At 44.0% G+C, this 65,085-nt stretch overlaps 1 protein-coding gene across 5 annotated transcripts; it reads right to left on the minus strand.

Moving 5' to 3' along the window:
• Nucleotides 1-9,088: 9,088 nt before the first annotated feature.
• On the minus strand, nucleotides 9,089-60,703 carry ston2 (stonin 2). 5 transcript variants are annotated; one of them, XM_071365156.1, is made up of 9 exons: nucleotides 60,617-60,703; nucleotides 51,491-51,686; nucleotides 46,616-46,765; nucleotides 43,018-43,227; nucleotides 19,191-20,638; nucleotides 16,697-17,029; nucleotides 16,376-16,598; nucleotides 13,913-14,115; nucleotides 9,089-12,570 (listed from the first exon to the last, which is right to left on the minus strand). In XM_071365156.1, the coding sequence occupies exons 2-9, from the start codon at nucleotides 51,579-51,581 to the stop codon at nucleotides 12,481-12,483; spliced, it is 2,748 nt and encodes a 915-aa protein (XP_071221257.1). In that variant the 5' UTR covers nucleotides 51,582-51,686; nucleotides 60,617-60,703; the 3' UTR covers nucleotides 9,089-12,480. The 5 variants fall into 5 exon arrangements, with proteins under 5 accessions (XP_071221257.1, XP_071221258.1, XP_071221259.1 ...); XM_071365157.1 differs by lacking the exon at nucleotides 46,616-46,765; XM_071365158.1 differs by lacking the exon at nucleotides 60,617-60,703 and having other exon boundaries at nucleotides 46,623-46,765; nucleotides 51,491-51,681.
• Nucleotides 60,704-65,085: the final 4,382 nt, after the last annotated feature.

The raw sequence follows: 65,085 nt of genomic DNA on the forward strand, positions 1-65,085 counted from the left end.
TCTCGTTAACACAGGTGTGAGTGTTGACGAGGACAAGGCTGGAGATCACTCTGTCATGCTGATTGAGTTCAAATAATAGACTGGAAGCTTCAAAAGGAGGGTGGTGCTTGGAATCATTGTTCTTCCTCTGTCAACCATTGTTACCTGCAAGGAAACACGTGCCGTCATCATTGCTTTGCACAAAAAAGGGCTTCACAGGCAAGGATATTGCTGCCAGTAAGATTGCACCTAAATCAACCATTTATCGGATCATCAAGAACTTCAAGGAGAGCAGTTCAATTGTTGTGAAGAAGGCTTCAGGGTGCCCAAGAAAGTCTAGCAAGCACCAGGACCGTCTCCTAAATTTGATTCAGCTGCGGGATCGGGGCACCACTAGTACAGAGCTTGCTCAGGAATGGCAGCAGGCAGGTGTGAGTGCATCTACACGCACAGTGAGGCGAAGACTTTTGGAGGATGGCCTGGTGTCAAGAAGGGCAGCAAAGAAGACACTTCTCTCCAGGAAAAACATCAGGGACAGACTGATATTCTGCAAAAGGTACAGGGATTGGACTGCTGAGGACTGGGGTAAAGTCATTTTCTCTGATGAATCCCCTTTCCGATTGTTTGGGGCATCTGGAAAAAAGCTTGTCCGGAGAAGACAAGGTGAGCACTACAATCAGTCCTGTGTCATGCCAACAGTAAAGCATCCTGAGACCAATCATGTGTGGGGTTGCTTCTCAGCCAAGGGAGTGGGCTCACTCACAATTTTGCCCAAGAACACAGCCATGAATAAAGAATGGTACCAACACATCCTCCGAGAGCAACTTCTCCCAAACATCCAGGAACAGTTTGGTGACGGACAATGCCTTTTCCAGCATGATGGAGCACCTTGCCATAAGGCAAAAGTGATAACTAAGTGGCTCGGGGAACAAAACATCAATATTTTGGGTCCATGGCCAGGAAACTCCCCAGACCTTAATCCCATTGAGAACTTGTGGTCAATCCTCAAGAGGTGGGTGGACAAACAAAAACCCACAGATTTTGATAAACTCCAAGTATTTATTATGCAAGAATTGGCTGCCATCAGTCAGGATGTGGCCCAGAAGTTAATTGACAGCATGCCAGGGCGGATTGCAGAGGTCTTGAAAAAGAAGGGTCAACACTGCAAATATTGACTCTTTGCATCAACTTCATGTAACTGTCAATAAAAACCTTTGACACTTATGAAATGCTTGTAATTATACTTCAGTATTCCATAGTAACATCTGACAAAAATATCTAAAGACACTGAAGCAGCAAACTTTGTGGAAATTAATATTTGAGTCTGTCACGCCCTGACCTTAGAGACCCTTTTTATGTCACTATTTTGGTTTGGTCAGGCCGTGAGTTGGGGTGGGTATTCTATGTTCTATGATTTGTATTTCTATGTTTTGGCCGGGTAGGGTTCTCAAATCAGGGACAGCTGTCTATCGTTGTCTCTGATTGAGAACCATACTTAGGTAGCCCTTTTTTTCACCTGTCTTTGTGGGAAGTTGACTTTGTTTAGGGCACATAGCCTTTAGCTTCACGGTTTGTTTTTGTAGTGTTTATTGTTTTGTTCGGCGTCATTTTTATTAATAAAAGAACATGTACGCTCACCACGCTGCACCTTGGTCCTCTTCTTTAAACATATGCTTGGGGTCATTGTCCATTTGGAAGACCCATTTGTGACCAAGCTTTAATTTCCTGACTTATGTCTTGAGATGTTGCTTCAATATATCCACATAATTTTCATTCCTCATGTTGCCATCTATTTTGTGAAGTGCACCAGTCCCTCCTGCAGCAAAGCACCCCCATAACATGATGCTGCCACCCCGTCCTTCACGGATGGGAAGGTGTTCTTTGGCTGGCAAGCCTCCCCCTTTTTCCTCCAAACATAACGATGGTCATTATGGCCAAACAGTTCTATTTTTGTTTCATCAGAGCAGAGGACATTTCTCCAAAAAGTACGATCTTTGTCCCCATGTGCAGTTGCAAACTGTAGTCTGGCTTTTTTATGGCGGTTTTGGAGCAGTGGCTTCTTCCTTGCTGAGGGGCCTTTCAGGTTATGTCGATATAGGACTCGTTTTACTGTTTCCTCCAGCATCTTCACAATGTCCTTTGCTGTTGTTCTGGGATTGATTTGCATTTTTCACACCAAAGTATGTTCATCTCTAGGAGACAGAATGTGTCTCCTTCCTGAGCGGTATATGACGGCTGCGTGGTCCCATGGTGTTTATACTTGCGTACTATTGTTTGTACAGATCATCCTTGGAAATTGCTCCCAAGGATGAACCAGACTTGTGGAGGTCTACATGTTTTTCTGAGGTCTTGGCTGATTTCTTTTGAATTTTCCATGACGTCAAGCAAAGAGGCACTGAGTTTGAAGGTAGGCCTTGAAATACATCCACAGGTACACCTCCAATTGACTCAAATGATGTCAATTAGCCTACTAGAAGCTTCTAAAGCCATGACATCATTTTCTGGAATTTTCCAAGCTGTTTAAAGGCACAGTCAATTTAGTGTATGTAAACTTCTGACCCACTGGAATTGTGATACATTATAAGTGAAATAATCTGTCTGTAAACAATTGTAGGAAAAATGACTTGCGTCATGCACAAAGTAGATGTCCTAACCGACTTGCCAAAACTATATTTTGTTCACAAGAAATTTGTGGAGTGGTTGAAAAACGAGTTTTAATGACTCCAACCTAATTGTATGTAAACTTCCGACTTCAACTGTATGTGAGAATGCTGTTCATTGACATTCATCACCATATAGTGCCCACAAAGCTCATTGCTAAGCTAAGGACCTTGGGACTAAACACCTCCTTCTGCAACTGGATCCTGGACTTCCTGGCGTGCCTCCCCCAGACAACACGTCTGCAACACTGATCGTCAACACTGGGGCCCCTCAGGGGTGTGTGCTTAGTCCCCTCCTGTACTCCCTGTTCACCCACGACTGCGTCGCCAAACACAACTCCAACACCATCATTAAGTTTGTTGACACACAACAGTGGTAGGCCTGATCACCGACAATGATGAGACAGCCTGTAGGGAGGAGGTCAGAGAACTGGCAGTGTGGTGCTACGACAACAACCTCTCCCTCAATGTGAGCAAGACAAAGGAACTGATCATGGACTACAAGAAAAGGGGTGCCAAACCGGCCCCCATCAACATCAACAGGGCTGTAGTGGAGCAGGTCGAGAGTTTCAAGTTCCTTGGTGTCCACATCACCAACAAACTATAATGGTCCAAGACAGTTGTGAAGAGGGCACGACAACACCTTTCCCCCTCAGGAGACCCCAGATTCTCCCCAGATTCTCAAAGAGTTCTACAGCTGCAACATCTAGAGCATCCTGACAGGTTGCATCACCGCCTGGTATGGTAACTGCTCGTTATCTGACCGTTAAGTGCTACAGAGGGTAACGCGTACGGCCCAGTATATCACTGGAGCCAAGCTTGCTGTCATCCAGGATCTATAGACTAGATGACGTCAGAGGAAAACCCACAAAATTGTAAAGACTCCAGTCACCCTAGTCATAGACTGTTTTCTCTGCTACCGCACGGCAAGCGGTACCGGAGCACCAAGTCTAGGACCAAAATGCTTCTTAACAGCTTCTACCCCTAAACCATAAGACTGCTGAACAATTAACCAAATGGCCCCCGGATTATTCACATTGACACCCCCCCCCCCATTTGTTTTTACACTGCTGCTACTCACCGTTTATTATCAATGCATAGTCACTTCACCCCTAACTACGTGTACAAATTACCTTGACTAACCTGTACCCCCGCACATTGACTCGGTACCCCCTGTATTTAGCCTCGTTATTGTTATTTTATAATGTTACTTTTTATACTTTTTTTTACTTTATCTTATTAGATAAATATGTTCTTAACTCTTTCTTGAACTGCACTGTTGGTTAAGGGCTTGTAAGTATGCATTTCACTGTAAGGTCTACACATGTATTCGGCGCATGTGACAAATAAAGTTAGACTCCGTTCCATTCATACCATTCCAATGACCCCGTCCTCCTATAGCTCCTCCCACCAGCCTCCTTTGCTAAAATAACAATCCAAGTGTTGAAAGATCTGGGGTGTAATCATTATGTAAACCGTTTGCAGTTTAATAACCAAACGGAAGCAAACCAAGCAAAACAATAGTTTCTATTGGGCAAATTCAGGTAGGTCCCTCTTCGTTTCGTTCCATTTGCTTCCGTTTAAGAAACATTTTCCAACAGAATTGGCGTAACGAATACGCCCCAGGCATGTGTCAGCAACGCCTGGGCAGATGAACGCTCCCCATAAAATACAAGAAGATTGGGCTTGATGAGTTCCTCAAATGACTGACCGTTTGCTTGCTGGTAGTTCCCTCTAGTGGCCAGGCCCTGCCATGACTGGGGAAACTGCCAGACTAAATATATAGTATATTGTTTATCTCGCACTGTTGCTTGTAGACCCAATTCAAGTTACCTATTTATTCATGTTCAGATGAGAGCTCACATTTATACGTATTAGCGATAGTGGTTCTTTGCACTCATGGTTAGACCATGTCATTAAGTTACTTATTTAGCCTAAAACACACTGTGTAGTAACATCTATCCATTGCAGCTTGACAGTCCCCACATAAAAGGAAACGAGCAGCATGGAGGCCTCAGAGCAAACACAGCAAGGTTGTTTAGAACATATTTTAAAGGTGTGATGGCTCTATAACATAGTATGTCTGGGGAGTGCACCAAATCAGAGTTGAATTTATTTACACAAACATTACTGAGAAAAATACATAAATTCAAATACAGCCTCTCAGCAATCTCGGATACAGCACATTTGGAGTTCTTCATAGCTGGCAATGGTGAAGATTATGTTGATCTGAATAATACCTTGCTATACCTAAGTGTCAAAGTCACTAAACCTAATGGAACAAATATTGTACGTATTAGCGATAGTGGTTGACGCCGGAACATGTAGGTCTTATCAATTATCCAATAGTAAACATGTTTTCACACAGGTGGATGTTTCCTTGGGTAATCGTTTAATCAGTCAGAGAAGTAGTAACGTTACATAACCATATCGAGCCGTTATAGAAAGCATTTTGAATTATAGTGCTGACACTCTGGAGACGCAATTTTCAGCGGGTTTGTTTTCCAAGGACTCAGCGGGGCAAATTAACGTGACCCGACTCTGCAAGGGCTAACAGCGGACTGACTAAAGGGGCTGCAAATTCATCGGTTGGTGCAATATTTGAAATCATTGGACTTATATACAGTGACATTTTAGTCGTGAAACTTGGACATGCCCAAGCTCTATTGTCATCAACTGCAAAGTAACCAATTGAAAGGGTGTATGAAGACAATTAGTTTAGCTTTCAGGTAACCTCGTGTGTAATCAAGATAATTGGTTTCTAGGACCACTATCAAAATGCATAGTTATCGGTCTGGTGGACAATGATAGTTTTACAGGTTCATATAATAAGAATCCTTTGAACTTCAAACATTATCATTTTGGAATTCATGGCTATGTATGTAGACGGACAACAGTTTTGAAGCAAACCATTCCAGCCAGATTATGGTTCAGGATCATCAGTGTGTTAATTTTAACAATTGGCCTTGGCTTCAAGGAAACACTTAAAGGATCAAGCATTGGCTATTGATAACTCAGACGTCTTGCGTGGTGATGCTTTGAATACTTTAAATTTTACACCAGAGGAGGAGTGTGGACAACAACTCTCCTTGATCAAGTCAGGAAACGTTTGGGTTGAGGTTTAGACAACCCCTTCCACATTATATACAAAAGTATGTAGACACCCCTTCAAATTAGTGGATTCGGCAATTTCAGTGACACCTGTTGCTGACAGGTGTATAAAATCGAGCACACAGCCATGCAATCTCCATAGACAAACATTGTCAGTAGAATGGTCTTACTGAAGAGCTCAGTGACTTTCAACGTGGCACCGTCAAATTTCTGCCCTGGCCATCTGTAAGTGCTGTTATTGTGAAGTGGAAAAGTCTAGGAGCAAAAACGGCTCAGCCGCGAAGTGGTAGGCCACACAATCTCACAGAACGGATCGCTGAGTGCTTAAGCGCATAGAGTGTAAAAATCGTCAGTCATCGGTTCCAACACTCACTACCGTGTTCCAAACTGACTCTAGAAGCAACGTCAGCACAATAACTGTTCATTGGGAGCTTCGTGAAATGGGTTTCCATGGCCGAGCAGCCGCACACAATCCTAACATCACCATGCGCAATGCCAAGCGTCGGCTGGAGTGGTGTAAAGCTCGGTCGCCATTGGACTCTAGAGCAGTGGAAACAGGTTCTCTGAAGTCATGAATCACACCATCTGGCAATCCAATGGACAAATCTGGGTGTGGCGGATGCCTGGAGAACGCTACCCTCCCCAACACATAGTGCCAACTGTAAAGTTTGATGGAGGAGGAATTATGGGCTGGGGCTGTTTTTCATGGTTCAGGCTAGGCACCTTAGTTCCAGTGAAGGGACATTTTAACGCCACAGCATACAATGACATTCTAGATGATTCTGTGCTTCCAACTTTGTGGCAACCTTTGGGATGAATTGGAACGCCGACTGCGAGCCAGGCCTAATTGCCCAACATCAGTGCCCGACCTCACTAATGCTCTTGTGGCTAAATGGAAGCAAGTCCCCGCAGCAATGTTCCAACATCAAGTGGAAAGCCTTCCCAGAAAAGTGGAGTCTGTTATAGCAGCAAAGGTGGGGACCAACTCCATATTAATGGCCATGATTTTGGAATGAGATGTTCGACAAGCAGGTGTCCACATACATTTTGTCATGTAGTGTATTTCCTGCGCTTTCCTATATCTCCTAGATATAAGACAGACACTTCTTATGATACATTTATGAATGTGTTATTCAATGCGTTTCTCTGGGCTATCGTAGTAAAGGCCCAATTCAATATTCCCTCCCACAACCTCCTAGACTTACAGGGGTTAAGAGCTGTGCAAGATTGCTAGAAAAAATATTCACAGCTGTAATCGCCAAAGGTATTCCACAAAATATTAACTCTGGGTGTGAAGACATACGCAATCAATAAGTATTCATGATTTATTTTATATTATTTAGGACATTTTTTCTATAGATCAGTAGGAAAAATGTAATCCTTTTTAAATACAATTTTAAGGCTGCAAAACGGGAAGATTGTGCAAGGGGTGTGTAGACTTTCACTAGCGACTGTATTTAACATATTAGTGTATTTGTATGGGACAATGCTCATGTGGGTCTTAAATCTTCTAGACACGTGGAGTCTATAATTTGTAACCTGACCAGCTCTGCCAAAAGTCAGCGATCCAAGGAGGTCCTTTGGGACACCTTCAACCCCTGTGAGGTCGTGATGAGCCTGGGGTTCATGCAGGTGTCGGTGTGGCTGGTCAGCCTACTAGCCGTCCTTGCTAACCTCCTGGTCCTGTTGACCAGCCACAACAAACTGACAATCATCCGCTTCCTCCTATGCAACCTTGCCTTGGCAGACCTCTACATGGGCATGTACCTCCTGCTCACCGCATCTGCATGCGCTCCCGGTCCCACCACTACGCCATCGACTGGCAGACTGGCGCCGGCTGCCAATTGGCCGGGGCGCTCACAATGTTCGCCAGCGAGCTGTCAGTCTACTAGCTGGCTGCCATGTAGCGGTGCTAATGCTAGCCGGCTGGCTGCTGTTAGCTACAAGAGAGTTATCTGTCTGCTCATGGACACAGACCCGACCGCCCGCCATGGTCTACGTGGTAGCCCTGCTTGCGCAGAATGTGTTGGCGTTTGTGGTGTGCACGACGTGCACATCGACTGTATGGCGCACAACCAGCAGCATCTGTCGAGCCGAGGGGATGCCAGCGTGGCCAAACGTATGGCCGTGAACATCTTCAACTTCTTGTGTCTGTTAGTTCTCCACATCACTCCTTTATTCATCCTATTGGTTGATCGAATGGAATGACTTGAATTCAAGTCCTTCATCCTGCTATGTGTTACCTTCATTCATCCTCATCTTCAAAAATCTTTCTTCTTCATCTGCTCATCCTCATCTTGCCCCCTGCTTATCTTTTCTTCCGTCTATCCTTCCTAGGTGCTGCTGCTGCTGTTCTACCCATGGAACTCGTGTGCCAACCCATTCCTGTATGGTATCCTGACGCGGGCCTTCCCCGGGGATGTCCTGATGCTGCTGAGCCGTGTGCGTCTGTGTTAACACCAGGCCCAGCTCTAACGAGGAGCACAGCGCGTCATGGGCAGCCCCGCTGGGGGCAAGAGGAGCAAGGGCGTCCCCCGTCCTGCAACCCAAATCCTGGCGTTCCTCAGAAGCAGAGAATGTAGACACACCAAGGAGCAGGTCATCAAACTGGAGGAATCCAAGGTGTTGCCACACACCAGGGAGAATGAGAACCACAGCCGAGAGGCTGGATTCTATTGGTTCTCCAGTTGATTGGGGCAGTGGTTCCCGAACCTCGTACTATGGATGAACCTGTAAAACAACATATTTCACTGCATCTAGCCGGTGTGAGAATAAACGTTTTTTTAATTTTTATGATGACCAACCAGTTTTTAAATGTTGAATTGAGGAATCAGATTGGACAATGGAAATGGCTCTTTAATTTATATCTTGTGTAATTTGTTTTATTCATGTTGCATATATAATTTCTGAGTTGACTGGAACTGAACTAGAATGGTACTGAAGCAGGTAGCCTAGTGGGGCGGCAGGTAGCCTAGTGGGGCGGCAGGTAGCCTAGTGGGGCGGCAGGTAGCCTAGTGGTTAGAGCGATGGGCCAGTAACCGAAACGCTGCTCGATCGAATCTCCTAGCTGACAAGGTAAAAATCTGTCTCTGTACAAGGCAGTTAACCCACTGTTCCCCGGTAGGCCGTCATTGTAAATAAGAAGAAAACAGGTGCTCACAGCTTGGTTGAGGAACAACGCAACAGAGAACAAAGCAACAGCAGAAAAAGGAATTCGCAAGAACAGCTAGTGTGTAGCAGTGTGTATTCTAGGATTTTCTAATTGTCTTGTGTGTTAGTGATATTGTTTTTGCAGGGCCTCCTGGGTGTAGTTAAAAAAAGCTAGAAAAAAGCAATACTCAAGAGAAAAATATATTTAATTCCTTTTTCCAGTTTAAAGTATCATTTTCAGCAAATATACCTCTAACATTCTTGAGTACTCCAATTGGATCTGTCAAAGGAACAGATCTTATCCGTCTAGTGTTGCAGAATGGATTATTTACAGGTTGCAGCTAATGATGTACGGAACACAAAACCATGTTACCAAAACAGACTAATCCCATGACCCACAATGCATCTTTTTTAGGTACACAGAAGCAGAGCAGTCATATGATGTTTTGTCATAAAGAATAAAAATGACAATGTTGTCAGACTGCATCAGTTATTTTTTTTTCTAACGAGTTAAATCTTTCTTGGAAAACCATTGAAATGTACTGGGCTTTTATACAACAGGCTTTTCTTCGAAAATCAAATGAGGTCTAGATATCTTGAGCTTGAAAATCTTTTAAAATGATTCAAATGTTCTATTGTATATGATTTTCTGGACTAGTTTCCCATCCAGATCTGGATTTACCCATTTCCATGTCTTTTTTCTCAGAGATGGTAAACTAGGTAACCCAGATCCCGTTAAGACCTATTTTCTAACATTCCACTCACTTGACAAAATTTCACATGAAAAACCTGTCCACCATCTAGAAGGAAAAAAAAGATAAACTATCCACTCTCTATACAATTACAATTCATTATTTCATGTTTCCTCGCGACAAGAACACATTGTGCATCGTCCTAAACGACAACAACCCCCCCCCCCCCCCCCCTTATCAGTACATTTGTTGAGCTTGATTTATTGCGCTGTTGAGAACAAAATTCCCTCTGCTAAGGGATGTTTCGAGATGCTTCAAGTAGGCCAATTTTCATAAAGAAGCATTTTTTTGTTGTTGCACAAAATGTACCAACTGAACGACAACAGTAACCTACAATTGTGACCAACTACACAATGGAGCACTAGAACAAGTCTACATCAGTGTTTAGACCTGGAGATGATGTCCATCGCAGAATATATTTATATTTTGTACATACAGTATCTTGTTCACGTTGAGTCAATGTTAGTAGTACGGATGCACATTGTACATGTAAAGCACATTTATAAAAACAAACAAAAAATATTTTTAAAAATGCTGCAGTTTTCATTATATGACCAAGTACAACCAAAATAGCCAAAGTACAGTATGTTGTCGTTAGCGTATTAGAACTCTGCATCATCATTATCACCAATAGCAGTATTGACTGTTGTTAACTCACGTATAGACTGGTTAAGACTACTATGTGAAATGACAGGACCAAAGTACCTAGAAGACCTTTCGGAAGAACATTCAACTTTGCGAGAGAGAAAAGCAAAAAGCATTTATGCTTACCTAACACCTGACTGAACACAAGAGCATTCAGTCGAATACTGAATAGTGAACCAACACTGACACTGGAAGAAAAAAAAAAAACTGTTGAAAATACATAGAACTAGTAAGTTTCAAGGTCTACACTGCGTGAAAGGATATTTTTTTTAAATCTAGGTGGCATATTGAAGAGCCATTTTGTTTCTACTATGTAAACTAATGTAAGCCTCTTAAATCTATTGATTGAGAATTGTGTGGAAGGTCAATGAACACTGAAGCAAACACGTACTGTAGAAGCACATTAGCTAGTGCTTCGATTAGCCTCGGAGTGCATGAAATCCACTAAGACTGTAATGACTGTACTCCTGAAATAAGGGCACTTATTTCACTTATCTCAAAGTCCTGGTTTACTGAAATGCCAGGCTTTACAATGTCAAACTAATCCCCATCATACCGCAATATTTGACTCTCACAGACAATCATCTGTTCTACACTATCTGAACGACCTGTAACGTTGCCCTTGCTGTACCCCAGTGGGGTAAGACCACAAGGCCAAGCCGATTCACTCACAAAAAATGAATCATCATATAAAACTAATAGCTCTCCCTCAGTAAGACTAGTCTGGCCAAATCAGCATTTTTAAGAAAACAAACAAATGAACAAAGCAAGATCCTTAACTAGCCTCCTGCTGAGTTTCCCTAGTCTACAACCAGTCCAGTCTATATCCAGTTAACATCTAGTCATATCCAGTCTACGACTAGTTTAAGTAGAGTCTATATCCAGTTTACATCTAGTCATATCCATTCTACAACCAGCTTAGTCCAGTTTATATCTAGTCTACAACAAAGTCCAGTCTACACTCACCGACCAGTTTATTAGGTACACCCATCTAGTACCGGTGTCGGACCCCCCCTTTGCCTCCAGAACAGCCTGAATTATTTGGGGCATTCCACAAGGTGTCGGAAACATTCCACAGGGATGCTGGTCCATGTGGACGCGACGGCATCACGCAGTTGCTGCAGATTGGATGGCGGTATAGTCATGCTGTGAACAGCCCGTTCCATCTCATCCTAAAGATACTCTATTGGGTTGAGGTCTGGGGACTGACCAGGTCTGGGGACTGACCAGGTCTGGGGACTGACCAGGTCTGGGGACTGACCAGGCCACTCAAGTAAACTGAACTCACTGTCATGTTCCAGGCAATGTTTTTCCACTCCTCAATTGTCCAGTGTTGGTGATCACGTGCCCACTGGAGACGCTTCTTCTTGTTTTTAGCTGATAGGAATGAAACCCGGTGTGCTCGTCTGCTGCGATAGCCCATCCATGACAAGGACCGACGAGTGGTGCGTTCCGAGATGCCGTTCTGCTCACCGCTGTTGTACTGCGCCGTTATTTGCCTGACTGTGGCCCGCCTGAATCGCACGATTCTCGCTGATTCCTTCAAACTCTCTGATCAACGAGCTGTTTTTGCCCACAGGACTGGTGCTGACTAGATGGTTTTTGTTTGTCGCCTCCTTCTCTGTAAACCCTAGATACTGTTGTGCGTGAAAAGCCCAGGAGGCTGGACGTTTCTGAGATACTGGAACCGGCGTGCCTGGCACCGTCGATCATAACACACTCAAAGTTGCTTAGGTCACTTGTTTTGCCCATTATAACATTCAACTGAACAGTAACTGAATGCTTCGATGCCTGCCTGCCTGCTTTATATAGCAAGCCATGGCCACCTGACTCACTGTCTGTAGGAGCGATCCATTTGTGAACGGGGTGGTGTACCTAATAAACTGTCCGGTGGTAGTACATCTCGTCATACCAGTCTACATCCCGTCTATAACCATTTGGTCTAGTGTAGATCTAGTCTAGCACCCATTCTATGTCAAGTTGATGACCTACCGAGAATCAGTTATGTCCAGTGTACATTCAGTCTACATCCAATCTATGCACAAACATCGGCCAACTAGTCCTCCGGTACAGTTCTTCAAAGTGCAAAAAGTGACTTTTCTCCCTTCTCCTGTGAAAAAAACAGTCATCATATCCTCCCGCCCTCCCTACATCCGTCTGTCTGTCTGTCTGTCTGTGTGTGTTCACTGCTGTGCACATTCTCCAGGCTGGTCCTGGTCCAGTGTAGGGCTGCTGCTCTCTGAGAGGCCGCCTGTCTTCTGTTCTATAGGCACCTGGGGGACAGGAGGGACAAGAGGGACAACGGTCAGAAAGGCAAACGCAAGGACACCTATGGAGGCCTACTGCTTATAAGCACTAAAACATCTCTAGAGATCTGTTGTGGAGTCTCAAAACAAGAACTGCAATGCAGCTTGACCCGGTGCTAGTCTCAGCTGTATGTGGGATGTGTGCTGTCTGGAGGGGGGGGGGGGGTTGGGTTAAGAACGGAGCAGAAGACACATTTTCATTGTTTGCTGTGACTACATGGACATAAAGTTGTATCGTATAAGAACAATGAGAGATCAGTGGGAGATACCGTCTACCTAAATGAAGGTGTGATTGTCTTTGGCCACAAGGTGGCGATCGTAGCCCGTACAGTGAGATCAGTGATGAGACAGAAAAATAATATGCCACATTCCCACACACAATCAAGGCAATCCATCCATGTCTCCGTATAGAGAACAGAGAAGTCGGAGGATGCGGAAGGTCTGAGCAGAGGTCAGTGGCGTAGCGCCGCCTACCACGTAAACCGGGTTGTTCTGGTGAGGTGTCTACCCTGGCCGATGCCTTGGCTTGACCTGGATATAGGTATAGATCCCTGGGTTGGACTCGGCTCTGGCTAGCCACACTAGTTATAGGACCGCTAGTAGCTGATCCTCGCCGGCTGTCATCTGCCTAACACTCGCTGTGCTCTTGACGCATTCTACTAAGCGTACACGTGGGAATTAACCTGTATACACAGTCTCTACAATATACTTTATATTAACCAATGTGGAGGATATCGACCTTGTTTAAAAATCCTTCATTTGAATGGTCCTTGTGACCTATAATACTTGTAGGAGAACCGAACCACTGCTATAATTACTACTATAGCGTAGCTCACTGTATAATAACATGGCTCTCCTACTGTTGTGCTGTACGATAACGGGGCTTTCCTACTGTACTATACGTGTGGCCTGGGACCGTATCCATAAAGCGTCTCAGAGTACGGGCGCTAACCTATAATCAGTTTAGCCTTTTAGAACATTATGAATACGACCATAAGGACAGATCCTAGATCAGCACTCCCTACTCTTGAGATGCTTTGTGGTTACAGGCCCTGCGTCAAATTGATGTTTGTGTTGATCTGCGGCAACTGTGCCGACTACTGTGTTAGCTACTGTTAGTCGGAGCCAGAGGGGGTGGCTCATCGTGCCTAATTACATGTTTGGACGGGCAAACGCACAACAGAAAACAGCTCCCGCAGCTGAGCCAGAAGGTTATGGAGGACACCCAACGTGTGTGTATGTCATTTTACCATGTCAGCGCATTCACAAAAGGCTACAACGCCACGCACAAACACCCCGGGTCTATTACCTGGTAGGAGTAGTGTGATTTGTAGTTGATCCACTTCTTGGCGTCTGCCCTGTCCTCTACAGAGAGGGAGCGGACGGTGGCTTTGGAGGCAGAGGCGGCAGGCATGTCAAACTCTACCTCCAGGTGGCTCTGCAGCGAGGCTGGCACCTCCCGGTCCGAACCCAGCTCCAGACGACAGAAGAAGGTGTGGGGGTGACCCAACGCTGCCAGGGGGAGACACAAACGTACATTAAAACGCACATGCAGACGAACACATCGACACACACCACGTACGCAAACACACACGTTCATCATCAGCGATCACTCTGGGTCGAGTAGGATTGTCCTCCCGGTGGGTCCGCACACGCAGACACGCACGCACGCACACAGAGCACAGAAAGGGAGAGGAAATCCTTTCCCTTAAACACGTGTAGATTGGATAGTCGTAAGCAATATTGAAATCTACATCAAACTTATCAGGTGACAACACAACTATTGCTATGCCTATCCAATTCATTTCAGGTCTTCATGAAGTGCCTAGGGGAAGGGGCTAGCAGTTGTCTCTGGACAGGGCCACAGAGAGGGCGAGAGTTGTGCCAAGAACATCATAACACTGAAGAACGGACGAGACGGGCAACCAAGAGGGGTCAAAACAGGAAGTGCCGTGAGGTCAGAGGTCAGAGAGAATATCCTCTGTTGTGCACACTGTTTTTGGAGAAGAGGACTGTAGCAGTGAAATGTGAACCAGCGTACCGCCATGCTTCTCTCATTTGTTGGGCAGGGAATTACAGCCCCAGAGTTGGCACCACTGTGTGGACTGTAGCACACATATAACGAAGGGACGAATGAGCATGAAGAAAGAAGAAGGAACACAAAAGAAGGAGAGAGAAAGAAAAAGCAAGGCAGACAGAAAGACAAAAGACGGCGCAAACAAAAGAAAGAGAGACAGAAAATGGAGGGCAGGCTTGGCCCGGCCCAGTTAAGTAGAGAGGGTGAGATGAGGAGGAGGGAGAGGAGCTGAAGCAAGGGCTAAAGAGAGGGGAAAGGGGAAGAAAAGTGAGAGAGGGACAAAAAGTGAGAGAGGGGGACGAGAGGCAGAGGGTAAAGAGAGAAAGAAGAAAGGGGGAGAGAATGAGGAGAGAGAAAAAAAGAGGGGCCGCAATAGAAGGGGGGGGGGGGGCAGCCCGTGGCAGAGCATGAATTTACAATAGAAGCCTGTGGCCTGTGGGTTTGTGAGGTAATGTATGGTGACAGCCAGGGCTTTGACTGGCCAATCAGTTCTCAGGACAGGCAGCCATGCTGACAGCCTATTGAAAGGCCTGAAGGGGGCCGCATTCTGACAGAGACATACCAACACTGGACTGGGGCCAGGGAGAACACACACACGGGCGAACTCATGCACACGCACAGACACGTGCATGGGTGCACACACATACACGGGCGCATACACACACACGCAGAGGCGCAGATGCACGCAATCCTTCACGGATACATGCCTGCATGTACACACACACAAACAACTCTACAACACATACGCACACTAGGATATTGACCGTGCCTGGGGTAAGGACTATTGACAGTCTGCACAGTGTAATGACAGCAGAAACAGATCAATGTTCATAATCTCTCACTGCTGGGTGAAATAGAGACATCCCCCCATGTCCTGTCCCTCTGAGCTGGGTGAAATATAAACCAGCTCCACTAATACTGCCTGGCACTGTGATGAAACCTCAAATGGATCGTCAGAAGAATGAGAATACATATACAGTGATCCCTCGCCACTTCGCGGTTCACTTATCGCGGATTCGCTATTTCGCGGATTTTCATAATGCATTTTTTTTTTTTTTTTGGTGCATTGTGCTCTGCATTCTGATTCGCTAAAAACTCACTCCCGCTTCTTGTATCAAAACATGCTACGAATTGTGCTATCATTTTGTCGTCTCGTGCAGTTATGTGTACGTACATAAAACAGCTTGGCAAATTTACATTAAGTTGGCCAAATTATCTTGTAATTTCGAACATCTCCTAAACCCATAATGTCGACGAAACGGCCTACACGTGAGTCACTGTATTTGTATACATGTAATAGTTGCTAATTGTAAAAAAAAAAAAAGTTTTCTATTTCGCGGATTTCACTTATCGCGGGTCATTTTCGGAACGTAACCCCCGCGATAAACGAGGGATTACTGTATTCCAATAGAGATTCTCCATTGAACGTTCGTTTTTAGACCAGGCTTAATCTGTGTCTGGGAAACCTACCAATAGTGTCTGAAATGAGCCATCTCTCCGCTGTCAGGTGCGACTGGTAAAACAACTATAGATCTAGCCCTTTTCACAGGGACAATGGCAGGGTATCGCCTCAAACTCCTTCCCTCCTTACCAAAGGCTTGTGCACCGCTAGTGAAATAGCGGTGTATTCTTGCATTTATACAGTGAGAATAGAAATAGTTCTCTTACTGAATTATGACCCCAACAACTTCTTACCAGAGTTTTTGTCAGGCAGGCGGCTGAGCCTCCACACCACAGCTTTAAAAGCCTGTTCATACTTGGCCGTGCCAAGGGTCACCCTCATCACTGGCTCTGACCCGGAAGTACTCGCCGTGCCGAAGCTGGCACCCTTGTTGAACCTCGCCTTCAGTGACCTCTCCCCCATCACCCCGTCCCGACGGAAGTTCTTGGCCCAAATCTCAGGGATGGGGTAGCGGATCTAGGGGTAGGCATGATAAGCAATGTTAGCAAATGACTCAGGGAAGTGAAGTTCAATAATAAAACTGCAAGAGACACAATGTTCTATTATTATTTTACCGCCACATTCTCGCAGGGGATGAGGTTCAACGTGTCCCGATTGGACGAGAACCCCTGTGACATCAGCAGCCAGGACTGCAGGGTGACCTCGGCGCCGCGGACGGAGGCAACAGTGCGCAGCGTGAAGGGGAGGGTTTTTTCAGCGAATGCCGTGCGGAAGGCGAGCAGCTGAAAGCGGCGGCAGGGTGGCGGTGTGAAGACAACTTGGCGTGACGACAGGAACTCTAGTTCGTCTGCGTGTTCGTCATGAAGCTCGCAGTCACGTAAGCGAATCCAGCGTGTGGTGGTGTTGGGGATGATGTCGTGTCTGGAGACCACCTCCTTACCTTTGACCTAGAGGAACAACATCAGGAGGGGGGTTTAATACTTTCATGTATACAGTTGAAGTCAGAAGATTACATACACTTAGGTTGGAGTCATCTAAACTCGTTTTCAACAAACTATAGTTTTGGCAAGTCGGTTAGGACATCGACTTGTGCATGACACGTAATTTTAGATTTTGCAACAATTGTTTACAGACATATTATTTCACTGTATCACAATTCCAGTGGGTCAGAAGTTTACATACACTAAGTTGAATGTGCCTTTAAACAGCTTGGAAAATTCCAGAAAATGTCATGGCTTTGGAAGCTTCTGATAGGCTAATTAACATAATTTGAGTCAATTGGAGGTGTACCTGTGGATGTATTTCAAGGCCTACCTTCAAACTCAGTGCCTCTGCCTCTGATGCCTCTGACATCGTGGGAAAATCAAAAGAAATCGGCCAAGACCTCAGAAAAGAAATTGTAGACCTCCACAAGTCTGGTTCATCCTTGGGAGCAATTTCCAAACGCCTGAAGGTACCACATTCATCTGTACAAACAATAGTACGCAAGTATAAACACCATGGGACCACGCAGCCGTCATACCGCTCAGGAAGGTTCTGTCTCCTTGAGATGAACGTACTTCGGTGCGAAAAGTGCAAATCAATCCCAGAACAACAGCAAAGGACCTTCTGAAGATGCTGGAGAAAACAGGTACAAAAGTATCTATATCCACAGTAAAAATTTGTCCTATATCGACATAACCTGAAAGGCCGCTCAGCAAGGAAAAAACCACTGCTCCAAAACCGCCATAAAAAAAGCCAAATTACGGTTTGCAACTGCACATGGGGACAAAGATCGTACTTTTTGGAGAAATGTCCTCTGGTCTGATGAAACAAAAATAGAACTGTTTGGCCATAATGACCATCATTATGTTCGGAGGAAAAAGGGGAACGCTTGCAAGCTGAAGAACACCATCCCAACCGTGAACCACGGGGGTGGCAGCATCATGTTGTCTGGGTGCTTTGCTGCAGTTCACAAAATAGATGGCATCATGAGGCTGGAAGATTTATGTGGATATATTGAAGCAACATCTCAAGACATCAGTCAGGAAGTTAAAGCTTGGTCGCAAATGGGTCTTCCAAATGGACAATGACCCCAAGCATACTTCCAAAGTTGTGGCAAAATGGCTTAAGGACAACAAAGTCAAGGTATTGGAGTGGCCATCACAAAGCCCTGACCTGCTTCTACACCTGCATTGCTTGCTGTTTGGGGTTTTAGGCTGGGTTTCTGTTCAGCACTTTGTGACATCAGCTGATGTAAGAAGGGCTTTATAAATACATTTGATTGATTGATTGACCTCAATCCTATAGAAAATATGTGGGCAGAACTGAAAAGGCGTGTGCGAGCAAGGAAGCCTACAGACCTGACTCAGTTACGCCAGCTCTGTCAGGAGGAATGGGCCAAAATTCACCCAATGTATTGTGGGAAGCTTGTGGAAGGCTACACGAAACGTTTGACCCAAGTTAAACAATTTAAAGGCAATGCTACCAAATACTTACTGAGTGTATGTAAACTTCTGACCTACTGGGAATGTGATAAAAGAAATGAAAGCTGAAATAAATCATTCTCTCTACTATTATTCTGACATTTCACATTCTTAAAATAAAGTGGTGATCCTAACTGACCTAAGACAGGGAATTTTTACTATGATTAAATGTCAGGAATTGTGAATAACTGAGTTTAATTTTATTTGGCTAAGTTGAATGTAAACTTCCGACTTCAACTGTACATGCATTTCAATGTTTGTACCTTTGTCTGAATAAGTGTCTGCAGAACTCCAGGGCCAAAATGCTGATGTGTACACATCTCACCATCCAAATCCTCCTCTCATACCAATGATTCAGTGGAAGCTGCTGAGGGGAGGACGGCTCATAATAATGGCTGGAATGGAGTCAACGGAATGGCATCAAACGCATGGAGACCACGTGTTTGATGCGTTTAATAACATTCCACTGACTCCATTCCAGCCAATATTATGAGCCGTCTCCCACTCAGCAGCCAGCAATGGTTCCAATTTGATCCCTACAAAAATCCACCTTTCACACACCTATAAGCTACCCAACATGAACCACCCTCCCCTTTCACTAGTAACTGGACATCTGTTTTAACACGCTCTCCTTCTCTTTTACCTGCACATCATTGAGTCCGAGGCGGCAGCCTGCCGACCCAGAGAGGAAGGCCAGCACGTGCACACGAGTCATCACAAGCTGCTTCAGAATTCTCCCATCTCCCGCAGCGACCGTCCCGTAGAACTCGTCCCTCACCTCCACCTGAACCTCCTCCTCTGTCAGCCCCGCCCCTATGGGCGACCCCGTCAATGCCCCACCCGTCACTGCGGGCAACCGCCTCAGCACCTCCACCAGCGCATGACGAAAACTCAGGAAGTCGTGGTAACAGGTGGTGCCCAGCTTCACCAGCTGCTCGCGGATTGGCTGGTGGGTGACGGGTGACTTCGGCTGGATTCGCCTCCTCTCGCGGTATTGGACGAGGTCCACACTTAGCGTGTGGACGCGGCCGGCTTCTTCGTAGTTCTGCAAGCGGTGTTCAGCCGCCTCGTAGCGAGGGTCCAGTTTCAGGGTCCTGAAGGGTTTTTCCAGACCTTTCTCGTAGAACATCTGGAGCACGCCGCCGTCAGACAGACGGACATAGATAGGCCCCCAGTGGCGTGACGACATGATGTTCTTCTTCTCTGGTATACGGAGCAGCATGGCCCAGCCATCTTGGGGGGTCATGTGATCTGGGAGGTAGGGGGCGCTCTCATCCTCCCCCTCCAACCCATCTTCCTTCGCCTCCTCCGCATCCTCCACTGAGTCATCAGGCAGAGTGGGGCTACCTGGATCGTCTGGGTCTGTGATCTGGAGGTTTCTCAGCTGATCCAGGTCTAGTCTGTCTAAGGGAGGAGTGACATGGCTGACTGTCTCTTCCCCTCCTCCTCTTGTGGGCTCAAACTCGGAGGAGAAGACTAGAATGGACTCTCGTTTGGCCTCTTGGCTGTGGGAGCTGAACGACTGGAAGAAAGGAGAGCTGAAGGAGAAGGCAGAGGGAGAGCTCTCCAGGTGGTGGGCGGAGCCATTACTCTGGATAGTCTGTGATGCCACTTCCTGTTTACAGTCAAAGTAGGAACTAAAGGGGTTGATGGGAGAGGGCTGGATGTCATTGAACTCTTCACACAGGAAAGGGTTCTTCTTGGTGTAAGGTTTAGTCCTACCGGGGAGCAGGGGAGCGGTTTTAGGTTCAGTCAGAAGGGTTCTAGGAGGGTTTCCGTCCGGCGTCAGGTCCAGGAGGTGGCGGTTCTGGTTCTGCTGGTTCCCGTTCTGCTTCCAAACGTTGGGAGGAGAACCAATCAGGTTACTGTTGGCATCCTGGAAGTGGCTGAGATCATCCAATCGTATGTGGGATGGCTGCTCCCGGCGGTGGAGGTGGGGCTTGTCCTCCTCGTCATCGTCAAAGGTCACCCAGGATGAGAAGCGTCCAGAGGAAATGGGGGTCTCTGATTGGGTGCCGGGGAGTTTAGTGTTGGAAGTCCAGCTGACTGAATCCATCTCTATTCCTTCATCCTCTTGGAACACTGACGAATCTACACAAAAACAAACAGATATTTAAAATATATAAATTCATATGACATTATAAAACCATATCAAACGCATAATATACAGTCGTGGCCAAAAGTTTTGAGAATGACACAAATATTAATTTTCACAAAGTCTGCTGCCTCAGTTTGTATGATGTCAATTTGCATATACTCCAGAATGTTATGAAGAGTGATCAGATGAATTGCAATTAATTGCAAAGTCCCTCTTTGCCATGCAAATGAACTGAATCCCCAAAAAACATTTCCACTGCATTTCAGCCCTGCCACAAAAGGAACAATTGACATCATGTCAGTGATTCTCTCGTTAATCCCATTGAGAACTTGTGGTCAATCCTCAAGAGGTGGGTGGACAAACAAAAACCCACAAATTCTGACAAACTACAAGCATTGATTATGCAAGAATGGGCTGCCACCAGTCAGGATGTGGCCCAGAAGTTAATTGACAGCATGCCAGGGCGGATTGCAGAGGTCTTGAAAAAGAAGGGTCAAAACAAATATTGACTCTTGCATCAATTTCATGTAATTGTCAATAAAAGCCTTTGACACTTATGAAATGCTTATAATTATACTTCAGTATTCCATAGTAACATCTGACAAAAATATCTAAAGACACTGAAGCAGCAAACTGTGTGAAAATTCATATTTGTGTCATTCTCAAAACTTTTGGCCACGACTGTACACAGTATGAAACCATTTCTTGAAACTGAGTGACTAACGCTGCGTATTATCCCGTGCATCCCATCATGACAGATCTAGTAGTCTGTCCATGAGAGATTAGTAAAAGAATGATCAGGTGAGTGAGACCTCTTTATTTAAACCGAACAATCCAAAAATAAGTGGGCAACTTTATTTATTCCACATGACCTCGTATTGTATGAGTCAGCTCGTGTGACGAAGGCAACAGATACGATGAAGGTTAACTGCTGCTGCATGGTCACTTTAAATACCAGGGTATACGGGTATGACACACACAAACATACAAAAACACACTTCCCAATCCAAGAGAATACAACAGCAATCAATCAATCGTCCCTGGCTTCCCCGTCTCAGCCTCCGGTATCTATGCTGCGATAGTCACATGTGCCGGGGGGGATTGGTTTAGGCTGTTATAGCTGGTGTAATTCTCCCATCTTATCTGGTGTCCTGTGTGAATTAAAGTATGCTCCCTCTAAATTCTCCCTCTCTCCCGGAGAACCTGAGCCCATGCCTCAGGACTACCTGGCCTGATGACTCCTGGCTGTCCCCAGTCCACCTTGTCGTACTGCTGACCCAGCCTGCGGCTATGAAACCCTGACCTGTTCACCGGACATGCTACATTTCCCCGGACCAGCTGTTTTCGACTTTCTCTCTCTCTACCGCACCTGCTGTCTCGACCTCTGAATGCTTGGCTATGAAAAGCCAACTAACATTTACTCCTGAGGTACTGACCTGTTGCACCCTCTACAACCACTGTGATTATTATTTGACCCTGCTGGACACCTATGAAAATCTTGAATAACAATCTGGCTTTAATGGCCATGTACTTATACTTAGAATCTCCACCTGGCACAGCCAGAAGAGGACTAACCACCCCTCAGAGCCTGGTTCCCTCTCTAGGTTTCTTCCTAGGTTCCTTCCTTTCTGGGGAGTTTTTCCTAGCCCCCGTGCTTCTGCATTGCTTGCTGTTTGGGGTTTTAGGCTGGGTTTCTGTGTAGCACTTTCTGACATCTGCTAATGTAAAAATGGCTTTAGAAGTTCATTTGATTGATTGAAATCAACTACTAGGAGGATTCAAAGGAATACTGGCAGATTCCAATACACAAAGTTGTGCCCAAAGCTACATATTGTGCCTTTAAATGGACAGAGAGGCCTGGATTGTGTGTTCAAATCCAATAAAATGTTTATTGGTCGTGTACACATATTTGAAGATGTTATCGCCGGTGCACCAAAATGCTTGTGTTTCTACCTCCAACAGTGCAGTAATACCTAGCAATACAAAACAATACGCACACATCCAAAAAATAAAGAACTAGCAAAACAAGCAATGTCAGAGAGAGAGAGAGAGACACACACACACACAATACCTGACCACTGTGACTGCCCCAAACTTAAGGAAAGCTTTGACTAATGTACAGACTCAGTGAGCATAGCCTTGCTATTGAGAAAGGCCACCGTAGGCAGACCTGACTCTCAAGAGATGACAGGCTATGTGCACACTGCCCACAAACTGAGGTGGAAACTGAGCTGCACTTCCCAACCTCCTGCCAAATGTATAACCATATTAGAGACAAATATTTCCCTCAGATTACACCGATCCACAACGAATTTGAAAACAAACCCAATTTTGATAAACTCCCATATCTATTGGGTGAAATACCAGTGTGCCATCACAGCAGCAAGATGTGACCTGTTGCCACAAGAAAATGGCAACCAGTGAAGAACAAACACCACTGTAAATATCACCATTATTTATGTTTATTTCCCTTTTGCGGCAGCGTAGCCTAGTGGTTAGAGCGTTGGACTAGTAACCGAAAGGTTGCAAGTTCAAATCTGTCGTTCTGCCCCTCATCAAGGCAGTTAACCCACTGTTCCTAGGCCGTCATTGAAAATAAGAATTGGTTCTTAACTGACTTGCCTAGTTAAATAAAGGTAAAATTAAAAAAAATAAAATTTGCACATAATATGACATTTGAAATGTCTTTATAGTTTTGGAACTTTTGTGAGTGTAATGTTTGCTGTTATTTTTTATTCATTGTTTATTTCAAATTTGTTTATTATCTATTTCACTTGCTTTGGCAATGTAAACATATGTTCCCATGCTAATAAAGCCCTTAAATTGAAATTGAATTGAGAGAGAGACATACATACAGTGCATTCGTAAAATATTCAGACCCCTTGACTTTTTCAACGTTTTGTCACATTACAAACTGAGCAATCGGGGGAGAAGGGCCTTGGTCAGGGATGTGACCAAGAACCCAATGATCACCCTGACAGAACTCTAAAGTTCCTCTGTGGAGATGGGAGAATCTTCCAGAAGGACAACCATCTCTGCAGTACTCCACCAATCAGGCCTTTATGGTAGAGTAGCCAGACGGAAGCCACTCCTCAGTAAAAAGGCACATGACAGCGCACTTAGAGTTTGCCAAAAGGCACCTAAAGGCTCTCAGATCATGAGAAACAAGATTTTTTCATATGATTAAACCAAGATTGAACTCTTTGGTCTGAATGCCAAGCGTCACGTCTGGAGGAAACCTGGCACCATCCCTACAGTGAAGCATGGTGGTGGCAGCATCATGCTGTGGGAATGTTTTTCAGAGACAGGAACTGGGAGACTAGTCGGGATCGAGACAAAGAAGTACGGAGCAAAGTACAGAGCCCGGACTTGAACCCGATCGAAAATCTCTGGAGAGACCTGAAAATAGCTGTGTAGCAACGCTCCCCATCCAACCTGACAGAGCTTGAGAAGATCTGCAGAAAAGAACGGGAGAAACTCTCCAAATACAGGTGTGCCAAGCTTGTAGCGTCATACCCAAGAAGACTCAAGGCTGTAATTACTGCCAAAGGTGCTTCAACAAAGTACTGAGTAAAGGGTCTGAATACTTATGTAAATATGTTATTTCAGTTTTTATTTTTAATAAATTAGCAAATATTTCTACAAACCTGTTTTTGCTTTGTCATTATGGGGTATTGTGTGTAGATTGACGAGGAAACAAATAAATGTAATCTGTTTTAGAATAAGGCTGTAATATAACAAAATGTGTAAAAAGTCAAGGGTTCTGAATACTTTCCGAATGCTCTGTGTACATATGCACTACATGACCAAAAGTATATGGACCCCTGCTTGTCGAACCCCCCTCCCCTGCTATAACAGCCTCCACTCTTCTGGAAAGGCTTTCCACTAGATTTTAGAACATTGCTGCGGGGACTTGCTTCCATTCAGCCACAAGAGCATTAGTGAGGTCGGACACTGATGTTGGGCTATTAGGCCTGGCATGCAGTCGGCGTTCCAATTCATCCCAAAAATGTTCGACGGGGTTGAGGTCAGGGATGGATGTCCTTTGGGTGGTGGACCATTCTTCAAACACACGGGAAACTTGAGTGTGAAAAACACAGCAGCACTTTTGTCTTGTGCACTCACCCTCTGAATGTCACACATACACAATCCATGTCCCAAATGTCTCTCAAGGCTTAAAAAAAACGTATTTAACCTGTCTCCTCCCCTTCATCTACACTGATTGACGTTAATTTAACAAGTGACATCAATAAGGGACCAAAGCTTTCACCTAGATTCACCTGGTCAGTCTATGTCATGGAAAGAGTAGGTGTCCTTCATGTTTTGTATAATATAATGGTGTGTTTAGACAGTATAGACAGTATATGAATAGAAAAGGTGTGTACAGCAGTAGTTATATAGGATGACCATGACTAGAATACAGTATTTACATATGAAGTGGTTAAAACAGTATGATGATTTAACCCAGGTGATATACAGGGTGATATAGCCTGACAGGATGCTCTCAATGGTACATCTGTAGAAGTTTGTGAGGGTCTTATGGGACAAGCCAAATTTATTGCGCCTTTTTCACCATACTGTCTGTGTGAATGGACCATTTCAAGTCGTCAGTGACATACACTCTGAGGAACTTGAAGCTTTTCACACTCTCCACTGCAGCCCCGTTGATGTGGATAGGGGCGTGCTCTCTCTGCTGTCTCCTGTCGCCCACAATCATCTCCTTCATTTTGTTGACATTGAGGGAGAGGTTATTTTCCTGGCACCACTCCGCCAGGGCTCTCGCTATCTCGTCATTGATGGTAATCAGGCCTACCACTGTTATGTCATCAGAAAACTTGATGATTGAGTTTGACCTGTGGCCACGCAGTCATGGGTGAACAGGGAGTACAGGAGGGGGTTGAGTGTTTATACTGTGCGTGTGTGTGTGTGTGCATGTATGCGTGCGTGTGTGCATATTGTACAATCACAATAGGACGCTGACTGGAAATTGTGTTTGGTTGAATACTTCTGTGTCAGCAGCCACAGGTCTTCCCCATACCGCTCTCTAAACTTCTACTACATACTATAGATTACATACATTCAAAAAGAAAAGCGGAGGAAAATCACATTTGACCTGAAGGAAACCAACTGTTGTAAAATTGCTAAGGAATTCCTTTAGACCATGACTAAAAGTTGAACATATATACCAATTAGTACAAAGTCAGATATCTCAGTGTGGCCTAGGTTTTCTGTCTGTCAGTCCGTCTTTCTCTTTCTATAGATTAATATCAAGGCTCCTTGTGAGTGAATTGAATGTCTTCGCCTTTCTCTCTCCCCCCTCCATTCCTCCGCTCAGAATGTATCAGTCTTCCACGCTCTGCTCTAATAGAGAGGGAGCGCGTGAGAGAGGATAAGAGAGATACAGGAGAGAAGGAGAGAGAGGGGGGAATAGAGAAGAGATCGAGGGAGGGAGAGATAGGGAGAAGAGCGAGAGGGAGAAATGGGGAGGAGAGAGAGGGAGAGACAGAGAGAGAGAGAGAGAGGATAAATGTTCGGCCTCTGAGCACAGACAATACAGGCCGAACTCTGCTGTACGAGTGTGGCAAACTACTTTTGCCAAGCAGAGGGACACACATAGACACACACAAGGCCATGCAAGACTGTTGAGGCTCCAAGGTCATGTTGACATAGAGATACATACCTGACATGCTCACAATTCACAGTTCCCCCAGGCAAGCTAACTAACCCTACAGTACAACAAGGTTCCATTCAAACCAACACAATACTAATCCACTGGGCTTTCAACTAGCTGCTGCCTTTGTAGTCTATTCACCCCATTCACACTACATTACCCATGATTCACTGCTGTTGGGCTCTCTACAGGAATCCCTTCTTGTACTACTCACTATGCACATCCTAATCCCATGTTACTGGACCCACCCATAACCGCGGCCATACTCTGGACCTGGACATTACCAAAGGGCTTTCTATTGACATATCCTCTATTGTTGATGTTGCTTTATCTAATCACCACTGTGTATTTTTTACTACCTTGTACAGGGTAATACTGAACGCATTATTAAGAAGCACAATCTTACCTCTGAAGTTGCTACAGATTTTATTGAGTGTATGAACAATACTCCACCACCTATTCTGCCTTCCTCGTGAGGATTTAGTTGATAACATTAATAGCAAATTGAAGGGTAACCATTGATGCCACAGCTCCAGTAAAGTTGAAAAAGGCCACATCCAAACAGAGAACCCCTTGGATGATCGAGGAGAAATTGCAGAAAGGCAGAGCGGAAGTGGAGAAAGTCAAAGTTGCAGGTCCATTAGGGTATTCTGAGAGAGCAACTTGGCATATACAGTGGGGAGAACAAGTATTTGATACACTGCCGATTTTGCAGGTTTTCCTACTTACAAAGCATGTAGAGGTCTGTAATTTTTATCATAGGTACACTTCAACTGTGAGAGACGGAATCTAAAACAAAAATCCAGAAAATCACATTGTGTGATTTTTAAATAATTAATTTGCATTTTATTGCATGACATAAGTATTTGATACATCAGAAAAGCAGAACTTAATATTTGGTACAGAAACCTTTGTTTGCAATTACAGAGCTCATACGTTTCCTGTAGTTCTTGACCATGTTTGCACACACTGCAGCAGGGATTTTGGCCCACTCCTCCATACAGACCTTCCCCAGATCCTTCAGGTTTCGGGGCTGTCGCTGGGCAATACGGACTTTCAGCTCCCTCCAAAGATTTTCTATTGGGTTCAGGTCTGGAGACTGGCTAGACCACTCCAGGACCTTGAGATGCTTCTTACGGAGCCACTCCTTAGTTGCCCTGGCTGTGTGTTTCGTTTCGTTGTCATGCTGGAAGACCCAGCCACGACCCATCTTCAATGCTCTTACTGAGGGAAGGAGGTTGTTGGCCAAGATCTTGCGATACATGGCCCCATCCATCCTCCCCTCAATACGGTGCATTCGTCCTGACCCCTTTGCAGAAAAGCATCCCCAAAGAATGATGTTTCCACCTCCATGCTTCACGGTTGGGATGGGTTCTTGGGGTTGTACTCATCATCCTTCTTCCTCCAAACACGGCGAGTGGAGTTTAGACCAAAAAGCTCTATTTTTGTCTCATCAGACCACACGACCTTCTCCTATTCCTCCTCTGGATCATCCAGATGGTCATTGGCAAACTTCAGACGGGCCTGGACATGCGCTGGCTTGAGCAGGGGGACCTTGCATGCGCTGCAGGATTTTAATCCATTATGGCGTAGTGTGTTACTAATGGTTTTCTTTGAGACTGTGGTCCCAGCTCTCTTCAGGTCATTGACCAGGTCCTGCTGTGTAGTTCTGGGCTGATCCCTCACCTTCCTCATGATCATTGATGCCCCACGAGGTGAGATCTTGCATGGAGCTCCAGACCGAGGGTGATTGACCGTCATCTTGAACTTCTTCCATTTTCTAATAATTGCGCCAACAGTTGTTGCCTTCTCACCAAGCTGCTTGCCTATTGTCCTGTAGCCCATCCCAGCCTTGTGCAGGTCTACAATTTTATCCCTGATGTCCTTACACAGCTCTTTGGTCTTGGCCATTGTGGAGAGGTTGGAGTCTGTTTGATTGAGTGTGTGGACAGGTGTCTTTTATACAGGTAACGAGTTCAAACAGGTGCAGTTAATACAGGTAATGAGTGGAGAACAGGAGGGCTTCTTAAAGAAAAACTAACAGGTCTGTGAGAGCCGGAATTCTTACTGGTTGGTAGGTGATCAAATACTTATGTCATGTAATAAAATGCAAATTAATTACTTAAAAATCATACAATGTGATTTTCTGGATTTTTGTTTTAGATTTCGTCTCTCACAGTTGAAGTGTACCTATGATAAAAATTACAGACCTCTACATGCTTTGTAAGTAGGAAAACCTGCAAAATCGGCAGTGTATCAAATACTTGTTCTCCCCACTGTATAACAAGGCAATTAGAAATGCCAGGCGGGCTCGAAGTTGATCGCTAATAAATCAGAATAATCTGAGTGCGTGCTTCAATCATTAATGGCCTGATAAATCCTACCCCTGCAAACCTACGTGAACTTTTCACGACATCTAAATGTGATGAGTTGGAGGCATATTTCAGAGATAATATAAAAAACATTAGGCTGGGTATCAGTCAAGCAAGACATGATGAGAAGTTTGATGGTATGTGCCCTATCCTATCACGTGAAGGCGTAAGTGATATCACAACTTAAGCCTTCTATCTCCCTCCTTGAGATCCTACTTCCGCCACCTTCTTCAAAACAGTTGTGAATTGCATATCTGATGAAGTACGAGCTATTGTTAAATCACTCCCTATTCACAGGCACTTTCCCCGCTGCAAAAAAAAACTGCTATGGTGAAACCCCTTCTGAAGAAAAGTCATCTTGATTCTTCAGCTTTTAGCAATATCCAAACGTCCATTCTTACAAAATAATTTCTCCAGAATGTTGCCTAAGTGCTGACTGTATTTTTGAAAAATTCCAATCTGGTTTTCGGGCACACCACAGCATAGACAAACTCTCAAACTCTCGACCTTACTGAAAGTGGTAAACGATCTTAGCGCCAACACAGATGCCAAACAGCTCTCTGATCTTGTACTCTTGGATTTAAGTGCTGCATTCGACACTTGACCATGATGTCCTTCTGGACAGACTGGAGAGGTGGGTCCAGCTGGTTCAGAACCTATTTAACCGGCTGAGAGTTTGTCACCCTTAGAGAACATAACTCAGAGAAAATACAAATCACATGTGTCGTTCCACAAGGTTACATTTTGGGTCTGGTACTGTTCAGTTATATATATATATATATATATATATATATATATACAGTGGGGAGAACAAGTATTTGATACACTGCCGATTTTGAAGGTTTTCCTACTTACAAAGCATGTAGAGGTCTGTAATTTTTATCATAGGTACACTTCAACTGTGAGAGACGGAATCTAAAACAAAAATCCAGAAAATCACATTGTATGATTTTTAAGTAATTAAATTGCATTTTATTGCGTGACATAAGTATTTGATACATCAGAAAAGCAGAACTTAATATTTGGTACAGAAACCTTTGTTTGCAATTACAAAGATCATACGTTTCCTGTAGTTATTGACCAGGTTTGCACACACTGCAGCAGGGATTTTGGCCCACTCCTCCATACATACCTTCTCCAGATCCTTCAGGTTTCGGGGCTGTCGGTGGGCAATACGGACGTTCAGCTCCCTCCAAAGATTTTCTATTGGGTTCAGGTCTGGAGACTGGCTAGGCCACTCCAGGACCTTGAGATGCTTCTTACGGAGCCACTCCTTAGTTGCCCTGGCTGTGTGTTTCGGGTCGTTGTCATGCTGGAAGATCCAGCCACGACCCATCTTCAATGCTCTTACTGAGGGAAGGAGGTTTTTGGCCAAGATCTCGCGATACATGGCCCCATCCATCCTCCCCTCAATACGGTGCAGTCGTCCTGTCCCCTTTGCAGAAAAGCATCCCCAAAGAATTATGTTTCCACCTCCATGCTTCACGGTTGGGAGGGTGTTCTTGGGGTTGTACTCAACCTTCTTCTTCCTCCAAACACGGCGAGTGGAGTTTAGACCAAAAAGCTCTATTTTTGTCTCATCAGACCACATGACCTTCTCCCATTCCTCCTCTGGATCATCCAGATGGTCATTGGCAAACTTCAGACGGGCCTGGACATGCGCTGGCTTGAGCAGGGGGACCTTGCGTGCGCTGCAGGATTTCAATCCATGACAGCGTAGTGTGTTACTAATGGTTTTCTTTGAGACTGTGGTCCCAGCTCTCTTCAGGTCATTGACCAGGTCCTGCCGTGTAGTTCTGGGCTGATCCCTCACCTTCCTTATGATCATTGATGCCCCACGAGGTGAGATCTTGCATGGAGCCCCAGACCGAGGGTGATTGACCGTCATCTTGAACATCTTCCATTTTCTAATAATTGCGCCAACGGTTGTTGCCTTCTCACCAAGCTGCTTGCCTATTGTCCTGTAGCCCATCCCAGCCTTGTGCAGGTCTACAATTTTATCCCTGATGTCCTTACACAGCTCTCTGGTCATTGTGGAGAGATTGGAGTCTGTTTGATTGAGTGTGTGTACAGGTGTCTTTTATACAGGTAACAAGTTCAAACAGGTGCAGTTAATACAGGTAATGAGTGGAGAACAGGAGGGCTTCTAAAAGAAAAACTAACAGGTCTGTGAGAGCCGGAATTCTTACTGGTTGGTAGGTGATCAAATACTTATGTCACGCAATAAAATGCAATTTAATTACTTAAAAATCATACAATGTGATTTTCTGGATTTTTGTTTTAGATTCCGTCTCTCACAGTTGAAGTGTACCTATGATAAAAATTACAGACCTCTACATGCTTTGTAAGTAGGAAAACCTTCAAAATCGGCAGTGTATCAAATACTTGTTCTCCCCACTGTATATATATGCTCTCCTGTCTGGTCTAACCCCTTGACATCCTTATCAGAATGGACACCATTGATTTTTACTGCTACGCAGACGATACACAACTTTACAATTCTGTGTCACTACAGGATTTTAGCTCCCCGGATAAATTAGACTGTATTAGTGATTTAAATACTTGGACGGCTCACAACTTCCTCCAGCTAAATCAAGACCAAGGTACTTATTGTTGGAGCCAAAGCACAGAGAGAATCTGGCCACACATCGTAACTCACAGGCAATAAAGATAAAACACAAGGTAAAAAACCGAGGTGTTATTTTAGATTCTGAACTAAATTTCAAATCACACATTAGGAATATTAACAAAATTGCTTTTTACCACCTGAGGAACATTGCCAAGTTGCGGACATTTCTCTCTCGGGTTGATACAGAGACTCATCCATGCTTTTATTACCAGCAGGCTTGACTACTGTCATGCTCTCCTGTCTGGTCTATCCAGGAAAGCCATTGGTCAACTGCAAAACATACAGAATGTTGCAGCACGGGTACTGACCAAGACCAGATGGAGAGCACACATTACACCGGTTTTAAGGTCTCTGCACTGGCTGCCTGTGAGTTTCAGAATTAATTTTATGCCAAGAGTGTGCAAATCTGTCATCAACGCAAAGGGTGGCTACTTTGAAGTATCTCAAACATATTTTGATTTGTTTATCACTTTTTTGGTTACTACATGATTCCATGTGTGTTATGTCAAGAGTTTTAATGTCTTCACTATTATTCAACAATGTAGAAAATAGCAAAAATAAAGAAAAACCCTGGAAGGAGTAGGTCTGTCCAAACTTTTGACTGGTACTGTATATATACAGTTGAAGTCGGAAGTTTACATACACTTAAGTTGGAGTCATTAAAACTCGTTTTTCAGCCACTCCAAACATTTCTAGTTAACGAACTACAGTTTTGGCATGTTGGTTAGGACATCTACTTTGTGCATGACAGAGTAATTTTTCCAACAATTGTTTACAGACAGATTATTTCACTTATAATTCCCTGTATGACAATTCCAGTGGGTTAGAAGTTTACATACAATAAGTTAACTGTGCCTTTAACCAGCTTGGGAAATTCCGTAAAATAATGTTATGGCTTTAGAAGCTTCTGATAAATGATGTCAATTAGCCTGAGTCAATTGGAGGTGTACCTGTGAATGTATTTCAAGGTCTACCTTCAAACTCAGTGCCTCTTTGCTTGACATCATGGGAAAATCAAAAGAAATCAGCCAAGACCTCAGAATTTTTTTTGTAGAACTCCACAAGTCTGGTTCATCCTTGGGAGCAATTTCTTGATTTGCAAGCCGAAGAACACCATCCCAACCGTGAAGAACAGGGGTGGGCAGCATCATGTTGTGGGGGGGGTGCTTTGCTGCAGGAGGGGCTGGTGCACTTCACAAAATAGATGGCATCATGAGGATGGAAAATTATGTGGATATATTGAAGCAACATCAAGACATCAGTCAGGAAGTTAAAGCTTGGTCGCAAATGGGTCTTCCAAATGGACAATGACCCCAACCATACTTCCAAAGTTGTGGCAAAATGGCTTAAGGACAACAAAGTCAAGGTATTGGAGTGGCCATCACACGGCCCTGACCCCAATCCTATAGAAAATGTGTGGTCAGAACTGAACAAGCGTGTGCGAGCAAGGAGGCCTACAAACCTGACTCAGTTACACCAGCTCTGTCAGGAGGAATGGGCCAAAATTCACCCAACTTATTGTGGGAAGCTTGTGGAAGGCTACCCGAAACGTTTGACCCAAGTTAAACAAGGGTTAAATGTCAGGAATTGTGAAGAACTGAGTTTAAATGTATTTGGCTAAGGTGTATGTAAACTTCCGACTTCAACTGTATATTTTTTCATTGCAGGAGGGGATAGCATACACAGATGTTTTAGCTTTCTAGCCTTCGTCAATGCGTAGGTACAACTCTTTAATTCAAAACAACATTTACAGGGAACACAGGTGAACAACCGATGACCAGCAGCTGCTTCTAATCAGGGTTGCCACTCATCTGCCAATAAGGGATGTGGCTTCTGGTCTACCTGTACACATATTGATGATTTTAGAAGGCAGGATAATTATAATTTCAAATGGTTTCCCTGTCCAGATCTGTCTACACATGTACGATATCCAGACAACGCGTGCACGACTCCCCCTGGAGGTGGTCAGGGAGATCTGATCACAATCAGATCACAATGCATCTTTTAATCCTCTACACCGGTCTAAAAACGGTGGCCACAATTCAGAATGTGGACAAGATCAAGACAAAGGGACATGTTAGGACCAGGTATAAATGGGGCTTTAGACTTCTTTGGATAAACAAAGCCAATGGGTGAGAGGCTGAGCCGTGATGACTTATCGGGTATCTGTGGGCTGGAGAGAGGAGGAGATAAAGGGAGGACAGGGAAGAGCGAGACAATATTTGAGGGCCGCCGACACCACCTAAGAAGTATGTGAACTACTGTGGCTACTTCTGTGGTAGTCGGGAGCTCTGGAGGACAAGTCTCGTCCTGTTGAGACAGAGAGAGAAACAGAAGGAAAGAAAGACAGTGGTAACCAGCCAGACTGGGGGAGAGGAGAGGATTACTGGGAAAGTGGAAATTTACAGCACCTGACCGGCTGCCAAATGGTAGTCTACTAAAACACACACACACACATACATTATCCACTGCCATTGAATATAGCCAACAGAACACAATATACAGACACATACATTCATGCTACACACACACATATCGTAACTGCTGCTACCAGACTCTTATAATGCTCTGTTTATACACTGCCCCCATCCTCCCCTTCCCCAATACACGTGTAAATATTGGACTATAAGTTGTGCCTTCCTATATTATATTTATGCTAAAAACGTTTATTCTATTCTACTGAGCCATTTACTTTGTGTTCATATTCTTATCTTTTATTATTTCTCATTGTTGTTGCATTGTCGAGAAGGATCCTTCACATAAGTACTTTGTTGGACGATGTATACCACGCGTACCCCGTACATACGGCTAATAAAACTTGGGCACACACACACACACACACACACACAGTTCACTAACATGTTGCTGAATAACTCAGATCACATCCCTTTAACTCGTTTTAGTTTCATTTGCTTTGTATTGACTGCAAAGTGTACACACGCATGCGCACAAACACACGCACACACCTCTTGCATCAGCGAACCAGCCGCGAGACAGCAATAGAGAGGGGAGGGAGGGTGTCATTATTCATCAACAGTGGACTAAGACCCTGTGAAAAGACCGGCTCCTGTTGCTAAGCACCAGATGATCAGGCTGTCTTGCCAAGTAGAGACCACAATGAAGACTCAGTGGCGCGAGAGAGAGAGAGAGAGAGAGAGAGAGAACACCCCTCCAAAACTTCATCAGGACTTAACAGTGGGAATTTAGAAACACACACTCGCATGCACAAACTCACTCTCTCTCAGCAGATCTCTCTCATTCACTCACTCCGTCTACCCTGTTTCTCTCGCTCCGGTTTCGCTTTCTCAGAAGTTAGCGGAGAGGCTTAAGTTATATCAGCAACCAACGTGGCAGAGTAAAGACGCACGACAATAAGGCTTCTCACAATTGATTTGTCTTCTCTTAAACTCAAGTCAAGGACATTTACACAGGAAAGGCTACCCAGCAGGATCATTCACTCACACACTGCAAACAAAGACAGCAAACCACTCCACCCAAACATTACACACTTCACACTACCCTCTCCAAACACATACACACCACACCACACACCTTGCAAAGATGTAACTAAAGGAGTGAAGACAAAAGAAAATAACTAGTCAAAGGTGCGCAAAAGAAAATGGAAGTGTCGCTCACCAAGTAGTATCACAGTAAAGGAGTGTGTGGTCTGTCGGGTGTGTGCGCGTGAGCTGGATGAAACGCTGACTAGGGAGAGGAGTTCCCTACTGTTCCATAGTGCTGGCTGTAGGTCAGGTCATGTGACTCAGCAGCCACCCTGCATAGTTCAACAGGGGCATGTAGGAGCGGGTAGATCCCTGCCTACTTCTCCCTCTTTCTCTGTTTACTCTGTTCAGGTCCTCTCTCTCGTACCTTTCTTCTCTCTTCAGGAATATTTACCTCAAATCTCTGCCTCTCTCTCTTTTCACATTTTTCCCCACACTCTCTCCATGTCTCTTTCTAATTCGCTTTCTCTCGATCAAACTACTTTTCTTCACTATCTACCTTCCCTTTTCTCCCTTTCTCTCACTACTTGCATTCGTCAGTTAAACAGTTTGTCAGCCTTTTAATCTACGCCTCCGCTGGTTGCTTACCTGTGTAGCAGTTGATCTATATGCATGGGTCTACACATGCATATTACGTGTGTTTTCGCGTGCACAAGTGTGTGTACCTTAGCAGGCGTTAACCATGCGCTCCATTCTTGAGCAGTACAGTCAGCAACAAGTACTTAAGGCTCGCACACGTCGCACTGAATGTGGATCTAGCGTTCATCTGCCGATCGCTCAGCGCGCTCTCTTTTAGGGACCACCTGCTGTAGACGTCTGAGAGCCGACATTTTTCACAAGTCCATTTGTAAAATCGGTGCGCACTCAGTTCGCAAATTACGTTCAGAGTTGCTAGGAACTCTCGGCCATCTAACGCTGTTGCTGTGTGAATGCGGCAGGGAGCCTAGCGGTTAAGAGCTTGGGGCCAGTAACCGAAAGGTTGGTGGTTCGAATCCCCGGGCCGACTAGGTGAAAAATCTGTTGATGTGCCCTTGAGCAAGGCACTTTACCATAATTCAGCGTTTCCCAAACTCAGTCCTGGGGACCACAAGGGGTGTACATTTAGTTTTTGACCCTAGCACTACACAGCTGAACTAAATGAGCACCGCTTGGGGTTCTCAGGACCAAGTTTGGGAAACTCTCCCCTAATTGCTCCTGTAAGTCACTCTGGATAAGAGTGTCTGCTAAATGACTAAAATGTCAAAGTAAAAATTGTGCCCTTACTGTATCCATCGGAAATATTTGCAGCACCCCCACCCGCAAACTCATTTTAAAGTGAACCTGAATGTCAAAGATCAAACCTGTGGTCAAAGGTCAGTCGTTAAAGTGTTGTTAGTGGCCCCCTGCAGGGATCTATAGGGGATCTGAGAACCTCAGGACATCCCATGGCTAATCTGTTCCCACTATAATTATGTCACACACCCTTCACACACACACACACACACACACACACACACACACACACACACACACACACACACACACACACACACCCTTCACACACACAAACTGTTCCGTTCAGGTGGGTGCTACATACAGTTGAAGTCGGAAGTTTACATAAAAAAGATAATGACTCCAACCAAAGTGTTTCAACCACTCCACAAATTTCTTGTTAACAAACTATTGTTTTGGCAAGTCGGTTAGGACATCTACTTTGTGCATGACAAGTACTTTTTCCAACAATTGTTTACAGATTATTTCACTGTATCACAATTCCAGTGGGTCAGAAGTTTACATACACTAAGTTGACTGTGCCTTTAAACAGCTTGGAAAATGCCAGAAAATGAAGTCATGGCTTTAGAAGCTTCTGATAGGCTAATTGACATCATTTGAGTCAATTGGAGGTGTACCTGTGGATGTATTTCAAGGCCTACCTTCAAAATGTGTAGACCTCCACAAGTCTGGTTCATCCTTGGGAGCAATTTCCAAACGCCTGAAGGTACCACGTTCATCTGAACAAACAATAGTACACAAGTATAAACATCATGGGACCATGCAGCCGTCATACCGCTCAGGAAGGGGACGTGTCCGGTCTCCTAGAGATGAACGTACTTTGGTGCGAAAAGTGCAAATCAATCCCAGAACAACAGCAAAGGACCTTCTGAAGATGCTGGAGGAAACAGGTACAAAAGTATCTGTATCCACAGTAAAAATTTGTCCTATATCGACATAACCTGAAAGGCCGCTCAGCAAGGAAGAACCCACTGCTCCAAAACCCCCATAAAAAAGCCAGACTACGGATTGCAACTGCACATGGGGACAAAGATTGTACTTTTTGGAGAAATGTCCTCAAGTCTGAACTATTTGGCCATAATGACCATCATTATGTTTGGGAGGAAAAGGGGGAGGCTTGCAAGCCGAAGAACACCATCCCAACCGTGAACCACGGGGGTGGCAGCATCATGTTGTGGGGGTGCTTTGCTGCAGGAGGGACTGGTGCAATTCACAAAATAGATGGCATCATGAGGATGGAAAATTATGTGGATATATTGAAGCAACATCTCAAGACATCAGTCAGGAAGTTAAAGCTTGGTCGCAAATGGGTCTTCCAAATGGACAATGACCCCAAGCATACTTCCAAAGTTGTGGCAAAATGGCTTAAGGACAACAAAGTCAAGGTATTGGAGTGGCCATCGCAAAGCCCCGACCTCAATCCTATAGAAAATATGTGGGCAGAACTGAAAAGGCGTGTGCGAGCAAGGAGGCCTACAAACCTGACTCAGTTACACCAGCTCTGTCAGGAGGAATGGGCCAAAATTCACCCAACTTATTGTGGGAAGCTTGTGGAAGGCTACCCGAAACGTTTGACCCAAGTTAAACAATTTAAAGGCAATGCTACCAAATACTAATTGAGTGTATGTAAACTTCTGACCCACTGAGAATGTGATGAAAGAAATGAAAGCTGAAATAAATAATTCTCTCTACTATTATTCTGACATTTCAAATTCTTAAAATAAAGTGGTGATCCTAACTGACCTAAGACAGGGAATTTTTACTAGGATTAAATGTCAGGAATTGTGAAAAACTGAGTTTAAATGTATTTGGCTAAGGTGTATGTAAACTTCCGACTTCAACTGTATACTGACTGTTGCATAGACATGTCATGAATAGAACTGACATGATTCCTTAACTCTACATGTCAAGAGAGGCATGTCTGTTCTGCTCAATATGTTTCTGAACGTTCCACAGTGCGGTGCCTCACTGAATGCGTGACAGACACAGGTGCCAAACCAAAACGAGTGGCACTGAGGTAGGGGCTGAGCTCTAGTCAAAAGGAAGCGTTTCGTTAGGTGTTTATTACAGCACAGAGAACATTTGCCATCACACACAATGAGAGACCGTTCTGATTGTTGCGCTGATATATAGCTTTTTGCCATTCTCTGTGCAGGAGGCCCTGAAATCCTTAAATTAGAGAAAGCCTGCAGGTCCTGATCTTTTGGATCCCTGCTTTTTAATTCTGGCAGCTGGTTTCATAGCTGAACCACTTAAATATCTGTTCAATCTAACCCTGGAATGTAATGAAATTCCAAAGATCGGGAAATCAGCATTTGTCCTACCACTTTTAAAAGGGGGAGATCCAACTTAAATAATTATAGTCCAATCTCAAAGCTGTAACCCCTGGTGAAAATACTTGAAACCCTTGTGAGTGAACAGCTAAAAGAGTTTTTATACACCAACTCTATTTTATCAATGTACCAATCGGGCTTCTGGAAGAAGCATAGCACAATTACAGCAGCCATGCAGGTTTTAAATGATATCACTGAAGCCCTTGACAAAAAACAGCACTGTGTCTCACTTTTTATTGATCTCTCTAAGGCTTTTGATACCGTTGATCATGCAGAGATTGTCGTTGATAAGGCAGAGATTGTCGAGTGTAGGTCTTGCGGGGGCATGCAGTTGCATGGTTTGCTAACTATCTGTCTGATAGAACTCAGTGCACTCAATTTGATGGGCTCATGTCTGTTAAATGTTCTGTCTGTAATGGTGTGCCCCTGGGCTCTGTACTTGGTCCCCTCTTATTCACTATTTATATAATAATTTAGACAAAAATGTGCAAAATGCGCATCTTCACTTCTATGCTGATGATACTGTTATTTATTGTTGTGCCTCGTATCTCACAAAAGCTTTCCAGAACTTGCAAATGGCTTTTTATACTGTTCAACATACCTTGTGTCAATTGAAGCTTATACTCAATAGTGACAAAACTAAAGTAATTGTGTTTTCTAAACAAAGAAATAGATCTCTGAACCTTTCACCTATTACTACCTGTCAGGGCAATGAGATTGAGACTGTAACCTCATAAATATCTTGGAATTTTAATTGATGATGGCCTCTCTTTAAATTGCATATTAAACTTACAAAAAAATGTATGCTGAAGTTGGGATTTTATTTTCGAATTAAGACCTGTTTTTGTTTTGAAGCCAGGAGGAGGATAGTATCAGCTACATGTATGCCTTTACTAGACTATGGGGATATTTTATATATGAACGCTTCCGCTCAGTGTTTGAGATCAATTGACACCCTTTACCATGGCACATTGAGATTTATTTTAAACTGCAAAACCCTTACGCACCACTGCACTTTATATACCAGGGTTGGCTGGCCTTCTCTAGTCACTCGTAGGCTCAGTCACTGGAATACTTTTATTTACAAAGCCATTTTGGGTTTACTACCATTTTATTTGGGCATTTTTATTGTTCAGAAATGTGATGCTGATTCTCTTACCGGTCAATGTTTTTAATTTGCCGTTTTATGATTTTGTTACACTCTTGTGAATTCTATGGTTCTTACTGGATTACTTGTACTTTTTCATGTTGTCTGTCTGTAATTGTGTAATGACTTGGTGCTGCCTATCTTGACCAGGACGCTCTTGAAAATGAGATTTCAAATCTCAACGTGCCCTTCCTGGTTAAATAAAGGTTAAATAAAAAAAGAAATAGTGCTCTAGGGAAAATGTAATTACAGGGGAGGGGTGGAGGATTCGGTGTAACGGGACACCCTATATTTTCATGTTGGAACTCGCCCCAAACCATTGTGGTAGTGAGTAAGTGATTGAGTGAGTGTGAGCCAGACTGTGCATCTCTATTCTCCTCTACTATGTCTCTCAATGTTAAGGCTGCCTTCCTAGCTGAACTGACAAGCACAGCTGAACACACACACACACACACACACACAAACTTCTGCCCCGAACCTCACACATCTGTCAGAGGATCATTACTAGTGTAGCGCGTTTTGGAATGACAGAGATATACACATACACACCTCTCCCACTGTCCAATTTCCACCATAAACACAGGGTTAATTTCCACCCCTCCCTCCAAAACAACAGAAGTTCTGTCACAACCCCTCATTAAGAAAGAAGAAGCAGACACTTCAACGCTTCCTTCCCCTCTTGCTGGGAATGTGTGTGTGTGTGTGTGTGTGTGTGTGTGTGTGTGTGTGTGTGTCTTTCTCTTGTCTCGTATATACTAGGACTAGGTTACTCCAGAGAAGAGACAGAAGATAAGGCAGTCTGTCCCATATAATACAGAACTTCTCAGTCAACATTAGTTGCATCTCAATAATCAAAAGTGTTCTTCTCTCCTCATCGCAGTCTATAAATAGGAAAGGAGACCATGAGACGAGACTATTGAGACGCAGCCAGTCCCACGTTGGGGGTCTCTAGTGCTCCAGACGGGTATACACAATAATCATATCAACAGACAAATCCACTTCCTGTTTACACTACTGCTTAGTTATGGAAGGATTAATGAAAGAGAGAGAGAAAAAAGGGAGTGATAGCGGGGGACCGGGAAGAGAAATTGAGCATATCATGAAAAAGAGAGAGAAAGAGGATGAGTGAGAGAAAGATTGAATACTCAGTGGCTTCAGAAAGTATTCATACCCCTTGACTTATTCCAGATTTTTTTTTTGTGTTACGGCCTTGAATTCAAAATTAATTAAGTATTTCTCTCACCCATCTACACACAATACCCCATATTGACAAAGTGAAACCATGTATTATTTGTGTGTGCAAATTTATTGAAAATTAAATACAGAAATGTCTCATTTACATAAGTATTCACACTCCTGAGTCAACGCATGTTAGAATCACACTTGGCAGCGATTACAGCTGTGAGTCTTTCTGGGTAAGTCTAAGAGCTTTGTACACCTGGATGGTACAATATTTGCACATTATTATTTTTTTAATTCTTCAAGCTCTGTCAAGTTGGTTGTTGATCATTGCGAGACAGCCATTTTGAAGGCATGCCATAGATTTTCAAGCCGATTTAAGTCAAAACTGTAACTAGGCCACCCAAGAACATCTTGGTAAGCAAGTCCAGTGTAGATTTGGCCTTGTTTTTTTTACACTATTGTGCTGCTGAAAGGGGAATTGGTCTCCCAGTGTCTGTTGGAAAGCAGACTGAATCAGGTATTCCTCTAGGATTTTGCCTGTGCTTAGTGTTATTCCGTTTCTTTTTATCCAAAAAAGAAACTCCCATGTCCACCCAAATGACAAGGATACCCATAACATGATGCAGCCACCACCATGCTTGAAAATATGAAAAAGTGGTACTCGGTGATGTGTTGGATTTGCCCCAAACATACCGCTTTGTATTCAGGACATGAAGTACATTTCTTTGCCACATTTGTTGCAGTTTCACATTTGTTGCGTCTTACTGCAGAAAAGGATGCATGTTTTGGAATAATTTTTATTCTGTACATGGTTCCTGCTTTTCACTCTTTCATTTAGGTTAGTATTGTGGAGTAACTACAATGTTGTTGATCCATCCTCAGTTTTATCCTATCACAGCCATTGAACTCTAACTGTTTTAAAGTCACCATTGGCCTCATACAAGCCCTTTCCAAACAATGCAGAATTAAAAAGAAAAATATCAAATAAATAGCAAATATTGCTCAGCTCTCCATTTCCTGTAGTCCACAATCAGCTCCTTTGTCTTGCTGACGTTAAGGGAGGGGTTGTTGTCCTGGCACCATATTGCCAGGTCTCTGACCTCCTGCCTGTAGGCTGTCTCATTGTAGTCTGTGATCAGGCCTACCGCCGTCGGCAAACTTAATGGTGTTTGAGTCGTAGGTGAACAGGGAGTACAGGAGAGGACAAAGCACACGCCCCTCAGGGGCCCCTGAGTTCAGCGTGGCAGATATGCTGTTGCCTACCCTCACCAGCTGGGGGCGGCCCGTCAGGAAGTACAGGATCCAGTTGCAGAGGGAGGTGTTTAATCCCAGGGTCCTTCGCTTAGTGATGAGCTTCGAGGGCACTATGGTGTTGAATGGTGCGTTGCATTCAATTAACAGCGTGTGTGAGTGTGTGTGTGTGTGTGTGTGTGTGTGTGTGTGTGTGTGTGTGTGTGTGTGTGTGTGTGTGTGTGTGTGTGTGTGTGTGTGTGTGTGAGTGTGAGTGAGAGAGAGGAGAGGAGAGAGACCGGCTCTGAGGACAAGCCCATTTATCTCAAGAGAAATATTCAACTCGCCAAGATTCTGTCTCCTCTAACCCTGTCTCTATGGAAACTTGCGTGTGTGTGTCCTATCAGCCTGAGATTTCTCTCTTTTCTGTTGAAATATGCAGGGAAACAGTAAGAACAGACCACATCCCTAAACACACAGAACATTTCCTCAAACACTATTCCTATCGGCTCCAACGCATGCTTTTACTTCACTTTTCTGTTTGACTTGCTGGAGCAAATCAATTCAACATGCATAGAAAAACATTTACATCTAAGGCAGCTTCTCCCCGTCCCACCCAGTATAAGTCATGTCCTCCTCATCCCTACCAAACTCCCTTCTAAGCCCCCTCCTCCTTAGGGAGCAAGCCGCTGTGCTCTGCTCTGCTCTCCTCTAAACTCCTTCCTTCCTCTTCTCTGTTTCTGATGGAGGGAGTGGCTGAAAGCAATTGAGTTCAGTCACAGACAGGGAGAGAGTCAGAGGAAGGAGTGGTCTTGTAAGGACAATGTGTATGTGTGTGTGTGTGTGTGTGTGCGCCTTATCTAATCATTTAAGTAGGCAGCAATCTATGACTACCATACCCCACTTCCTTTCTGTAGCACACCTGAGGGGCTTAGAGACCAAGTACTCTTTCCCAATAACTAACTATTTCCCAACAAACCTTACACACAATGACTGTGTGCGTGTGTGTGTGTGTGTGTGTGTGTACACTCACTGGGTGACTGGGGTCGGGATGACGACTCATTGTGCCGTTCCTCTGCGTTTAGGGAGGGAAGATCACAAGATGACGCCCCCATGCTCACAGAGCTCTTCCCTGATTGTGTGGTCCAGACTGAGCCTGGTTCTGATTGGGTCCAGCTGCTCTCTGAGGGCGGGACGGCGCTCCAGAAACTGGCCGTGGAACAGACGCTGTGTCTAGAAGTACCTGACAAAGAGGCAGAGACAAGTGGTTACACACACTATCATAAACACTATACTTAAAAAACAATTTAACCACATAAATCAATCAATGTATACGAGAGTCATTCAACCCCCTTTGTTGTTGATCATTGGCTGTGGAGTTTTTAATTAACACGTCTGTAATTAATATGGGAGGGCCATGCATGTATCTGTACTTAGTGAACCTACAATAATAATAACTCAATCTACCAGATTTCCTTACAAATACGGATTCATATAAGGGAGATTTCTCATAACAGAAAAAGTTCAGGAAAACATTGTCTGCTTGTTTTAGCCAATTTCAATATGTAAGAAAAATACAACATGTCTAAAGAAGGCCTTTTAACACTGCCTGCTGCCGAGCCTTCTCACTACTTAGACAAACATAATATTGTAGGGCTTCCCTTATGCCCCATTTATGACGGTGCTAGCTGCCACGAGTGAGTGCTAGCTAGCTACCGACCGGAACATTGAGCTAGCCGAGACCAACAACACAAACAGACTATACAGCTAATGTCTTACCTGTGATGAAATGTTTTCCCACACACATAGCTACGTGTCGCGTACTTGGACACCGGTTCCCCACATTTCACACGCCGAGTAGCCTGAAGCCACTGGGCTCTTCTTCCAAGCCCTATTTCCCTACGTGGGAGCATTGCGAACCATAGATCCGGATTTTTGACCAGGTTATATCATAAGAGGGCCATCCCTTTTTATGACGTAAATATCGACTTGGAGTATGGAACGATTCTATAATGAACAAAAATATAATGCAATATGTAAAGTGTTGGTCCCACGTTTCATGAGCTGAAATAAAAGATCACAGAAATTTTCCATAAGCACATAAAGCGTATTTCTCTCAAATGTTGCGCACAAATGTACATCCCTGTTAGTGAGCGTTTCTCCTTTGCCAAGATAATCCATCCACCTGACAGGTGTGGCATATCAAGTTTTGAGGAGGCGTGCAATTGACATGCTGACTGCAGGAATGTTCACCAGAGCTGTTGCCAGAGAAAATTATTTTAATTTATTTACCATAAGCTGCCTACAACGTCCTTTTAGAGAATTTGGCAGTACGTCCAACCGGACTGACAATCGCAAACCAAGTGTAACAACTCCAGCCCAGGACCTCCATATCCAGCTTCTTCACCGGGGTGATCATCTGAGACCAGCCCCCCCGGATAACTGTGGGTTTGCACAACCAAGGAATGTCTGCTCAACTGTCAAAAAACGTCTCAGGGAAGCTCATCTGCGTACTCGTCAACTTCACCGGGTCCATGACCGGACTGCAGTTTGCCGTCATAACTGACTTCAGTGGGCAAATGCTCACCTTCGCTGGCCACGGGCACACTGGAGAAGTGTGCTCTTCACGGATGAATGCCAGGTTTCAACAGTACCGACCAGACGGCATGCATGGCGTCTTGTGGGCACGCGGATTGCTGATGTCAACGTTGTGTACAGAGTGCCCCATGTTGGCGGTGGGGTTATGGTATGGGCAGGCATAAGCTAGGGACAACGAACACAAATGCATTTTATCAATGGCATATTGAATGCACCGAGTTACCATGACGACATCCTGAGGCCCATTGTCGTGCCATTCATCCGCCGCCATCACCTCACGTATCAGCATGATCATGCACAGCCTCATGTCACAAGCAGAGGTACACAATTCCTGGAAGCTGAACATGTCTCAGTTCTTCCATGGCCTGCATAGTCACCCATTGAGCAATTGTGGGAAGCTCTGGTGCGACAGCGTTTTCCAGTTCCCGCCAATATCCAGCAACTTCACACAGACATTAAAGAGGAGTGGGACAACATTCCACAGGCAATAATCAACAGCCTGATCAACTCTATGCGAAGGAGATGTGTTGCACTGCATGAGGCAAATGGTGGTCACACGAGATATTGACTGGTTTTCTGACCCATGCCCCTATTTTTGTTTTTTTACGGTATCTGTGACCAACAGATGCATATCTGTATTCCCAGTCATGTGAAATCCATAGATTAGGGCCTAATGAATATATTTCAATTGACTGATTTCCTGAACTGTAAATCTGTAAAATCTTTGAAATTGTTGCGTGGTGCGTTTATATTTTTGTTCAGTGTAGTGTGACTGAATGTATAGACGATTTCCATGTGCGAACACACACAAGAGACACCCACATTAAACCAACCCCCCCCCCCCTCCAAGACAACGATCGTTTGGCTTCAGTCATAGCCGCTGCATTAGGTAATGACCAAGCCCCCCAGAAAATGTCCAGACCCCATTAACACACTTTTTGTTGGTGTTTCCTTTATTTTGGAAGTTACATGTAGTTAGCTAGTATTCTAATTACCCAATTGGAGTATCTACTCTCTGTTAACCAAGACTTTTACAAATGAGTATGGGGCATAGATACCCCCAATACCAATGACGATTGTCTGCTAGTTTAAATGCAGTTTTGGTCATCAAGAATGAGTTCCATAAACAACCACAAAAAAACTAAAAAAAACTTTGGTGAAAATGTTAAATGTTTTGTTGGAATTACGATTCTGTGATTTTAACGATGGTCGTGTACACTATACAAAAAAACACGTTTTTCAATTTTCTAAAGGTCAAATATTTGGAGATGTCAATTTCCCTGATTCACCCTTTCCTCCCTTCCCCCATGTGGGTATGTGTGGTACAATGGCTACTTTCCAGCCTTGGTGTGTGTTGGTGCTGACTGTGTCGTGTGTGTTAGTGCATCACTTCAGAGAACAGCAGAGAGAGCAACACATACTGTACACTCCTGGGTGGCAGCCATCGAGCAGGGTGCCATTACCTAGCATACTCTACTGCACTGGATAGACAACAGACGCCTATCTCGGTCTGTCGTTTTCAAGGGAGACGCCAGAGGTGAAGAGGAGGAGAGAGTAGAGGAGGGTGGAGAAGGAAGGAAGGCAGCGATAAATACCAGGGAGTAGGACGAGTGAACACAGAGGAAGGTGGAGATGAAGGAGAGGAGGGAGGAGGAGGGAGACATTCGTGTTAAGACGAAGATGACGGGGAGAAACAAAGCAAAAACAACAGAGGAGAAGAAAACAGTGGAGGAGATCAAAGCATGGACAGAGAGAAGAGGGACGGAGAGAAGAGGGACGGTAGAGAAGAGGGACGGTAGAGAAGAGGGACGGTAGAGAAGAGGGACGGTAGAGAAGAGGGACGGTAGAGAAGAGGAAGAACAAGAAGGAGAAATAGGAGGTGACCAAATCATCATGACAGGGGGAACCTGTGACCAAAACCTGTGCACTTTCAATAAAAGGTCATTTTTGCGAGTATACAGAGTATGCGAGAGTCCCTTTCACAATGTACAGAATTCTACAGAGCTAGAAAGCGCGAGCGAGTGAGTAATTACCTTTTACCTGCGACTGCGGATTGGGCGAGGGCCAGGTCTTCTCTTCGAATAAGACCCATGCGTTCTGCTGAGGGGGAGGGGCTAACAGCTCGACACTGGAAGAGTTCTCAGAAGGGGCGGGGCTAGGCCTCTGCAAGCTGCTGTCCACATCTAATGTGTCACACACACACACACACACACACACACACACACACACACACACACACACACACACACACACACACACACACACACACACACACACACACACACACACACACACACACACACACACACACACAGACACAGAATGAACCAAGGGAATGTTTTTCTATGACAACATCTCTGCCCTACCCCTCGTTTAACCCTTTACACTCATGCCCGTATACGGGTTGAAAATGGCTGGTTTGGACACTGATAAGCACCTAAATTGGAATGTGGTGGCTGTACCAGTAAAATGCTATACGTAATGTCAGAGCTCAGGGCCTCTCCTTCACAGCTCAGTATGGGTTTTGACTGACAGTCTTCTAAACTTGAGCACCGCTCGTTACAAGAGGTCGCCCCCATCCTCCCGCTAATTGGGCAACTTTTGCAAATGTTTTGTCGTCTCGAGTGAGGGAAATGCTGTAAATTAAGAGGACTCGACGCATCTTGAAAGATGAGATGTTGAGGATTACAATAGATATTGCGTTGATGTCATACAAGCAAGCCAAAACACCTGTGAGTCCAGGTAGAAAAATTTATGGATATAGTTTATTCTTACATGTTCTATGTTTGAGCTGCTTTTGCAAGTAAATGTCACATTGAAAACATTATTGGCATTGTTGATTTCGATTTTCATAATAGGAAGCTTGGACTGATGGTTTGGTTAGCTAAACTAGCAAGTCTGTTTGGTTAGGAAGGCAACTTGTCCTATCTAGTAAACTTTCTAGCTACTTCAGTGGATGTTGAACACATTTCAACCAGCAAATTAGTTAAATTATAGCCATGGTATACAGTTCATTCGGAAAGTATTCAGAACCCTTTACTTTTCCACATTTTGTTACAGCCTTATTCTAAAATTGATTTTTATTTTTATTTTCCTCATCAACAACACCCCATAATGAAAAAGCGAAAACAGATTTAAAAAATAAATGTAAAATAAAAAAACAGAAATACCTTATTTAGATACGTATTCAGACTCAAAATGAGACTCGAAATTGACTTCAGATGCATCCTGTTTCCATTTCCAACTCCCTGGTTCCAACCCCTGCTACTTTGAGTCATATAAAAGTGCATTGAATGGACTTAGGAGCTGTGCACACTTCAGAGGAGGTGGCCACTTGGAGACACCAGACACCAAACCCGTTAACACATTTTGTCTCATGTTGCACCTACCCTAAATTTTCCAATAATATTTTTATCGTGTTACTGAATGTATCCAGAGTATTTTCAGATTTCTTATCAACAAAATTAGGCGAAAAGTACAGTAAATGTAAAATGCACAGAATATTCAAGATTCAATCTTTTGTCAGGTGAACTGTTGTGTCCTCACCTTTAGTCTAATCATTTCCCCATAATCTCCAAACTGTTCCCTTTTAATGGTTACCATGGTTATGCATATGCTTTCCATAGTTATTCTGTTAGAAACATTTCAATGTAGCCTTATCCATTTAGGCCAATTCCCACAAATGTAAAGGGTTAACTCACTCTAGCTTGCCCCTCTCCGACTCCAGAGCTGAGTGGACAAGAAAATTGTGAGAATGTACAGTAGCAGCATGGCGATAACACACACGAATGTTCCAAACCACACACACATACACACAAATGTACACTCATCACACTAGGCTTGGGCGATATACCGTATATTGTGCATTCGGAAAATATTCAGACCCCTTTCCTTTTTCCACTGTTACTGCCTTGAATTAAAAATGGATTCAATCGTTTTTTTCTCTCATCATTCTACACACAATACCCCATAATGACAATGTGAAAACAGGTTGTTAGAAAAATGTGCAAATGTATAAAAAAAATATTTTTACATAAGTATTCACACCCCTGAGTCAATAGATGTTAGAATCACCTTTGGCAGCGATTACAGCTGTGAGTCCTTCTGTGTAAGTCTAAGAGCTTTGCACACCTGGATTGTACAATATTTGCACATAATTTTTTCCAAATTCTTCAAGCTCTGTCAAGTTGGTTGTTGGTCATTGCTACACACCCATTTTCCAGTCTTGACATATATTTTCAAGCTGATTTAAGTCAAAACTGTAACTTGGCTCAGGAACATTCAATGTAGTCTTTGTAAACAACTCCAGTCTATATTTGGCCTTGTGTTTTGGATTATTGTCCTGCTGAAAGGTAAATGTCTCCCAGTGTCTGTTGAAAAGCAGACTGAACCAGGTTATCCGCTAGGATTTTGACTGTACTTAGCTCTATCAGTTTATTTTTATCCCTCACCCCCAAAAAACTCTAGTATACCCATAACACGATGCAGCCACTACCATGCTTGAAAATATGAAGAGTGGTACTCAGTGATGTGTTGGATTTGCCCCAAACATACCGCTTTGTATTCAGGGTATAAAGTACATTTCTTTGCCACATTTGTTGCAGTTTTACTTTAACGCCTTATTGCAAAACAGGACGCATGTATTGGAATATTTTTATTCTGTACATGGTTCCTTCTTTTCACTCTGTCATTTAGGTTAGTATTGTGGAGTAACTACAATGTTGTTGATCCATCCTCAGTTTTATCCTATCACAGCCATTAAACTCTGTTTTAATTTAGCCTCAAGGTGAAATCCCTGAGCGGTTTCCTTCCTCTCCAGCAACTGAGTTAAGAAGGATGCCTGTATCTTTGTAGTGACTGGGTGGATTGATAAACCATTCAAAGTGTAATTAACAGCTTCACCATGCTCAAAGGGATATTCAATGTCTGTTTTTTTATATGAGGCATGGAAAACCCTCTCTGGTCTTTGTAGTTGAATCGGTGTCTGAAATTCACTGCTCGACTGAGGGACCTTACAGATAATTGTATGTGTGGGGTAAAGAGATGAGGTAGTCAAAAAATCATGTTAAACACTATCATTGCACACATAATGAGTCCATGCAACTAATTATGTGACTTGTTAAGCAAATTCTTACGCCTGAACTTATTAAGGCTTGCCATAACAAAGGGGTTGAATACGTATTAACTCAAGACATTTCAGCTTTTAATTTTTTATTAATTTGAAAAAATGTGTCAAAACATAATTCCACTTAGACATTATGGGGCATTGTGCGTAGGCCAGTGACACAAAATCTAAATGTAATCCATTTTAAATTCAAGCTGTAACACAAAGTGTGGAAACAGTCAGGGGGGTGGGAAAACTTTTTGAAGGCACTCTATGCGCTGTTGAAAATGTTGTTTTACCGGAATAAAATAAGCTACCGGAGGCAACTCACCTGGCTGTACAGTACCTGCTGAACAGGGCTGACAGCATATTTGACTTTGATTGTTCAGGTTCACCATCAGCAATAGTTTACATGGTTTTGCTGTATATTTTTTGATATACAGGGTAAAGTTAATAATTTCACAACGAGGACAGCAGTCACTTTTGTGAGGCACACTGCATGGCCGAAGCGAGAGGGAAAAAACATTTGATTTGGAGATGGGGTGAAATTGCCCCCCGCCCCCTAATCTGATATTGGTATTGGGGTGTTAGATGTCTAGTCTAGTGGGGAGTTAGATGCCTAGTCTCCCAGAGGGAGGCAGGCACACAGAGAGAGAGAGAAGTCAGCTCAGATAGATCCAGCACAGAAAGGCCCAGCTCATGAGAATCATAAGCAGCAATTTAGAATGGAAAATGAATGTGTTTAAAAGCAACAAAAGTTAGTGCATCGCATTGAACCAAATCGCATTGAGTTGTTCTCCAATCAAACCAAATCGCACCGAATCGTTTCAAACTAAAAGGTATCGTACCTGTATCGTATCGATCTCGATACGTGTTGAATCCTCTTGAAAGGAAAAGATGCACTTCGAAGAGCACATGAAGCAAATGGAAGTTTCATGAGGATCCACACGAGAGGTGAACAAGTTACACTTGAAATTCCCTATTAAAATGTTTGCCAGCTAAATATCTTGTAACTTATAATAAGTTAACTATTTAAGATGTGTCAAACATATTTTCTCCAGCTCAGGGCTCCAGCTATTAATTTGGTTTGCTAACTTGCTAGCTATAGGTGGCTAGGTTGCAAGATCACACTTCTTGGTTAGAGCAGAGACGATCAATGCCCTCCTGGATCAATTGTGAGCCTTTTAAAATAGTTGTTTTGAGCTAGGTTGTCTGACCTTGCAATTAGCTTATGTTTGCTTGCGCTTGCTAGCTAGCGTCCACAACGGGAATTTGCTAGTACTTTGATAGCATAAGAAATAAATAGGGCCCCTTGTGTGCACTGCTGTAATACAGTATATCCCGGTATGAAGGTATGGAAATCTGAATACCGCCCAACCTTAACACACATCCATACACACAGGCAGAGGTCCTCAGGGGAATCTAAAGCAGCGCTACTCAACTCTGACCCTACGAGGTCCGGAGCCTGCTGGTTTTCTGTTCTACCTGATAATTAATTGCACACACCTGGTGTCAAAGGTCTAAATAAGTGCCTGATTGGAGGGGAACAATGGAAAAAAAATACAGTGGAACTGGCTTTATGGTCCAGAGTTGTGTTCAGGTGATCTAAAGGATACCTGCCAAATTCACTCAGTGTGTTATTGACATACAGTCTGCTAGCGTGCTGGCCCCGACATCTCCTTGCCAGGTAGATATGTGCTTAATTGTACATGGGCATAAAATGATCACATTACAAAAACACATCTACTCCTGAACTTCATCCTACAGTATAGGATTTAAATGACTTTCACAATATGACTCGTACCTGCTTGATGCTCTGAGCTCGTTCCGAAGGCTTCATCTGCGAACGCCACCCAACCAGCTCTTCCCGAGCCCACTCTGCTGGCAGTGGCCATGGTTTATGTATGTATGTGTGTGTGTGTGTGTGTGTGTGTACACTCCACTAGATTCCACTAGTTCCTGCCCTCACACCTGTCTGCATCCATGCACAACTGGAGACGCTGAGGAGGAGACAGAGAGAGACAGAGCGAGAGAGTTAACGTGGAGGAACGATAAACTGAAGCACAATCTTGGCAGCCATAGACCCTGCTGCTGACACATAGGCGTGAAGACCAAGGTTCGTTCGAGAACCAAGAAACCCTCAGTCCAGGGCAACATCAGGTGTGACACCTAGGAGTCATAGAGGCTGTCGAAGCGTTTGAAGTGTGTGTACCAGAGGCAGTCCTGTAATAAAGTTGCTTAGACGCCAACTACAGGACAACAAGCATATTGGTTAGATTCAACGTTGGTCTCACCCACAAGACAGCAAACTCCCCTTCCCATGTGCTGCACTCAAACATAACACAGACACTTTCTGGAAGTCTATGGCAGCATCTTCCCTACACAGTGCACTATATAGGAAAGAGGGTGGCATTTGGGATGCATGCTGTAGACGGACTCTCTGTTGACCAACCAGCAGAGACAGAATGAGCATTCAGTTCGCCGTAACAAAAGTCGGCATCGAGCTGTTGACAATACGTGTCCATTCTATTTATGGGGGAGGGTCGTGCTCATCAGGACAGGAAGACACTGTCAGTGTGTCCGTGTCAGGAACCTTTGAAATCCGGGAAGCCTCAGCTCTCCAGCCCCTGCCTGCCAGTCCTAGACCTCAACCCTAGTCGACCAGCCCGTGAGCCTACAGATCTGACGTGACCATGACGCTGGCTTTGAAATAACTTGGTTTCCACAGAATCCTCGATACAAAACCTTGATTCTAAAGTGGTGGTTTCCTGCTCTTATGAGTACTTAACCACTTCAGTTCCCATTGAGTTAAGTTCTTAACTTCTAATGCTAAACTTCTAATGCTTTTACCTGCCTCACCTAAAGCCCATTCTTTTGGGAAGCTGCTATAGACCGCCTAAGGCGAACAGTCAGTATCTGGAAGGAAAAAGCTTCAAACTGTAACCAGTGCCTGCAACCTGGATCAGATTGTCAGTCAACCTACCCGGGTATTTACAAACAGCACAGGAATGAAATCATCCACGTGTATTGATCATATCTTTACTAATGTTGCAGAAATCTGCTCTAAAACAGTATCAAAATCCATTGGCTGTATTGATCATAATATAGTAGTTCTAATGTTAAACTTCTAATGCTTTACCTGCCTCACCTAAAGCCCATTCTTTTGGGAAGCTGCTATAGACCACCAAATGCGAACAGTCAGTATCTGGAAGGAAAAAGCTTCAAACTATAACCAGTGCCTGCAACCTGGATCAGATTGTCAGTCAACCTACCCGGGTAGATACAAACAGCACAGGAATGAAATCATCCACGTGTATTGATCACATCTTTACTAATGTTGCAGAAATCTGCTCTAAAACAGTAGCAAAATCCATTGGCTGTATTGATCATAATATAGTAGTCATATCTAGGAAAACCAAAGTTCCAGAGCCTGGGCCTGACATAGCGTATAAGAGGTCATAGGAATCACTACAAAACATATTCTACGTTGAAGATGTAAAGAATATTTGCTGGTCTGTGGTGTGTAATGAACAGCAACCAGATGCTGCACTTGACACATTTATAAAATTGCTTATTCCAGTTAATAATAAGCATGCACCCATTAAGAAAATTACTAAAAACGGTTAAATTCCTGTGGATTTGATGAGGAATGGAAAGATGGTATGGTTGAGAAGGATGAGGCCAAAGGAATGGCAAATAAGTCGGGCTGCACAGCCGTTTGGCAGACATACTATAAAATGTGAAATCATGTGACTAAACAGAACCAAATAAGAAGAAACTGTACTATGAAACAAAGATAAATGATATAAAGAAAAGTTTTGTAGCACCTTAAATTAAGTTTTGGGCCAAAAGGCGAACTCGGCTCCATCATTCATTGAATCAGATGGCTTACTCATCACGAACCCCACTGATATTGCCAACTACCTACACATCCATGCATAACTGACCCAATTATGAAAGACAAGCATTGCAATTTTGAATTCTGTAAAATTTGTGTGGATGAGGTGAAAAACATATCGCTGTCTATCAACAATGACAAGCCACCTGGGTCTGACAACTTGGATGGGAAATTATTGAGGATGAGATCGGACGATATTGACACTCCTAATGGCCATCTATTCAATCTAAACCTACAAGAATCAAAAGTAATTCCACTACTCAAGAATGACCAGATACAATGCTATGTCAAAGTAAACACATTTTCAGCACACTTATAGGGAAAGGCATTCAACAATCACCACAAATGACTGATGATTGGCTGAGACAAATTGATAATAAAAAGATTGTGGGAGATGTTTTGTTTGAGTTAAGTGGAGCATTTTAGATTATCAATCATAATCTGCTGGTGGATAAACACATAGTACCAGTCAAAAGTTTGGACACACCTACTCATGAAAGAGTTTTTCTTTATTTTCACTATTTTCTACATTGTCGAATATTAGTGAAGACAATAACACATTCTGGAATCATGTACTAACCAAAAAAGTGTTGAACAAATCAAAATATATTTTATATTTCAGATGCCTTGATGACAGATTTACACACTCTTGGCATTCTCTCAACCAGCTTCATGAGGTAGTCACCTGGAATGGATTTCAATTAACAGGTGTGCCTTGTTAAAAGTTAATTTGTGGAATTTATTTCCTTCTTAATGCGTTTGAGCCAATCAGTTGTGTTGTGACAAGGTAGGGGTGGGATACAGAAGATCTATTTAGTAAAAGACCAAGTCCATATTACAGCTATGGACAGCTCAAATAAGCAAAGAGAAACAAGAGTACATCATTACTTTAAGACATGAAGGTCAGTCAATGCAGAACATTTCAAGAACTTTCAAAGTGCAGTCACAAAAACCATCAAGCGCTATGAGGAAACTGGCTCTCATGAGGGCCGCCACAGGAATGGAAGACCCAGAGTTACCTCGCTGCAGAGGATAAGTTCATTAGAGTTACCAGCCTCAGAAATTGCAGCCCAAATAAATGCTTCACAGAGTTCAAGTAACAGACACATCTCAACATCAACTGTTCAGAGGAGACTGTGTGAATCAGGTCTTCACGGTCAAATTGCTGCAAAGAAACCACTACTAAAGGACACCAATAAGAAGAAGAGACTTGCTTGGGCCAGGAAACACGAGCAATGGACATTAGACCGGTGGAAATCTGTCCTTTGGTCTGATGAGTCCAAATTTGAGATTTTTGATTCCAACCGACAAGTCTTGTGAGACGCAGAGTAGGTGAACGGATGATCTCCGCATGTGTGGTTCCCAGGGCAGCAAGGCTGGCTCTTAAACGTACACAGAGAACTAACATGAATAATATGCATGTCAATCTCACCTGTGTCAAAGTAGAGGATAGATTGACTTCATTAATATTTGTGAGAAGTATTGACATGTTGAATGCACTGAGCTGTCTGGAATGGCCGATTAATTAGGGCCGATTTCAAGTTTTCATAACAATCGGAAATCGGTATTTTTGGACACCGATGTAGACGTTGTTTTTTTTTACACCTTTATTTAATTAGGCAAGTCAGTTAAGAACACATTCTTATTTTCAATGACAGCCTAGGAACGGTGGGTTAACTGCCTTGTTCAGGGGCAGAACGACAGATTTTTACCATGTCAGCTCGGGGATTCAATCTTGCAACCTTACGGTTAACTAGTCCAACGCTCTAACCACCTGCCTCTCATTGCACTCCACGAGGAGCCTGCCTGTTACGCGAATGCAGTAAGAAGCCAAGGTAAGTTGCTAGCTAGCATTAAACTTATCTTATAAAAAACAATCAATCAATCATAATCACTAGTTAACTACACATCGTTGATGATATTACTAGTTTATCTAGCGTGTCCTGGGTTGCATATAATCGATGCGGTGCACATTTGCGAAAAAGGACTGTCGTTGCTCCAACGTGTACCTAACCATAAACATCAATGCCTTTCTTAAAATCAATACACAGAAGTATAGATTTTTAAACCTGCATATTTAGTTAAAAGAAATCCAGGTAACAGGCAATATTAGCCAGGTGAAATTGTGTCACTTCTCTTGCGTTCATTGCACGCAGAGTCAGGGTATATGCAACAGTTTGGTCAGCCTGGCTCGTTGCAAACTAATTTGCCAATATTTTACGTAATTATGACATAACATTGAAGGTTGTGCAATGTAACAGGAATGTTTAGACTGATGGATGCCACCCGTTAGATAAAATACAGAACTGTTCCGTATTATGCTTCCGTAGAAGCATACCACCCTGCATACCCCTGCTGGCTTGCTTCTGAAGCTAAGCAGGGTTGGTCCTGGTCAGGCCCTGGATGGGAGACCAGATGCTGCTGGAAGTGGTGTTGGAGGGCCAGTAGGAGGCACTCTTTCCTCTGGTCTAAACAAAGATCCCAATGCCCCAGGGCAGTGATTGGGGACACTGCTCTGTGTAGGGTGCCGTCTTTCGGATGGGACGTTAAACGGGTGTCCTGACTCTCTGAGGTCATTAAAGATCCCATGGCACTTATCGTAAGAGTAGAGGTGTTAACCCCGGTGTCCTGGCTAAATTCCCAATCTGGCCCTCAACCATCACGGTCACCTAATAATCCCCAGTTTACAATTGGCTCATTCATCCCCCTCCTCTCCCCTGTAACTATTCCCCAGGTCGTTGCTGCAAATGAGAACGTGTTCTCAGTCAACTTACCTGGTAAAATAACGGATAAATAAAAAATAAATAAAAATAAATTTCACTGAAAGAATAAATGTTTTGTTTTCGAGATGATAGTTTCCGGATTCGACCATATTAATGACCTAAGGCTCGTATTTCTGTGTGTTATTATGCTATAATTAAGTCTATGATTTGATAGAGCAGTCTGACTGAGCGATGGTAGGCACCAGCAGGCTCGTAAGCATTCATTCAAACAGCAATTTTGTGCGTTTTGCCAGCAGCTCTTCGCAATGCTTCAAGCATTTATGTTTACGCTGTTTATGACTTCAAGCTTATCAACTCCTGAGATTAGGCTGGTGTAACCGATGTGAAATCGCTCGCTCGCTCTAAAACGTCACTCGCTCTGAGACTTGGAGTAGTTGTTCCCCTTGCTCTGCATGGGTAACGCTGCTTCGAGGGTGGCTGTTGTCGATGTGTTCCTGGTTCGAGCCCAGGTAGGAGCGAGGAGAGGGACGGAAGCTATAGTGTATATAGCTGGAGTGTATATTACGCTGGCAATACTAAAGTGCCTATAAGAACATCCAATAGTCAAAGGTATATGAAATACAAATCATATAGAGAGAAATAGTCCTATAATTCCTATAATAACTACAACCTAAAACTTCTTACCTGGGGATATTGAAGACTCATGTTAAAAGGAACCACCAGCTTTCATATGTTCTCATGTTCTGAGCAAGGAACTTAAACGTTAGCTTTCTTACATGGCACATATTGCACTTTTACTTTCTTCTCCAACACTTTGTTTTTGCATTATTTAAACCAAATTGAACATGTTTCATTATTTATTTCAGGCTAAATTGATTTTATTGATGTATTATATTAAGTTAAAATAAGTGTTCATTCAGTATTGTTGTAATTGTCATTATTAAAACAACAAAAAAAATATATTTTTTATTTTACATTTTATTTTATTTTAAATCGGCCGATTAATAGGTATCGGCTTTTTTTGGTCCTCCAATAATCAGTATCGGCGTTAAAAAATCATAATCGGTCGACCTCTAGTTTAAACTACTGGCACACAGCTCAGACACCCATGCATAACCCACAAGACATGCCACCAGAGGTCTCTTCACAGTCCCCAAGTCCAGAACAGACTATGGAAGGCACTATATAGAGCAATGACTTCATGAAATGCTGTTCCACATCAAGTAACTCATGTAAGCAGTAAAATCAGATTTTTAAAAATAGATACAAATACACATTACGCAATAGCGGGGACCGTGAAGACACACACGCATGCACACATAACATACGCACGGATTTTGTGTTATAGATAATGTAGTAGGGCACACACTTAATGTGTTATGAAATCTGTTATCTAATCTCATGTAATGTTTTTTTAACTGTATATAAATGCCTTAATTTTGCTGCACTCCAGGAACAGTAGCTGCTGCCTTGACAACAACTAATGGGGATCCGTAATAAATACACAGTGTAATTGGCTGGAGCAGTGGCTCCCTAACTATTACTGATGTGAACCACCTAAAACCTTTCAAATGAAATATCCCCAACCCAGTTTGAGTTGGACACAATCAACCTGTTTGTCCTGCCCCCCCCCCCAACCCCATCCCACTACTTAGGAAACACTCTCACCGGATATTAAATCATGTTTTCCTGAGAATCCCAAATCGAAATCCTCCTTAACAAAGAGCATGGGAGTTTTCCTGCTCTTGAAATACTGGAAGTACCACTAAGTTCCCACTGTAATACTGGGGATAGTGAGGATACATATTTTTTGTACCAGGGCACAGTCACCGTGTGTGTAATAGAGGATGCACATCAGCTATGCACCGCAAAGGTCACAGATAAGTCTTCAAAATGTCAGGAAAGGTCAGGAGCGAGGAAAATACATATTCGGCAGAAAACCATCACATTCCGTTTTTCCATATTACACTCCGAAGGAGAGAAAAGTGAGAGGAGGGGGGGGGGAGAAGACAGGGAGAGGCAGCAGAAATACAAGAGAGCAAGGTGGAGAAAAACAAAGCGAGAGAGTAGGAGAAAGATACAGGGCGGAAGAGGGGGGTAAAGAGGGGGGGGGGGGGGGGGACGACAGTGACAGGAAACGTTAAAAGGAAACACACAGTCTCTGTAACTGCCCGATAAACAATACTGACTCATTCCATTTCTATTTTCTCTTTTTTCCCCCGTCTCGCTCATTTTCTCTGGAGGATGGCTGGCTGTATCCTTCCATGCACATCTGTTCTGCCAATGTCTCTCCTCTTTCTCACAGAGACAGACACTTCTCCAGCTCCCTCCCTCCTTCCTCCCTCTGGTGGATTCTCTCTCGCTCCAACAGTATGCTACACAGACCAAGTACACACCCTGTCTCTAATGATAACCGACAGTGTATTGGCCTAGACCAAACATCCAGGCTTGGTTTCAATCAAGCCCACACCCTCACACTTACTCCAAAAAGACGCTATGGTTCCAAATCCACCACAATACACAACTGACATGCTTATTTGCATGAGTTCGATGTGACAAAGAAGGTGTCATATCTGAGAAACTGAGTAGTAGCCTAACAGTAACAATTGCGCGTGCACACACACACACACACACACACACACACACACACACACACACACACACACACACACACACACACACACACACACACACACACACACACACACACACACACACACACACACAGAGAGAGAGAGAGAGATAACTGAAGAGATGAAGGTGATTATGAGAGACTAGCCCACTGCTCTTCGGCAGCTCTCTCAGCTCATTGGGCAGGTAGTGAAGCATTCAAAACTGTACTCACGTCAACTCATATCCTACTCTACTATTCTGTCTCTGACCCAAAATAACAATGCAATGAATGACTACACACGGTTAGACCGGACTTTGGTTCTTGAACAAATCTAATGGTCTACAAGACTGTCTCTCCTTGGGAAGCCTCTTCAAATCTGTTTTCCAAAAGTGGTAGGCTACATTTTTTTGCTAGCAGACATGAACCCTAACCAAAACAACCATGTAATCCAATGGATGGCTCTGGTTGAATTGTCTTCGGTGATTCCTCTCCTGTGCTCTGTGTTCCTTCATTGCCATTGAAATGAATGCAGTATAAATGGCTGGATGGGGTGGTTCTTCTTTCATTTAATATGCAATGACAGGAACGGGTAAATGAAGGGATAAGGGGAAGGAGTGATAATACAGATGATATAGAGTGTACGGGATAGAGATGTGAGCAAAAGTAGGGATAGAAGGGTGAGAGTGTGAAGGGATAGGGAAGGAGAGAGGGATAGAGGGAGTCAACGAAGGAGGAGAACAGAGGGGTGAATTGTTCTAACCCTGGGCGCACTCCAAACCCTGACTCAGCGCCCAGCCTAGACACACACACCACTGCCAGGCCAAGGGTCCAGACATGCACTGTCAACCATGTGTTTGTGTGGGGGTAGTGTCTAAACACACACACACACACGCACGCACACACACACACACACACACACACTTCCAGCAGTAAGTCTGTCACATAGTTGTGATAGCATTCGGCAGTGACCCCGACCCCCTCCTCCCCTCCTCCTCCTCCTCTCTGCTGTGGCATGCACCCTACCCCCCTCCACTATGTAAACATACTGCTGGCATAATGTTGACATAAAGTCACAGGGACATGCTAAATAACTAGCACTACTGCAGTTGGTCTGTATGTGAGTCTGTTTACTTTTGCTTCAGACTACTTTCTGCCTGTGTTGGCATATAGGGTAGCGCAATGTAGGAGAGCTATGACAATTTATCACCGTAGCCTACTATTCCACAATTTAAACTGTAGGCTAAGTAGTCTAGTGTATTCCATTGACTATATAGACCAGTTAGTGTGGGATGTATTTAGCGTCCATAACCCAATACCAAAACATGCTTTAGGCTACTCCTCTGCAACTATTGACAGAATCCTGCAAGCATTGATCAAGAGACTCAAGTTTGCCCACAGTCTTGGTACAGAATAATAACTTCCTCTCAATCTCCAACCAGGCTACGGACAGAATCTCGATCGACACTCACTGCAGTTGGCTTTCTCTGCAACAACCTGTTGATCAACTGACCAACCTGATTTGCCCTGTCGCACTTGCACGCAACATTGTATCACACACACACACACACACAACGAATCAGAGCCTCTACTAACTTCGAGAAATAGCAACACTTGGCAACAATGTAGCCCTGTAGCCTTACAGGGAAAGGTGATATAAAATGGTTTGGGATAAACAAATGATTAAATGTTACGTACCGATATTGTTTGGTGTTATATGCGCTGTAGTCTCTCCGTGTTCCATTGGGCCAGACTGTCGACCAGAACGAGACGCGGAGAGTGAGACCGGTGACGCGAAAGGATTGGGCACGCATATGCGCTGCCCTCGCGGCTTGTGATTGGTCAATCGCTAAACGTGAAATACTCACACGTCGACGTGAACAATAAAACAACTATTTTTTAAATCTGTGTGAAGAGGAAGTCATTATTATACACTTCATGGCGAAAGTATGTGGACACCCTATTCAACTTAGTGGATTCGGCTATTGCAACACACGTTGCTGACATGTATATAAAATTGAGCACAAGCCATGCAATCTCCATAGACAAACATTTATGCCCAGCTAGAGCTGGCTGGTCAACTGCAAGTGCTGTTATTGGGAAGTGAAAATGTCTAGGAGCAACAACAGCTTGGCTAGGAAGTGGCAGGCCACACAAGCTCACAGAACGCGATAGCCAAAGAGTGCTGAAGTGCGTAGGGTGTCTGTCCTCGGTTGCAACACTCACTACTGAGTTCCAAACTGCCTCTGGAACCACTGTGAGTTCCAAATTGCCACTGGAAGCAATATTAGCACAGGAACTTGACCCGCAACACTCGGGCCCCACAAGGGTGCGTTCTCAGCCCCCTCCTGTACTCCCTTCTAACCCACGACTGCGTGGCCATCCACGCCTCCAACTCAATCATCAAGTTTGCAGTAGTGTGCTTGATTACCAACAACGTCGAGACAGCAGGGCACTCGGAGTGTGGTGTCAGGAAAAACAACCTCTCACTCAACGTCAACAAAACAAAGGAGATGATCGTGGACTTCAGGAAACAGCAGAGGGCGCACCCCCCCACCCTCCCCCCCATCCACATCGAAGGGACAGTAGTGGAGAAGGTGGAAAGTTTTAAGTTCCTCGGCGTGCACAACTACCTGCCCTCCATGACAGTTACAGCACCCGATGTCACAGGAAGGCCAACAAGATCATCAAGGACAACAACCACCCGAGCCACTTCACACCGCTACCATCCAGAAGGCAAGGTCAGTACAGGGTGTATCAAAGCTGGGACCGAGAGACTGAAAAACAGCTTCTATCTCAAGGCCATCAGACTGCTAAACAGCAATCACTAACTCAGAGTTGCCTACATTGAGACCCAATCACTGGCCACTTTAATAAATGGATCCTAGTCACTTTAAACAATGCCACTTTAAATAATGCCACTTTAATAATGTTTACATATCTTACATCACTCATATCATATGTGTATACTGTATTTTATACCATCTATCACTGACATTTTCAACATGTCCCTGATTGAGTCTGTAATAACAACATGTTTCAAGCAGACCACCATAGTCCCCGTGCCCAAGAACACGAAGGCAACCTGCCTAAATGACTACAGACCCGTAGCACTCACGTCCGTAGCCATGAAGTGCTTTGAAATGCTGGTAATGGCTCACATCAACACCATTATCCCAGAAACCCTAGACCCACTCCAATTTGCATACCGCCCAAACAGATGCACAGATGATGCAATCTCTATTGCACTCCACTCTGCCCTTTCCCACCTGGACAAAAGGAACACCTACGTGAGAAAGCTATTCATTGACTACAGCTCAGCGTTCAACACCATAGTACCCTCAAAGCTCATCACTAAGCTAAGGAACCTAGGACTAAACACCTCCCTCTGCAACTGGATCCTGGACTTCCTGACGGGCCGCCCCCAGGTGGTGAGGATAGGTAACAACACATCTGCCATGCTGATCCTCAACACAGGAGCCCCCCAGGGGTGCGTGCTCAGTCCACTCCTGTACTCCCTGTTCACTCATGACTGCATGGCCAGGCACGACTTCAACACCATCATTAAGTGTGCAGATGACGCAACAGTGGTAGTAATGATCACCGACAACGACGAGACAGCCTATAGGGAGGAGGTCAGAGGCCGGGTAGTGCAACCTAACAACCTATCCCTCAACGTGATCAAGACTAAGGAGATGATTGTGGACTACAGGAAAAGGAGGACCGAGCACGCCCCCATTCTCATCGACGGGGCTGTAGTGGAGCAGGTTGAGAGCTTCAAGTTCCTTGGTGTCCACATCACCAACAAACTAGAATGGTCCAAACACACCAAGACAGTCGTGAAGAGGGCACGACAAAGCCTATTCCCCCTTAGGAAACTTAAAAGATTTGGCTTGGATCCTCAGATCCTCAAAAGGTTCTACAGCTGCACCATCGAGAGCATCCTGACTGGTTGCATCACTGCTTGGTATGGCAACAGCTCGGCCTCCGACCGCAAGGCACCACAGAGGGTAGTGCGAACGGCCCAGTACATCACTGGGGCTAAGCTGCCTGCCATCCAGGACCTCTACACCAGGCGGTGTCAAAGGAAGGCCCTAAAAATTGTCAAGACCCCAGCCACCCCAGTCATAGACTGTTCTCTCGACTACCGCATGGCAAGCGGTACCGGAGTGCCAAGTCTAGGACAAAAAGGCTTCTCAACAGTTTTTACCACTAAGCCATAAGACACCGTAACAGGTAATTAAATGGCTACCCGGGCTATTTGCATTGTGTGCACCGCCAACTCCTCTTTTATGCTGCTGTTACTCTCTGTTTATCATATATGCATAGTCACTTTAACTATACATTAATTTACATACTACCTCAATTAGCCTGACCAACCAGTTCCCCGGCACATTGGCTAACCGGGCTGTCTGCATTGTGTCCCGCCACCACCCACCCGTCAACCCCTCTTTTACGCTACTGCTACTCTCTGTTTATCATATATGCATAGTCACTTTAACCATATCTACATGTACATACTACCTCAATCAGCCCGACAACTGGTGCCTGTATGTAGCCTCACTACTGTCATAGCCTCGCTACTGTATATAGCCTCGCTACTGTTATTTTTCACTGTCTTTTTACTGTTGTTTTTATTTGTTAACTTTCCTATTGTTCACCTAATACTTAAAAAAAAAATTGCACTGTTGGTTAGAGCCTGTAAGTAAGCATTTCACTGTAAGGTCTACACCTGTTGTATTCGGCGCAGGTGACAAATAAACTTTTATTTGATTTATTGCACCTTGCCTATGCCGCTCGGCCATCACTCATCCATATATTTATATGTACATATTCTCATTCACCCCTTTAGATTTGTGTGTATTAGGTAGTTGTTGGGGAATTGTTAGATTACTTGTTAGATATTACTGCACTGTCGGAACTAGAAGCACAAGCATTTCACCCACACTCGCATTAACATCTGCTAACCATGTGTATGTGACCAGTACCATTTGATTTGATTTGATAACTGTTCGTTGGGAGCTTCATGAAATGGGTTTCCATGGCCGAGCTGCCGCACACAAGCCTAAAATCACCATGTGCAATGGAAAGAGTCAGCTGGAGGGGTGTAAAGCTTGATGTCATTGGACTCTGGAGCTGTGGAAACACGATCTCTGGAGTGATGAATCACGCTTCACCATCTGGCATCTGACAGACGAATCTGGGTTTGGCGGATGCCAGGAGAACGCTACCTGCCCGAATGCATAATGCCAACTGTAAAGTTTGGTGGAGGAGAAATAATGGTCTGGGGCTGTTTTTCATGGTTCGGGCTCAGCCCCTTAGTTCCAGTGAAGGGAACTCTTAAGCTACAGCATACAATGACATTCTAGACGATTCTGTGCTTCCAACTTTGTGGCAACAGTTTGGGGAAAGCCCTATCCTGTTTCAGCATGACAATGCCCCCATGCACAAAGTGAGGTCCATACAGAAATGGTTTGTCAAGATCAGTCTGGAAGAACTTGACTGGCCTGCACAGAGCCCTGACCTCAACCCCATCAAACACCTTTGAGAATAATTGGAACGCCAACTGCGAACCAGGCCTAATCGCCAAACATCGGTGCCCGACCTCACTAATGCTCTTGTGGCTGAATGAAAGCAAGTCCCCGCAGCGATGTTCCAACACCTAGTGGAAAGCCTTGCCAGAAGAAAGGAGGCAGCAAAGGGGGGACCAACTCTATATTAATGTCCATGATTTCGGAATGAGATGTTCGAGCAGGCGTCCACATACCTTTGGCCATGTAGTGTATTATCGCACTGTTTCAGTGTCACTGTGGTGTCTTTATTTTGCGATAAGGTGAGTTACTGATTAAAATGTAGCCTATAGGCCAATGTTTCTTTTTGTTATATTCCCAGACCTCGTGTAATATTTTAAACATCCTTTTTTCCTTTGTCAAAATGTATTTGGTATGTATTTCACCTTGCCACAATTGACAGTGCGATAAGGCTGTTAGACGTGTTTTTCATAAACTAGTAGCATCGGTCTACTGACAAATATATATTTAGATATTTAGCGGCACCTTGTGGGTTTGAAATTAAGGACGCTTTATCAACAACAATATTGAGTGTATTCCTCATTTGCCAGTAGATAGCGCCAGAGTCATGGGAATCTTTCCCGTTATGTATTAATT

Source organism: Salvelinus alpinus, chromosome 25 (assembly GCF_045679555.1).
Source record: "Salvelinus alpinus chromosome 25, SLU_Salpinus.1, whole genome shotgun sequence".
Taxonomy (NCBI): domain Eukaryota; kingdom Metazoa; phylum Chordata; class Actinopteri; order Salmoniformes; family Salmonidae; genus Salvelinus; species Salvelinus alpinus.

Excerpts from the sequence above, each read along its gene's own strand:
- ston2 (XM_071365156.1), bottom strand. The coding sequence starts at position 51,581 with ATGGCCACTGCCAGCAGAGTGGGCTCGGGAAGAGCTGGTTGGGTGGCG. Across the intron at positions 43,228-46,615 it reads TCCGCAGTCGCAGGTAAAAG|GTACTTCTAGACACAGCGTC; the intron begins GTAATTACTCAC and ends CCTCTTTGTCAG. Across the intron at positions 16,599-16,696 it reads TCCCCTGCGAGAATGTGGCG|ATCCGCTACCCCATCCCTGA; the intron begins GTAAAATAATAA and ends GCCTACCCCTAG.